The 51741-nt window shown below is 37.1% G+C and overlaps 1 protein-coding gene and 2 long non-coding RNA genes across 6 annotated transcripts; 2 read left to right on the forward strand and 1 right to left on the reverse strand.

Moving 5' to 3' along the window:
- Positions 1 to 3395: 3395 nt before the first annotated feature.
- On the forward strand, positions 3396 to 11804 carry LOC114288710 (uncharacterized). Its single transcript, XM_082923309.1, has 7 exons — positions 3396 to 3554; positions 4686 to 4691; positions 4834 to 4884; positions 5859 to 5927; positions 10236 to 10467; positions 10932 to 11116; positions 11513 to 11804. The coding sequence occupies exons 1-7, from the start codon at positions 3396 to 3398 to the stop codon at positions 11693 to 11695; spliced, it is 885 nt and encodes a 294-aa protein (XP_082779435.1). The 3' UTR covers positions 11696 to 11804.
- Positions 11805 to 28406: 16602 nt separating this feature from the next.
- Positions 28407 to 34803, reverse strand: LOC114305764 (uncharacterized). Of its 2 annotated transcripts, none has more exons than XR_014366598.1 (4): positions 34390 to 34803; positions 31548 to 31606; positions 30686 to 30780; positions 28407 to 28722 (listed from the first exon to the last, which is right to left on the reverse strand). It is a non-coding gene; the product is annotated as an uncharacterized LOC114305764 (long non-coding RNA). The 2 variants fall into 2 exon arrangements; XR_014366597.1 differs by having other exon boundaries at positions 30686 to 30728; positions 34390 to 34802.
- Positions 34804 to 36577: 1774 nt separating this feature from the next.
- On the forward strand, positions 36578 to 44418 carry LOC145824662 (uncharacterized). Of its 3 annotated transcripts, none has more exons than XR_014366601.1 (4): positions 36578 to 37154; positions 37269 to 38977; positions 43113 to 43616; positions 44095 to 44418. It is a non-coding gene; the product is annotated as an uncharacterized LOC145824662 (long non-coding RNA). The 3 variants fall into 3 exon arrangements; XR_014366600.1 differs by lacking the exon at positions 44095 to 44418 and having other exon boundaries at positions 36578 to 36806; positions 36916 to 37154; positions 43113 to 43670; XR_014366599.1 differs by lacking the exon at positions 44095 to 44418 and having other exon boundaries at positions 43113 to 43670.
- The last annotated feature ends 7323 nt before the right edge of the window (positions 44419 to 51741 follow it).

Raw genomic sequence — 51741 nt, forward strand, 5'->3', positions numbered from 1 at the left:
CAACGAATTTGTTAGATTATATTTTAGTGATTGTCCAAATTATTATGGGGTGTGCAGCTAAGTAGTTTGTAATGTTTTAGAGGTGGGATAGTTTTGGTATTACGTTGGGTCCCTAGAAACTTTATTAATGTTTAAATTTTATTAATGCGGATTCAAACAAATGGAATTCCATTATAAAAAAAAAATTAATAATAATAATAATAATGATAAGCAGGGATTGTAAGCGCCACCCTAATATAATACTACTATACTAGTTTTCTCCATTATTCACATTATGGAGTGTGAAATGCTCTATGAAAAAAAAAAAATCCAATAATCATATTTAAATAATTTTTTCATATGTATTTATTTTTTTAAAATGAATGACAACTGTTTTTTAAGTTAAATATAAAGAAATTATATGATTGTAATTATCAAATCAATTTCAAATTTAAAAAATGTTATGGTGCGAGACATTCACCCTGAATTTTTTGAGTGGGTGATTATGTGATGAAGATTAAATTTGTGTAGTGTGAGATTTATGTGTAGAATGAATATGAACCACAAGATAATAATTTTAAATAATTTTTGAGTATTTAATTTTAAATTTATAATATTACTGTTAAAATTTTAACTAAATATAACTTAATAGATAAACCATCCAAATAATTAAAATTAGATCCGTAGCAAACAACACATATTCAAATAACATTCTCCAATATAAAAAGAAGACTGAAGAGGATCTTTCCACCCTAGAGCTTTTCATAAAGTATGAAGAGGCTCTTTCCTGCTCCAATTTTCCATAAAATGTGTTTTACATGTCATATCTCGCTCAATGCCGGCCTTATGGGTGAAGTGCTCCTTGATGAGTGAAGCACGTTTTGGTTAATAATAAAATTATATATATCAATTGATATATTAATAGATGATTTAATATAATTTTAGAAATTTTAAATTTTTATAGTTTGAATAATGGATGAAATCTATAATTTTTAAATGACAATGTCTTAGTATGCGTTGGTACATAAATTGATATACTAATTGATATATGTAACACTATTGGTTAGTTAACTCGGTAGACCAACGTTGTTAAAATCAAATCATTGTGAGAGGCTCTTGGATTGAATCATAAAATTATGTTGCGAATTGTAAGATTCTGTTTTCAGTGTACAATAAAACAAAAATTTATCAATAATAATATGCCTGTTTGGTAATATTTATGTTTTCAGTTTATATTTACAAAAATTTTATAAACTGGTTTTTGTTTATTTTTAGAAAAACATAAACTATAAACGCGTTTGGTTTAGACAAAATGTTTAAAAAAAATTTAAAAATATAAAAAAGAGTGAGAGATGGCAAGTGGTGGTGGGTGAGACGAGTGGTGGCGGCGGAAGATAGTGGTGGAAAATGACGGCAGGTGGTGGTGGCGGAAGACGGTGGTGAAAATGGCAGCGAGTGGGTGGTATTGGTGGTGGTGGTTGGTGGGTGGCGGGTGGTAGCAAGTGGGTGGTGGTGGTGGTGGCGGCAGGTGATGGGTGGTGGTGGTGGTGGCAGGTGGGTGGCGGATAACGGGTGGTGGCGGGTAGGTGGCGGGTGGTGGTGGTGGGTGGGTGGGTGACAGTGGCGGGTGGTAGTGAGTGGGTGGTGGTGGTGGTGGTGGTGGTGGCGGGTGGTGGCGGATGGTGGCAGGTGGGGGGCGGATGGCGGGCGGTGGTGGGTAGGTGGCGGGTGGTAGTGGTGGGTGGGTGGATAACGGTGGCAAGTGGGGGGTGGTAGCGAGTGGGTGGTAGTGGTGGTGGTGGCAGGTGGGTGGTGGGTGATGGTGGTGGTGGTGGTGACGGGTGGGTGTCAGTTGGGTGGTGGGTGGTGGCTAGTGGTGGCGGCTGCTGGATGGTGGTGGCAGGTGGGTGGTGAGTGGTGGTGGCGGTGGCGGTGGCGGGCGGTGGATGGTAGTGGCGGGTGGTGGTGGGTGGGTGGGTGGTGGGTGGTGGTGGTGGCGGCGGCGAGAGGTGGGTGGTGGTGGCGAGTGGGTGGGTGGGTGGTGGGTGGTGGTGGCGGGTGGTGGGTGGTGGTGGCAGGTGGGTGGTGAGTGGTGGTGGTAGGTGGTGGTGGGGGGTGGATGGCGGGTGGTGGTGGCGAAAGACGGTGGTGGAAAATGATGGCGGGTGGTGGCTAGTGTTGGGTGGTAAAAAAAAAAAAAACTCAAAACTCAAAACGTAAACTCATTTTTTTAGTTTACATTTTTTGGCCCAATTTATAAACCGAGACCATTGATTTATAAATCAAAAATTTACCAAATAAGTTTTTATTTGAGTTTTTAAAATTTTTGTAAATATAAACTAAAAACTGAAAACGTAAGTGTTACCAAAAGGCACAAATAATTGAAAATTTTACCCATAAATCACATATGGGAGAATGGTAATCCATTAAATACTAAGAGTTTTCTTATGAACCAATTAGCCATTTTTGTTTTAGAAAGTAATATTTATTTGATTTAGTGCCATTTGAGTTTAAGGAAATGTCCTTTTGTGATTCATTTATCAAATTATTTCATTCTGTGATGACCGGTTATGTTGTGCGCCTCTTCCCTCATTGTGTACATTGGGTTTGCCCTTGTTAGAGTGGCGGGTGTAACTTGGAACCTTGTTAACCATTTGCGTTTGTTGTGTTCAAAAGTTTTTCTCAAATTCTTGTTTTTGTTTATTTCGGTGTCGAGTTTCACTTGTTTCAGAGGGTGCGGGGTCGGTTCCAGAGTGTTTGGGATTGAGCCGAGAAAATTCTGGGTTGAAGGACCACCACACGGGGGGCCTTGGGCCGCACATGCTGGAGAGGGGCGACACGTGGGGGAAGTGAGGCCACATATGTGGAAAACATGGGAGGGTTGAAGAGCACACTGCAATATATGTAGGTGCGGGAGTGGAAGTGCGAGGGAAAGGGCCGTACGTGCGGGGATGAAGGCTGCACGTGCGGAAGGCACGCTCGGCACGTGAGGGCATAGGTGCCACACATGCGGTGGTAGGTGAAGTCCGAAAATTTCTCTATTTCTCCTCTTTGGGCTGAATGTTCCTTACTTTTGATATATATATCTCTCTCTAAAAAACTATTTTCTCTCCCTTCTCTCTATATTTCTCTACACCAAATTGGATCAAAATTTTGATTTCTCTAGATCCATTAGAGTTTTGCCCTTAGTCCCTTTATCAAAGTTGAAGAACTCCTCAAGGGCTACATTGTGTACGGTGAAGATCGGGTTTTGTCACCATTGATTTTGGGGTTTTCATCTCTTTTTCCTCCAAAAAACTTGAGGTAGGGAATTTCTTTGAGTTATATATATGTTTTTACAAGATTATGTTGATTTGGAACTCCTTTGGGTAGTATAGGAATTTGGTTTTGGTTTATGTGTTGTGGTGATTTCACAAATGGGTTTACCTCTTGTTTCTCTTACAATACTAAAGAACTTGACTATATTTATGGAAATGGGGGCTTTGGGAAAAAGGTTTCTCGTGAAAGATGAAGAAATGTTTAGTTTTGGACAAAAACCTAGAAATTTGAGACTTCGTGATAAATGTTGGAAATTTGTGAGTGTTTATATATCACCATGTTAAAATAAAAGAATTATTGGAAAATTTCTTGTTTTTACTTGGCAAAAGGTAAATTTTCTTTTTTGGAATATGAGAATTGGGGATTTTGGGAGGTTATTGCCCAAAATGTAATGTAGCCATGAAATGGATAAATTATTGAGGATTGTAAGAAGCATGAGATTGTTGGCTAGTCATTGAAAAACTTAGATGAATCTATGGCTATGATGAGGAATAGCTTCAAAAAGGGAAATGAGTGTTGTGATTATTATGAGAACCTTGCCTGGAATAATTGAAAAATGGAAATTCTGATCACAAATGGAACATTTGTGTAGAAGTGTTGTGAATGGAAGCATGTTGCATCGCATGGTTAATTCTTTCATTGCGTGGATAATAATTCCATTAACCTTTCAATACTTTGTTTGTTATAAACATAGAATTGGGATTTGAAACTTGCATTGAAAATGAAATATTGTAAAAATGAAAATGAGATTTATTGAAATGTTTTGGGGTAAATACGTTGGTAAATCCGGATATGAGGTGTAGATGAAATTGATTAAGTTGGCTGAGTGTCCGGGGTGAAAGACCGAAAACACACGTGGAGGATTCCTTTCCAATTAGCAACCGGTAATGTGGGGTTTTGGTAGTGCTAGTTATGCCTACTTGTAGACACCAACCTTGGGATTATCTGAGTCGTATTTACTGCCCCTTGAATTAAATTGATAAACTTTGAATTTGTTGAAGATATCATGATATCATTGAGTATGATGGTTTTCAAAAGATGAGGAAATATGATTTTTTTAAAAAGAGCATAACATGGAATATGTATATCATACCTTGAGACTTGTATAAACGTATATACTTTGTTAAGAATTCTCTACTGGGCTTTATGCCCACCCTATGAGATTTTGGTGCAGGAAAAGACATGGTGATTCTGCCAAATTAGGGTGCGAACGTATGTGGTGGGAGCATAGGGCTCTTATTTTGTTGTGGTATATTTTGTTAGCCAAGGGCTATAACTATTTGGGTCGGAGAGACCATTTTTGCGTAACCAGGCATAAACCTTAGAAGGTGTAAGCCCTTGAGGGCATTTTGTTTATTTCTTTTAACTTGATGTTCTACATGCTATAGGTTCATGTATTTGAAGTCATTGAGTGTATAATTCACATGTGGAACTATTTTTGTACAAACTTTAGTGATCGATGATGTAAAGGTTGTAGGATCACACCCTCTCTTATAATGAATGTCGATTGATGTTAAAATTTTCTGGGCGTTACAGATTCGTTTTTGGGATGAGAATGGAAAGATGAGGTGTAAAAGATTCTTTTTGGTATTAACTGTCGAGTGTTGAAATCTACAATTCTATTAGTGTGATTTTCTAGTGTTACATTGGAGTGCTATATTAGAGTGTTATGTTTGGAAAAAGTATATTAAGGAGTTTTTTGTATGTTACATTGATTGAAGTGTTATGTTTGAAAAAAAAATATATTAAGCAGTTTTTTAATGCTGTAGGAGTTTGATTTTTGGGAAATGAGTAAATGTGTTGTGATTTTTGTCTTAGATTCAAGGTTTTTTTTGGTTGATGCAGAGGCTTGATCTGTCCTGCTAAATAATAAATATATTGATGGAGATTTGAAGTACTTTACCTTCAACTTATAAACAGAGTTAATTCACAAGGTATTCCTCTAGCGAACCTTCAACCAGCGTGGAAGCGACAAAGAACAATAAGCTTCTCTCATGAATGCTAAAAGCAATTTATTTCTTGTTTTGTTTTATATTGAAGCGTGAACCATACCAGTCCCACACAACTTGATGACTTCATGATCATTTAATAGTTCAAGTCTTTTCTTGGGAGTATAATGAACTTATCATTTTTTTTCCACACAAATAAGTACAGTTTTGCCTCATTTTAAGACAACGTGAAACACCAATGTGGGAAGATAAGACAAGCTGAAAATTTCATAGCAAATGAAAACAAACCCTAAAACTGACATCATTTTATAAAGGATTCTACAACTAGGTAATATAATGATAATATTTCTAAAATTTCACTTGGATACACAATTATGATTTTGTTTCTAAACTCATAAGCTAGCAATTGCATTTAAAAAGTAGTGATGTATTTCATATTTAATTATCGTTGAAAGTTTGAAACCTTTTGTAGCAAATATAGGAGAGAAATGAAACTCCTATTTATTTGTATTCTTTTTCAATATTTTTGTTGAGCCTACTACATATTGAGAAAAACATATTTCCTATGTATAATTGGTAATGGTAGTTAGTTGGACTTTTATGTTGCTTCAGGTATTGAGAGGGAAATCACTACCTTGCAATTGGAAGTATGTTAATGAGTTTATAGGTAATGTTTCTGTTGTAAGTTCTTGGTGTTTGATCTAATTATAAATTATTTGTTCAAACATAACAAACAATAGATCAAACAGAACATCAATATGCAATATATCTTCTCAAGTTAAATTTCAAGAGTAAATATAAGGATCCACACAAATAGAAGTAATCAGCCTTACGTTTTTACTATCCAAACTTTGCTCTACTGCTGCTACTGTTATGGTCTAATAGTTTGGGGCAGGTGATCATTTGCTCTGCTGCTGCAGAGGGTCCTCTCTCTATTTTGGTTTGATCACTTCTATTTTGGTTTGTTTTTTATTTTGAAGGATGGCATTTGGGGGCGAAAATTGGAAACAACCCCTAAACAGCCCCCAGATCATCACGTTCATCTCGGATTAGATTAAACAAACTTGTGAGAGGAAGCGGCGCATCGATAGGACACACGGTTAGAGATTTAGACAAGAAAATGTGAGAAAAAAAGGCAAAACCAGGCTGTTTGGGGGCGAAAATTGGAAATAAGCCTAAACAACCACGAGATCATAACAATCACTTCGGCCTAGATTAAACAAACTTGTAAGAGCAAGCAGCGCATTGATAGGACATACAGTTAGAGAATTAGAAAATAAAATGCGGAGAAAAAATGCAAAAACAAGCCATTTGGGGGTGAAAATTGAAAACGGCCCCCAAACAGTCCCGAGATCATCACAGTCACCTCGGCCTAGATTAAACAAAATTGTGAGAGCAAGCGTCACATTGCTAGGAAGCATTGTTAGAGAATTAGAGACAAAAATGTGAGGAAAAAAGGTGAAAAGTATCATTTTAATTACTTCATTTACTTTCTTGTTCATGTTACCTTTACTTTCCATGGAACTTTTTATTTTTTGTCCAATTTTACAATTATTTGATGTGCAAATATTTTCATAAAAACATTATTTGACAATTTTTTATCTTTTTCTTTTGTATAGATGGATGAACTCGTGTAACAACGTGAATTGTACAAGACTAGTTGGCACTTGTTATATTTTTTAAAGGATTATATATTTTTGGATAGATGAGTATGGAGAATATTTGGGTAGACTACTAATTATATTTTGGTAAATTACCAATAGGTCCTAATAGTCAGACTTAATTCCTATCAAGTCCTATTGAAAATAAACCTTGGTAAAATTGTCGCTAAAAATATTTTTTTTGTGGCAATTTTTTACATACGTCGCTAAAAATTGACAATTAATGACTTTTTTTGTCATGATTTTTATAAATTGTCGCTAAAACTTACAATTAGTGACTTTTTGTATGACAAATTTTTCTCATAAGACCTATTAAATAATAAGTCCACTTATTAGGACCTATTCTTTATATTTTTAGATAGATGTGCATGGATAAAAATTTAAAACATAATATATAGACTACTAGTTATGTTTAAAATTTTTACTCCCTCCGTCCCAAAATAATGAATCTAACTTTTTTTGGTAGTACAATTATTGCATTTGAAAAAAGTTGATTTTCCAAAATTACCCTTTTGATAGTGTACGGGAAAGAAATAAACCTTCTCGTATAATCCTGTTGATCAAATCTGCGCTCCTCCGTACGTCGTCGCTTTATCACCTGAAAACACAAACGTGAGCTAGCCGGCGGGTGTGTGCCGGAAACCTCTCTGATGCCTAAGTCAGTAAGCTTGACAAATAGACAAAAGCTCTGCGTATTCAGAAAACAAGGTTGTGTGTTACCTCTCCAAAGGTGATGTTTGTGAGCTTTTATAGGTTTCGTGTGACACAATCCTAGTAGGACTTCTACTCCTCCATGCAGAGTCCTCATAGGATTCATACTCCTGAAAGATAATGCTTATTCTTCAACACCTCCCTCACTGCTTAAACCAAGTGAGATGGTTTTTACCATGGCCGAACCACAACATGACCGAAATAAAACTGGCTATGCTGAGCCACAGAGTAGGCCGAACTATACTTAGTTCGGTTCTTCCATTTACTCCTCATTATCTCTGTTCTCTCTTGTACAACCCATGGTGTGTTCAGACCGAGCTACCGAGTAGCAAGGTTCTGACCGTTCTAACCACAATACTCCATGACCGGACTAACTCTGAGACCGGTCAAACTCCAAGTCGCTTCCGGACCGGAGTAACTTTACATTTCTCTTGGGCCGGAGTAATTTTACGGCCTGTTTACCCAGCCCTTCGTATGGGGCCATAATGTCCATCTCATAGCTCGGCCTAATTTTCACCAAAATTACCCTCTCAATTGCCCCTTAATTCCATCTGCACAGCATGATTGGGATTACCTCTGCCAGTCAAGCCGAAGTTTTTAAGCCTTTCCAGCCGAGCTAATCTTATACCGGGCTCTGCTTGTCCGGTCAAAACGTCTCTTCAATCACAGTGACTGAATCGTTTCTCCTTCCCAGGACACGTGGCACGCTCTGATTGACTGAGGACGGCTGTCACGCCGTCTTCGTACTTCGTGAAATTTGAACAGTCCCGCCCTTTTTTCTTTTACCTAAAAACGAGCCTCTTCATTTTTGCCATATTTTGCAACTTCTCCCTCTCTGTGCCTCTACTACTTCTTCAGTCTTCTGAGCTCGTGTTCTTCATTATTCTTCGTCTTTCTGAAAGAGTTTGTGAACTGCTGTGTTTTGCTTCCATCTTCAGCTCCTGCTTCCTCATCTGGTTAGTATTGTACATCTCTCTTTGTTTTCATATTTTGCTTTCTGTATTTTTGCAAAACATATCTTTCCATTTCATTTTGCTCTGTACTTTTCTGGAAAAAACTTCATAAGAACCACTTGAATCTATGAAACCTGTAGAACACTGATTTTGATCCCAAAAACTTGTCCCAACCGAACTAGGACACTGTTTGTGCTATATATGTAGATCAATTCAGACAATAACCGAACTAGAACTCGTAGATATAACAGTAGTTTCAGTAAGTTACCAACTCCTGATTCACTTTAGCCGAGATAATCTCACCGAACGAAGTTCGAATTCAGTAAACTAGGAACCTCGGCCTTCAACCGAGCTAAGCCTTGGGGCTAAGCCAGCTTTCTTAGTTTCTAAACCAAACTCAGAAAGCTGCCCCTAGGGGCTCAACTGAAGTAACAAAACCCATAGTTCAAACCGAGATAACCAACCTTATACAAAAACCGATCTCGCGAACCCTATGCTCAATCCGAGCTACCAAGCATTTTGCTGAACCGAGATATAGCATCCCCCATAGGCCGAAGTAGGATTTTTTATCTTTGCTTTGATTTTGTAGCACGGTCTACGATCTGTGCTTAACACCTTTGTTTTCCACTTTGCAGACTTAGGTTGCCCAGGCACCCTTCTGCGCGCTCAACCGAACTACTGAGCCCATTCTTCCGACCGAACTAATTTATTAATAACTTATAAAACAAATGGGTAAATATAGATTTTTGGTAGAAACCCTTGGAGGCCTAGCCGAATTTCGTAAGGACTACAATATCCCTGACGATGTCCACCTCAACCTAGCCAAACAAAATACCCTACCCTGGGGCAAAGCAGGCTTTGTACCCTTCACCCTTTTGTCCATAATAGAAACCGGACTACGATTTCCAGTCCAACCCTTGATTTCACTACAAGAATTTACACATTTTGCGACCACTTTTGCCGACCAAAAAAATTTTGGTCGCAAAAAAATGACATTTGGCAACCAAATATTAATTAGTCGCGAATGATCATTATTTTTGGCGACCAAATATTATTGGTCGCAGAAGGTTATATTTTGGCGACCAAAAAATATGTTGGTCGCAGAAAGTGGTATACTTTTTCCAACCAACTACAAATTTGGTTGCGGAAGGTCACATATTTTTTGGCGACCAAAAATTTGGTCGCGAAAAATTTATTTTCAGCAACCAAGAAAAAGTAGTCGCCAAATTACTACTTTTAGCGACTAATATTTTAGTCGCCGTTGATTGAGATTTGGCGACTAAAACAATTTGTCGGCGAAATAACCTGTTTTTGCGACTAATTTGAGAGTTTGGTCGCCAAAAGTTTGGGGAAAAATTTGAAAGATGGAGGGGGGAAATATATATATATATTTTTTTCAATTTTTCCTTACACCTCACTACCTCAGGCTAGGGCTGGGCATAGGGTCATCCGACCCGCACAACCCGCCCTACCCGTACGCGTATAGACGGTTTCACAAATACAATAGGGTAGGGTGCGGTTTGAAATATTTTTAATTTTCGGGTTGCGGGTGGGTTGTGGGTTTGAACCGCACCCGACCAACCCGCCCGCATAACCTCTTTTTTTTTTTTTTTTTTCAAGAAGATCTGGACCTTTCACTTCACTTCATCTATACCCAAACAAAGGAAAAAATCCCTAAACTCAAAAACACATTACGCAGCTCTCATCTCACACTCTCTCTCGTTTTTCAGTCTCTTACTCTCATCTCACTCTCATCTGATCAGTCTCTTACACTCACTCTCTCACTCTCATCTCATCACTCATCTGGGCCGATCAACCTCGCAAGAGATCGACTCTCACTCATCGCAAGATCGACCGATCGACCTCATACTCTCATCGCACCGATCGACCTCGCAGGTATAGATCTCTATGTCGCTGTCTCTGTCTCTCTTTCCTCTCTGATCTCTGATTTTTTTGTGTTATTCAAATCTGTGTCACTGTATGACTAAGATTGTTTGTCAATGGTGATTTTTTGTTCATTTCTGTGTCAATGGTGATTTTTTTTTTTTTTAGATCTATGATTCTTAGTTTATTTGTTCATTTCTGATTGTGTGTTATGTGCCAATGGTGAGGACTTTGATAGTGGAATCGATGATATTCATACTCCAAGACAGTACATAGTATGGAATATGAATAAGAATACTCATATTTACCCAGAATATGTTGTTAGCTTCAAGGTCTCTTCTGATCTGAATCTGTTAGTAATTTTGGAATCTGAATCTGTATAAATTAAATCTGAATCTGTAATTTTGTTTGATCTGAATCTGTTAGTAATTAAATCTGAATCTGTTGGAATTATTTTTTGATTTAATTTGATTCAGAGATAGATGCAGAGATAGTGAGAGAGGCACTGTGGGGATGGAGAGTAAATCTCAGCACTGTAATAGAGGTGGTGAGTACTCGGTCTTCTTCGGAGCTCCATTCAATCAAGCAGGGCTACAGCTTTCGCTATAATTTTGAGATTGAGGAAGACATTGCCCACAAGACCAATGGCAATTTTAAAGAGGTATGTATGATATTATGCATTGTATTGTTCACATCAAATTTTTTTGTCCCATTGACATTGAATCTCTCTGCATTGTATTTAGAGTTTTTCTATTTTAGTGAGATTTCTCATTAGCAAAAGAAAATACCATATTTATAGTCCAAATCATTTCAAGAAATCTAAATATTTCATCGACAGTGTACAAATAGTATTGCAATTTCAATCACATAATAATTTTTTTTTTTTACCAATAGACTTCTTGAGTCACTTTTATTAAATAATATTGCAATTTCACGTTTATTGAGATACCACATAAACAACTACCATAATACTCTGATAGGATCTAATAATTTTTCCACTTAGAAGTGTCCCCTTTCAGTACTGTCTAATACAATATTGGTTGGTGGGTCTTCACAGATTCTTCTTACAGTTGTGAAATCAAGTGGCAAGTATGGAGGCAGAGTTGACATGAGCATGGCCATGTACTATTCAGAACTGATACAAAGGTATGACAATGCTAAACACAGGATTACTTCATTTATCCTAGCCCTGAAATTTACTTTGATTCTAATAGTTTCTTTCCCCTCTCATTCTCTTTAATAATTAACATCCTTAATGACAAAAACAATCTTTTGAGGAGGAACCAAACTTTGTTGCTTGCTGTAGCTGTTCAAAATAAAGATTGACAAAATGGGAAAGAAAAAAAAAAGGTTAAAAAATAATTTTTTGGAAAAAAAGTTCAATCCGCAAACCGCCCGCAACCGCCCGCACATCCGCGAACCCTATCCGCACAAACCGCAAACCGCATTGCGGGCGGTTGCGGGTTGACTTTTTCCCAAACCGCATAAATGCGGGCGGGTCCAAACCGAACCGCAAACCGTCCTAAACCGCATAGATGCGGGCGGGTCCAAACCGCATAGATGCGGGTGGGTCCAAAGGAATTTTCCATGGCTACACAATACTCATTTTGATTTTGCATTCTATCTCAATTGTTTTTATTCATTTTCAATTATGAAACTATTCGGATCTATATTCAATTAGTTTGTATTTGGCTAGTTTGTTCGATTGACATATGGTTTCGATTTTGGGGTTTTGAAACATTTGTGTTATCGATGTTTTGGTAGTGTAGAGATTTTTAGGTTTTTCTTTTTAAACATTTGTGTCGATGATGAATAACTCTGATTCTTTCCCAATCTATCCTTGGTAAAGGTTTTGACTTCATATTTTTTCACATCTTAACTTCTTCTTCTCTGTTATATATATATATATATCTATAGACTAGTATATATGTGTTTATAATACATACATATATATCTGTGAGTGTGTGTGTATGTATTATACGAATGATTGAATTACAGTAATGTTGTCAATTAGGTTCAATGCTCTGTTATCTTTTTGTTATTTTTGAAGGAGTTTTGATGAAGTAGTTTTTGCTGAGATTTGGTTCTTTGAATGGTGTTGTTCATATGGGAGTTCAAGACGGTTTATTTACAGTTTCCATTGGTTGAGATCAACCTAAAGGTCAGTGGATAAACTTGGGCTATAGACTATACTGTTAGGCATGTTTTGAATTGGGGTTAAGCAATTTCAATAGGAGATTTGTGGGCTGACGATGTTTAGAAACTGTATTATTGCATGTTAATGTTATGAGGAATTTGCACTTACAATTAAGGAACACACACCCTATGTGAGAAATTTCTTGGAAAGTTCTATGCTTGGGTTCAAAAAAAAAAAAAAAAAATCCACATTACCTTTCTCTCTCTTTCATTTTTGCAATCTTAAGATGATTAAATGTGCAACATTAGGGTATTCTTTTCAAATGGGTTTATCTATTTTCTTTCATAGACTTTGTTACAAACTGATTTGACTTTTGTCTCTTGAAGGTCTCAAGGAAAATTGATATGTTCCAATTTCTTTTATTTTTCACTGTCAATATCTATCTACATGTTCAATTTCTTAAATAGTTTACTTCTTTCATGTTCCTAAGTGACAAGGTCAATGATCTTACTTTATTGAATTTTAGATCCTCTTTCTTCATTAATTTACATCACCATCTAAAATCTTGCTTGTATTGACATTAATTGTAATTCCAGTAGGATCTAAGGCATGACATAAAAGAGAATAGTCATAATTGTAGTCTTTGGAGCTAATTTATGCAGTCACTGTCAATATGCCACATTTGTGAGAAGATATATTCATTACTATCATTAGATTAATTCTTTGTGGAACAAATTCAAGGTGTCTATTATTGTTGGCATGTAATGATAATTTGTTGTGAGTAAGATAAATACAATCTGACTAGCATAGAGCATAGCAGCAAATTGGGGTTTAAGAATCCAAACAAGAGAATACCTTTCTCAAAAAATCTTAGAATTGTATATAGTCCATCATAGCAATCTATGGTAATATGTAACATTAGAAAGATATTTTCATTCTGTTTCCTACTATGTTGTGTCACCCAATTGTCCTAACTCAAGCTGATCAAAAAAAAAAAAAATTGTCCGAACTCAAGATGTCTCATTGTTGAAATGTGTGATTAGATTAGTTGGTCAAGTCCCAATAAGTTGGGCAGACTTGTTTCATAAAATCAAAAAACAATGTTATGTCAAGGCATTGTACTCTATTATGGATGTAACTTACCAAAGGTTGATCCCATGATCTATCATTACAAATTTCTATAATTTTTATCAGGTTACTCTAGGAATATGCCTGGATATAAAATATGTCAAGCATAATGAGTAAATAGCACATTTAGTATGTTTGTAATTAGCAACTCTCTGGCTTTAACGCAAAGAATGAACATATTCATGTTTGTACAACTCTGTAAAGTTAGGCTTGGCTACACATGCTACTGCAATTTTGGTCGAAGAAATTTCTAGTGAAACATGAACATTCATCAATAGCAACATGAACAATTTCACACCTAATGTCAAAGGCACAAGTAAAATAGTTCTTAGGCATCATTGATAATCTTTCTCACAGCATGGAACAAACACATCAATGCAAAGAATCATGTAGATCATCCATATTTTTATAGGGGCAATAAATACATACACATGTTGATAAGTTACAGAGGCCATAATTTTGAAGTTAATGGTTTTTGTTTGTTGGAGCTAAAGCCACCATTCAAAAAGCAAATTTTTAATTGATACAAGTGGTTACAAGTGAAATCACCCATAAAATTCCATCCTAAGCTACAAGAGACTAGACCACAGTGACATTCACTAGCAAAAGGACACAAAAGATGCAACGAAGAGATGAAAATTCTAGAACATGAAGAAGTGTAGCCTTAATATGTGAGAAGATTGTGGGCCACTAATTCATTCATTCATGAAGAAGTGCTTGTGAAAAAAAAAACTTGACGATGTTGTTTAAACTCATGTTTATTATCTCTTTTAGAGGAAATGGAGCTAGTGTCCTTCGGATTGTTCCCTATGCAGCATTACATTTCATCATGAAATATGAGCAGTATCGCATTTGGATCTTGAACAATTACTCTGCCTTGGGAACGGGTCCCATGATAGTACTTTTCTACTCCTTTTTCATTGATTTGGTTATTTAGTTTTTGTGGGTCTAAATTTAACATTCCTCTTTTGTTATATGATGGAAATTAGGAATGGTGAATGGGGTGATCATGTCACTTTGCAGGCTGCTGCAGATTCTGTATGGTTCTGCAACTTCATTTTTTCTTTTCTCTTCATTATTAATATAGGCTTGTTGGTAGTTTTTGTGTACTATCACTGTGGATGGGGGGTGAGGATTGTGTAACGCGGCCCAATGGGCTGTCAGCCATCAGATAATACAACTGCATACATAACTTTAGGAATTACCTTGTTAAAGATTATTTTGTAAATCTCTGTTTAATCTGATTAATAGCATATTCTAGAATTATATTATGACATATGACTGGCAAAGCGTATGATGTTGGACATTTAATGTTACAGCTATCAGCTCTATCTCAACTAGATTTGTTGGACTTGACCAACCATGAACTAACAAACTGTGTCCAAATTTTTTGTTTTTTGATCTATTGGTATCTGTTGTGCAACAGAATGTTGTTTGCCTGTTTAGTTATTCTGTTTCGATATAGTTGAAGTCTATCTAGATATTTCATGTTATGGTACTATACATTACACAGTTTTCCATTTGCCAACTTGCTTTAACCCTTTGCTTCAAAATATTTTGCAATCAAACCATCTTGATCATGATTACTTAGCTGCCCACCACTACTAGCAAGTGCATGCATGCATTGTTGATGTTCCCTTTGATGTGTGATGGTGGGTATAAATATTATGTGTCTTGTGGGATCACAATTTCGAATTCTTATAGCTATTCAGAGTTTACCATAATGACAAGTAAGTTGTGTGTGTGTGTGTTTTTATTTTTATTTTTTTTTTGGGTGGTTTTGGACAAACGAAGTTATTTCAGAAAAATATATCTTGGAATATGGAACGGATTGTCTAGAGATGCATGTTGGAGCAGTTGAGCCTGATGAACGTGCTTTGGTGGTTGATGATTTGATTGCCACTGGTGGAACCCTCTGTGCAGCAATGAATTTACTGGGTACTCACTTGTAAATCATTTGTATTAGCTTTATGAGCCCTAGTAAAAGCACTGTCCTCTTTTTCTTTTTCCTATATTTTACAAAATTTATGTGGAAAATGCTTTGACTCATGGATATAAACAATTGCATATGTAGTGAGAAAACGAACCACCTGTTTATTAGTCATTGAACACAGGGACCCAATGAAGGGTTACCTGGACAAGGGCTACAACTTGGGCTATTTGGATCTGGGTGAAGGCCAAATACTATGCCAACCTTTAAAAAAAAAAAAAAGGATTGAAGAGGCTGTTATCCAATTTACCTTGAGTCAAAGGTGTTCAGCGTCAATCATGTTGGTTAGGTTGTTTGGTTAGGCAAATAACAAAATTTACCATATGTTTGTTATAGACTTTCTCCTTCTTAATTCATCAAGCATTTTGCCCATTTAACAAAATGAATGTTTTGCTCCTATTTCTCAAGACTGAATTAATATGGAATTTGATGTTGCATACTTGTGTATTTTATTGATTGAGCATACCTCTTCAATTAAATTTTCGAAACCATATAGTATGCATTATATATGCATGTGTAGCGACTGATACTGCCCTTGCTGCTGGAAATATATATATATATATATATCATGCAAACCAGAATATATTGTGACTGATTTAATTTTTTTTGGTCAGAACGTGCAGGGGTTGAAGTTGTTGAATGCGCATGTGTAGTTGAATTACCAGATTTAAAGGTTTGTATGCAATACACTCTCAGCCGCTTTCATTTCCTTAGCTGTTAGTTAGTTCTTCTGTGGTTTGGTCCTTAAATATCATCAATTGATTGTGATTCCTGCTTCTATAATTACTTGTTTTTATTGAAACTGTGCTCTGCTTATATGCTGCCACTATCTCAGTTCCTTGACATTTATCTGAATTGATCAATTGACATTTATATGTTGCTGCTGCTGAGTTATGTGTTGAAACTTGGATATAGAAAATTTTATAATAAGACCTGTTTTGATAATGAATTCGTCCTATTTTGATTATGAATTCGCTAAATATTACAGGTGTATTATTTTCCTGCTTTGGCGACCAATTTATTAGTCGCGACAAATAAATTATTTTTTTTCGCGAAAAATGACAATTGCCGACCAAGAGTTTTGGTCGCAAAAAATACATCTATTGCCGACCAAAAATTTTGTTGGTCGTGGAAACTCACTTTTGCCGACCAACAATTTTGGTCGCGAAAAGTAACAATTGGCGACCAAACTAGTTTGGTCGCACAATGTCACAGTTGGCGACCAAAATTTTTTGTCACGAAATGTCACAATTGGCGACTAAGAAATTTGGTCGGCAAAAGGCGACTTTTCGCGACCAAAGTGTTTTAGCGACAAAATGAATTAGTCGCGGTAGTTAAATATTTAGCGACCAAAAATTTAGTCGGTAAATCCAACTTTTGCCGACCAATGAAAATTTTGGTCGCGAATTACTTTTGCCGACCCTCAATTGGCGACCAAACTAGCGACCAAAAAAATTGGTCGCGAATAACTTTTGCCGACCAAAAATAGACTTTTAGCGACCAATTTTTTTGTTGCTAAAAGTGTTAATTGTTGTAGTGTTTGTGAGTTTCTTAGGCAAACCAGACTATGCCCGACCCAACTGTCCACCAACTCATACCGTATAATAATGGGGATAGCCGAACTCAACCGCCAAGCCGGTCTGAACCTCGGTTTAGCCGAAATTCTTCACCAATATTCCTTAGGATCAAAAGAAGACGGATGGGTCTACTATTTAAGAATACGCCGTCGTCGAGAGAAGATAATAAAAGATACACTGGATAAAGACTTAAATGACGATGACTTTTTCTGGGTGTCTGGCAATTTTGAAGATCAGCAAGCCCAGATCCCAGGCCGAAGTATAAATTGGAACAAAGGAGAACCTGGTATAATTACTTCGGTTTTAAGCATGCTTTTGTTTTACTTTGGTTTCCGATTTCGTAACCGATCTGACAGTCGTATCCTTCTTGCAGACTCAGCCCATCTTGCATCCTTGTATAGTTACCCCAACCTGAACACACTTCGAGTCGCATTACGTTTTGAAGAAAGGAGTTGGGCTAAGCTTCTAAATTTTGAGCCGACCTACAGATACAGCGGTCGCCGAAAAGCCAGAGTAACAGATTTCCTCCTTGAAGACGCACCAGAACCGGACCCAACCTTGCCCCAGATCAGACTAATCCCACTGACTGCCGAACAAGAAATGGCAAAGAGGAGCAGAGTAAGGGCCCTTCTGACCGAAACAAATCGGGCCGAAGTACCTGAAGCAAGCCAAGCACAAGAAACCGTTGTTGCCCTTCCCTCTCAACAGCCTTCTTCCTCTCACCAAGCTAAACGTGCCCGGACTACCCAGACCGGACAACGTTTGGTTGACGACGACGAGACTATCCTTCCACCGAGCCACCCTCCGAGTCCACAACCAGAGTCCTCTGACCGGGTTGACTCTTCAAAATGGGCTCCAATTCTCACCTTTCAAAACTGAAATATCGAGGAAAGTGACTCGGTTGTTGCTGAGAAGGATCACTTAATGGCTTTCAATCTAGCCAAGAGTGTTTGCCTTCCAAAAGATATGGAACACCACAACAAGCAACTCAACACCGAACTGAAGGCCATCCGGTCATCAACAAAGTCAATGATCCTGGTAAGTGGCTCTCCCTTTTCTTTATCTAACTTTTCCCAACTGATAGTCTGGCTAAAGAGAGTTATCACTCTTTTGCAGGCCATTCAGAAGAACAGTATTGCGCATAAGAAAGTGCTGGAGCTCCGCAAGACTACCAAGCAGGTCATGGCTGATGCCGAGGCAAAGACAGCCGAACTTGAGCAAGCCAAAAAGCAGATAGCCGAGCTACAGGTCAAGAACGGTCGCTTGACCGGACTTGTTAGCTCGGCTGAAGCTGAAAAACAAAAAATTGCAGCAACGGTGAAAGACAAATACTTGCGCGAGTTGGTCAAACTTGAGGGCAAAAAAGACGCCGAAATAGCCGATCTGAAGAAGAAGGCCGCTGCTGCCAACGCCCAAGGTTTCAAAGAAGCGAAGGGCCTCTACATTCCGCAGTGCGAGGGGGCGAAGGACTTATTCTTCAAGTGTGGCTGGAGGAGTGCTGTGGAGCAGCTCGGCTGTGGGCCTGAAACCGAGGTCTACAATGTTCCGCAGTACTTTATCCCGGCCTCACTAGCGGAATATGCTGCTTCGGTCCAAGAACAATTCTTGCAGGATTCAGATGATGAAGATGATGAAAACGAGCAAACTGTTACTCCGGTAGTCAACGAGTAAATCAACGATCATTCAGCTCGGTTGGAGGCAACGGTTGAAGACTTGACTGTTGAGCCATCGACTGATATCGTTTTGCCAGTTGCTACTGAAACTGATCTTCCATCTGCAACTGGCGTTCAAGTTGAAATTGACGCCGAAATTGAAGACCTTTTTACTTGATTTTGTACTTTTCTTTTCTTGTTTTTTGCTCTTATAACCGGGCTATGGCCTCCCTTTTGTAATTGCTCTTTTAATGAATGAAAATTTCCTTTTTCTTATTTCGGTTGATCTGTATGTTTGTACTGTAATATCTTCTATTACTCCAATTGCTATTTCGGTTTTCTGGTTGGTTAATCTATGCTTACCAGCCAACCACTCTTCAGCCTTAAACTTACTTCGGATGAAGAGTAACAAGAGTTGGTTTAAACCAGCCAACCACTCTTCAGCCATACCCTTACTGCGGCTGAAGAGTAACAAGAGTTGGTTTAATCTAGCCAACCACTCCAGTCTTAAACTTACTTCGGCTGAAGAGTGACAAGAGTTGGTTTAATCCAGCCAACCACTCTTCAGCCTTAAACTTACTTCGGCTGAAGAGTAACAAGAGTTGGTTTAATCCAGCCAACCACTCTTCAGCCTTAAACTTACTTCGGCTGAAGAGTGACAAGAGTTGGTTTAATCCAGCCAACCACTCTTCAGCCATACCCTTACTTCGGCTGAAGAGTGACAACAGTTGCTTTAATCCAGCCAACCACTCTTCAGCCTTAAACTTACTTCGGCTGAAGAGTAACAAGAGTTGGTTTAATCTAGCCAACCACTCTTCAGCCATACCCTTACTTCGGCTGAAGAGTACAAAGAGTTGGTTTAATCCAGCCAACCACTCTTCAACCATACCCTTACTTCGGCTGAAGAGTAACAAGAGTTGGTTTAATCCAGCCAACCACTCTTCAGCCATACCCTTACTTCGGCTAAAGAGTAACAAGAGTTGGTTTAATCCAGCCAACCACTCTTCAGTCTTAAACTTACTTCGGCTGAAGAGTGACAACAGTTGGTTTAATCCAGCCAATCACTCTTCAGCCATACACTTACTTCGGCTGAAGAGTAACAAGGGTTGGTTTAATCCAGCCAACCTCTAAGTTAGTTTTTCCAGCCAACTTAGAATAAAATGTTTGGTTATTTCGTCCAAATGTCCTGCAGCCTGGATCCTTATCCTGGGCTTAGGAGGGGTGTTGGTTTAATCCAGCCAACCTTTAAGTTGGTTTTTCGGGCCAACTTAGAATAAGAGTATTTACAAAGCTCCTAACTTACTATCGTCTATTGAAAACAACCATACTGAAAAAGAATCGACTTGTTTTATTAAAAAAGGAAAATTACATATGTTTGAAAGGAAGAAAGCTAAAAATAAAATAACTTGAGATTGGCCGTGTTCCATGGCCTAGGGATTGCTTTGCCGTCCTTGTCTTCTAGGTGGTATGCCCCTTTGCCTGCTAATCCAACCACTTTGTAAGGACCTTCCCAATTAGGCCCTAGCTTGCCATCTCCTGGTACTAATGTATTTCCCATTACTTTGCGAAGTACCCAATCGCCGATCTTGAACTGTCTTGGATGTACTGTTTTGTTGTATTTCCTGGATAACTCTTGTTGGTACGAGGCAATGTGAACCAGTGCTTTTTCTCTTCTTTCTTCTACAAGGTCAAGCTCCAATGCTATGTCGTCGCCATTTAAGTCTGGATCAAAATTTTCGCTTCGAATTGTGGGGAGGCCAATTTCTAGTGGAATTACTGCTTCCATACCATAGGTTAAAGAAAATGGAGTTTCTCCTGTCGATCGTCGTGGTGTAGTGCAGTAAGCCCATAAAACATAAGGGAGTTCATCTGCCCACTTGCCCTTTGCCTTTTCTAACCTTTTCTTCAATCCGTCCAAGACCACTTTGTTTGATGCTTCTGCCTGGCCATTTGATTGGGGATATGCCGGCGTAGAATTGTAGAACTCTATCTTGTACTCTTCACAAAAGCCTCTAAAGATTTTGCCGTCGAACTGGGTGCCATTGTCAGATATTAGTGCCTTGGGTATGCCGAACCTGGTAATGATATTCTACCAGACGAATTTCTTCACATCTTTTTCCTTAATTGATGCCAAGGCTTCTGCTTCCACCCACTTTGTGAAGTAGTCCATTGCTGCGAGAAAGAACTTTCTGTTGCCGGGTGCTGTTGGAAGGGGTCCTACTATGTCCAAGCCCCACATTGCGAAAGGCCATGGACTAGTCAATGGCAGGAGTTCTCTAGCTGGTTGATGTATTTGGTGCGCGAATTTCTGACATTTCTCGCACTTCTTCACATATTTCTCCGAGTCCGCCTGCATGTATGGCCACCAGTATCCTTGTGAAATGGCCCTGTAAGCTAGCGATCTTCCTCCTTGATGGCTTCCGCACACCCCTTCGTGTATTTCGAACAAGAATGCTTCTACTTTGCTAGGATGAACACACTTTAGGTAAGGTCCCGAGAATGACTTTTTGTATAATGCCAAAGATGGGGAAAGCCAAAATCGCTGCGACTTCGCTCTTATTCTGTTGGCTTCTTTTTTCTCTTCTGGTAAGATGCTGTTTTTTAAGAACAGGATGATGAGATCCATCCAGGAGGGGCCTAGTTCTGCGCAGCATACTTCTTCTGTTTCTGGGCCTTCGATGCTTGGTCTTGGTAAGTAGTCGAGGAGCAATGGATGAGGGAGGGATGTATCTGCCATTGAGGCAAAGCCTGCTAGTTCGTCCGCTCTGCTGTTTTCCTCCCTTCCGATTTGTTCTATCCTAACCACTTCAAATTTCTTGATCTCCGTTCTGACCAACTCTTGGTACTTAGCCATCCTGTCATCTTTTGCTTCGTAGTCGCCAGATATTTGGTTTACCGCGAGCTGTGAGTCGCTGTAAACCATTAATTCGGTGGTCTTCATGAAGAATGCTGATTTGAGGCCTGCAAGAAGCGCTTCATACTCTGCTTCGTTGTTTGATGTTGGGAAGCCAAGATTGATTGCCTGTTCCACTACTAGGCCGTCTGGAGAGATGAGGACTATGCCGAGCCCTGCACCATGCCGGTTGGATGCTCCATCCACAAAGAGCTTCCACATCTCTCCAACGAACAACTTCCAGCAAGTGGAAGGGTCAGATGACGTCGTGGGGTCTAAAATGTCGCTGGTGTTTTCTTCAAGGTCCCTGCTTGCTGTCTGCCCCTCGTTATCTGATTGAACCAAGTCTTTATTCGTTGGCAAGTCCTGGCTTGGTGCAGTATGGTTTGCTTCTTCCTTGTCCTCTTTACTTTGGTCTGCCTTGGAGTCTGACGGAGTATCCTGCACCAGGGGTTGCGCTATTCCGGTGTCAACTTCCGTCCCTAGTTCGGTCGCGTCAGTCAGGTCAACTAGGCAGATGTGATGACTTCCTGGAGTAAATTCTGCGACAAAATCCGCCAATGCTTGAGCTTTTATTGCGGTTCTGGGTTGGAACTTGATGTCGAATTGTCCCAACTCTACTGCCCACTTCAAGATTCGCCCAGAAAAGTTAGCCCTCTGAAACAAAGCTTTTAATGGGAAAGCTGTTAGGACGACTATAGTGTGGGTGTGAAAGTAATGCGACAACTTCCTCGAGGCCATCATCAAGGCCAAGGCCAATTTTTCCAATGGCAAGTACCTTGTTTCGGCGCCCAGCAATGTCTTGCTGACATAATAGATAGGCAGATGTTGGATTCCTTCCGCACGGACCAACACTGCGCTAATTGCGTGCTGAGAGACTGCTAGGTATAGGAAGAGTTCTTCTCCAGGTATGGGGGTGACAAGCAGTGGTAGAGAGGACATATACTTCTTTAAGCTTTCCAGAGCGCGATCGCATTCTTCGTCCCACTCAAACTTGGCTTTTAGTGCATGGAAGAACGGTCGTAGTCTATCCGATGACCGGCTAATGAATCGATTGAGTGTGGCTGCCATGCCGGTGAGATGCTGCACTTCCTTCACTAAGTTTGGTCTCTCCAAATCCTGGATTGCTTTGATCTGAGAGGGGTCTGCTTCTATACCTCGGTTGGTCACAAGGAATCCCAAGAATTTTCCAGATCCTACTCCGAATGCACACTTGGATGCATTGAGGCGCAACTTGTGCTTCTTCAGGATCTCAAACATCTCGCCTAGGTTCTTGAGATGGTCATTCTCATCCTTGCTTTTGACCACCATGTCGTCGATGTAAGCTTCCATTATTCTGCCTAACAATGGTTCAAACATTTTAGTGACCATCCGTTGGAATGTCGCCCCTGCGTTCTTTAGGCCAAAGGGCATGACCTTGTAACAGTACAGTCCTCTGGGAGTTGTAAAGGATGTGACCTCCTGGTCTGGTTCATGCATGGCATGGCGATTTGATGGTAGCCTCTGTATGCATCCAGAAAGCTAAGTCGGTTGTGCCCCGCCGTTAGGTCGACCAGTTGATCTATCCGTGGTAGAGGAAAGCTATCTTTTGGGCACGCCTTGTTGACTGTTTTGTAGTTGACGCAGACACGCCACTTGCCATTCTTCTTTGGCACTACGACTGTATTGGAGATCCATCTTGGGTAGTGCACTTCTCTGATCGCTCCTGCCTCCAGTAGGTTTCCCACTTCTTCCGCCACTATCTCGGCGTGATGGAGTGCCGATCTGCGTGTGCGCTGAATGACTAGTCTGGCTGATGGGTGAACATTGAGTTGGTGACAGATGAAATTGGGATCAATGCCTGGCATGTCGTATAGCGTCCAGGCAAACACTTCGATGTTAGAGGTCAAAAATTCTAAGACCTCTAATCTCTCGGTGCTGGACAACGACGAACCGAGCAAAAAGAACTTATCCGGGTTCTTTTCATCTATATTTACCTTTACCAAGTCTTCCGCTATTTTTTGATCAACTTCTTTGCCGACATCCGCGAATAGCTCATTGCTCTCAGGTTCTTCCACCGAATGAACGTATCCTTTGGCGGCGCGGCTGCCGTTTACTGTAACGAAGCATTGTTTCGACATGATCTGATCTCCATAGACTTCTTCAATTACCCTGGCGTCGTTAGGGAACCGCATCACTTGGTGATAGGATGACGCCACCGATCGCATGGCATGCAGCCAGGTTCTGCCCAAGATGATGTTATAAGTGGAGGGGACCTTCAACACCTAGAACTCCACCTGTTTCGTCACGCTTCCTGCTCTGACTGGAAGAATTATTTTGCCGACGGGCCACTCTGGCATGGAGTTAAATCCAATTAGGGGAGATACGGTAGGCGCCAGGTCTTTGTCTTGTAGCTTCAATTGTTTAAATGTTTCGTAGCACATGATCTCACATGAACTACCCTAGTCAATCAGAATCCGCTTGACGTCAAAATCCTTGACTCGGAGAGTGACGACCAGGGCATCATTGTGAGGGCAATATATCCGTTCCAAGTCTTTATCCGAAAAGGACATGACGTTTGTGGCCTCTGTCTTCCCCTTCTTGATGAAAGGTTGGGCACTTAGCACCTCTCTGAAGTGTTCAGCTTTCTTGATTGATCCCCTGAGCCCGCATATACGCTCAGGTTCAAAGACTCCATGTATCACATTAATAACGCCTTGAGGTGGGGCGTCGATTGGCATCCCGTCGGGCACATTCTGGTCCTGGGGTGCAGGTTGCATTCCTCCTTCAATGTATTTATCCAAGTGACCTGCTGCCACTAACTCCTCTAGGTGCTGTCTCAACGGCGTGCAATTCTCAGTTCGGTGCCCCTTTTCTTTGTGGAAGGTGCACCGCGACCTTTCGTCGTAGTCTTTCTGTGCTTCTCCTAGCTTAGCTGGCCACTTGACGAAAGGTTCATCTCTTATTTCGCTCAAAATTCGATATATTGGTTTCTTAAACACTGTGGTTATGGCAGTGCGGATTCTCAACCATCTTTTATCCGGGTCTTCTCCGTTATCTCGTCTGCCACGTCCGTTTCTGTTTGGTCGATCTACCGCGTTAACCTTTGCCGAGGTCTTCTTTTCTGGTGCTGTGGTCGTGCCAGATTTTGCTTTGGCGTGTGCGCCATCCTCTTCTACCCTGATGTGCTGATGTACTCTTTCCATCAAGGCTTCCATGGTGAAAGGTGGCGTCATGGTGATCGAGTCCCTTAGTCTGTTCCCGACTGGAAAGCCTCTTTTATACTGTGCAATGGCGAGATTGGTGGGGCAGTCCCCAATCTGATTGAATGTCTCCCAGTAGCAGCTGTTGTAAGACCTTAGGGTCTCTTTGTCACCCATGTCGATGGAGAGTAACTGGTCAATCTCCACCGGGGTTTTAGTGTTTGTTCGGAACCTCGTTACGAATGCCTCCGCCAATTGCGCCCAAGAGGCTATGCTGCCTTCTGGGAGTTTCTCGAACCAAGTCAAGCCTAGGTCGCCAAGGCTAGATGGGAAGAGCATGCACATCAAGGCCTCGTTTCGCCTGTATACAGCCATGACCTGGCGAAAGTGGCTCAACTTTACATTTTTTGGAAATATCAATGTCATGATTGAACTTTTTATATTGTTTATTAATTTAAAAGAAGGGCAAAATAGAAAATTTATATTATTTTTGTACTTGATCTTTGAAGAGGGACTAATATTTTGGGACAATGAAAAATGGAATAAGGGACTAATATTTTGGGACGGAGGGAGTATACTAGATGGATGTGATTTTGGATGATTATATAGATTACACGATATTTTTAATTGGACAATTATGTAGTATGAAATTACTTGTGGGTGAAAACTTATTATAGTTGATGACTTTAATTAAACAGGTTAAGGATTGGATTATTTATGTATTTTATTAGATGTTCATGATTTAGTTAATTTTGCTGGTTTAAATGATTCTTGCAAATTACAGGTTATATTGAATGGATTTGATGAATTGTCATACTTTAATAAACAAAAAGAATTAAATTGACGACCAAAAATTGGTTTTGTTTTTCCTCTTTTGGCGACCAAGTGATTAGTCAGGAAAGATAAGTAATACTTTTGCCGACTAAAGTTGTTAGTCGGTGTATCACCACTCACATTTGGCGACCAAAATGTTGGTAAGCGAAAGGGTACATTTGGCGACTAAATAATTAGTCGGTAAAATTATTAATTTTGACAACCAAAGAGTTTGGTTGCGAATAGGTCTATAGTCGACTAAAGTTTTAGTCCTGCAAACTTTGTGTTTTGGTGACTGATAGGTTTGGTCAGGGAATGTTACTTTTGGCGACTAACATGTTTGGTCGGGGAATGGTACAATTAACGACTAACATATTTAGTTGGGAAAATATCACTTTTGGTGATTGAAGTGTTTTAGCTACAAAATGGTTTAATCGCTGTTAGGTTTTTATTCTTGGTAATCCTGTTTGACAAAACTCTTTTCAGTTGTACTTGTTTTCGCACTTTTTATTTCAGTAAGGTTATGAATTTTTAGATGCGAATCCAACCCGAGTCGTGTCTTACAGAGAAGTTTGTGATGTTAATTCTTTCAAGATTGCCACTTTGCTGATTAGGACAGGGATCGAGCTGCCCGGTCAGCTCGCGGGGGTCCAGGGGGCAGCGCCCCTTGGCGGGTCCGGGACAGTGCCATGGCGGAGTCGAGGGGCAGCGCCCTCGAAGCAAAATGCAAAAATGCATTCAAAGTTGTCTGTCCGCTCGAGCGGACATTCTCTCGCTCGAGCGGAGAATGCTGGGTTTCAGAAGTTTTTTTCGCCTGTAAAAATACTGGATGCTATTTTTTCCTGCTGGAGCAGAACTTTCCACGCTCGAGCGTAGGTCCGCTCGAGCGGCCAATCTAACGCTCGAGCGGAGATCGCGGGACAGATTTCTATAAATACATGTTTCAGTCCAAATCTAGGGTTACGCCTCCAGATCTTCTTCTTGGGTTCTAGGGTTTATATCTGGCACTATTTTGCTAGTTTTCTTTGGTGTTTCATTGAGTATTCAACTCATGGTTTAAGAAGGATACATCAAAAGATTGTTTGTTTATTCTATACAAAAGAGAGAGTTGTTCTTTGGTGGATTCTGAAGAATTCGAGCCTGAAGTTTTGGTGGATTCTGGAGTGGCTCATCATCAAGACAATTCCGAGGTGAAGACGGGGTTGGAAGAGACACATAGGGGTTGGTTCAATTTGGGCGTGGATTCGCAAGATAATTGAGAGTATACCTGTGTAATTCCTTTATATCTTTTTATTAGATTGTTTTGTGGCTTTTGCCTGTGGTTTTTTATCACAATTGGAGGTGTCCAATTATGGTTTTTCCACGTAAAATCGCTGTGTCCATTTGTCTTGATTGTTTGATTGGAATTGTTATATACTGCTTAAAATTGATACATAATCACAAATCAACATTTAGGGGATTTCTAGATTTTTCAATCGCGATAAATATATATTTAGCGACCAAAAATTTAGTTTGCAAATAGAACATTTTCCCGACTAAAAATTTGTTTTGGTCGCTAATTACTTTTCCCGACCTAAAATGGACTTTTGCCGACTAATTTTTTGGTCGGTAAAAGTGCAATTTCTTGTAGTCCGCAGTTCACAAATCGGGCAATAACCAAATGAGTATGAAAAGGGGCATCTTTTACCAATAAATATTTTAGTTATAGAGAGTTTACCGAAATAGTTAGTTTACAAACAATACAAAAAAAGTAAGGTTTTAGAGATCAAAATTTAGGGACAAAATTATTTTTTAGGGACTAAATATTTTTGTTGCGAAAAGTATCGTTATTATATTTTTAGCAACAAAAATTAGACATTAGTAATAAATTATTATCCTTTTGAGACCAAATTTTTTGTCTAAAAAAATAAACCATTCTGAGACTAAATTATTTTGTCTCTAAAAGTCTATTTATTAGTGACATTTTCAAAATTTTGTCGCTAAAAGTCTTATTTTGAATTTTTCGGGATGACTTTTTAGCGACTATCCTCATGACGATAGAAATTAATCCTTAAATATCTTTTGTAACAAAATTTTTATTTTTAAAAACTAAAATATTTGATTTTTAAATCTCTTATTTATTGTAGTGGAAACAGGCATTTGGAAGAAGATAACCAAGGACATAATGACCACAGCTCGCTTCACACAGTTTCCCATTGCATGGGTTACCGGTGACATCATTTGTAAGAATCCAAAAGGAATAATAACATGATACTTTCAAGTAAAGCTGATCAAATATATATGTAATAGTGTATGCCCGTACCTAAAGGCACGGTGTAAATAATATTTTGTTTGAATAATTTTCATATGTCATTCTCTCTTAAGCTAGGAACACTGAGAATCAAACATACCTAATCCGTTTTACCATGACATACAAAAAATGAATAGAGAACATACATTTGAGCAAGAAGATCCCCTTTATTATAAACACAACTTCAAATAAAAGGAACAACAAAATGGTGTTCTCCCTTTGGAGCACACCATGCCAATACGAAAATAGTATTCTTGATCAAAATCTAAATAAGAAACACCTTTAAATGTTTACCTCTCAAACCAAACCAAATCTATATAAATTTCTACAACGTCAATCTGCCATAATCTTCAACTTTATACAACGTCAATCATTTTCAAAGTTTGTCAATGACAAAACCAAAAATAGTGTAAATTCTGCCCTCGAGATTGTTGCTCACTCAAGATTGCCCCTCTTTCAACACTCATCAATCAAAGAAGTGCACGTTTAGTTTATACAACAATAAATACAAAATCATTAGAGAGATAAGAAAAACTTAAGCCTGAAGAAATGTAGACTTGTAAAAAGGCAGTCAATATTACCATTCGCTTGTAGTCTTCATCCACCTGTAAAATAGAAAAAAAAAGCCAATATGATAATTAAAAGAGACTACCCAATTCAAAACAAACACACGCATTGTCACACTAATGAAATATTTTTTTATAGACCACCCAATTCAAACCAAACACATACATTGTTGCAAAATAATAATTGGTTACCCAATGCAAACACTATGAACAAACACAACACATTATCAACACAAATACAAATTAATGATTGATAAAAATATTAATTTATAAAAATCAATCAATATTTTCTTTGGATTTTATTTTTTTCAACTCTTTCTTTTTGGAACTTCCTTTAATTGATCACATAAGGTTATGGGAAAAATTTAAGAAAGACGTGTTCTTAAGAAAGAATTTAATAAAATAAAATTCAAAAAGCAAACTCTTCGCTTGGTAATTCAACAACAAACTCTAACTAACTTAATTCTCCCATCATTTACAAATCAATACAACTTAAAAACCCCATTTATTTTCTTCCAAAAATCCAAAGCCATTTATTATATCAGTTTAGTCCCATCAATTTTGTGTATGTAACCCTCCATCATCTTCTTCAATCTTCACCTACACCCATTCAGATTCATTTTGCTTCCAACCTTAAATAAATTTTGAATATTTGTTAAGCAATACATGACCATAAGCAAAATATCAAACCAGCCCCTTTGGATCTATTTGGTAAGCTCATGGGCAACAGCCAACAAAATTTAGATTGAAATTAAATAAATTATAAGACTAAACTGATATAATAAAATTCAATGGATAAAACAACAAATCAACAGCATACAGTAAGGGGACAATTGTTTATAGGGTATTAAAAAAATAATAGGTAATGCTGAAACTATATATATATATACTTATTTATCACAACTTACCAATCCCCACTCCCAAATAAAGGGGAAAAAAAAATAGAAAAACACAAAAAGCCCAATAAATATAGGAAAATCCATATCAGCATTTAAAGAGTATTTAGCAAACTCAGAAGTATTTATAGATCCGTATATATTTATGAGTATTTAGCAAACAATAGAAAAACTCATAATATAGAAAAATCCATTTTATGAATAAAAAAATTAACACCCATTTCTCATTAAAGAATCAAACATTTCATTAACTGTGTGTGCGTGTTGAGTCAGTACCTTTGAGACCAAAAATAGCAGGAAGTGTCTGGTTCATCCTCCTCAGTCACAACATTTAAAAAAGGAAAAAGAAAAAAAAAAGTGTCAATAAGATTACTTGCCTACAATTCTTAACTAATGTCCAATTCTTTGCCTTTTTATGAACTCTCTCAATAAGTCATCCTCTCTCTCCAATGCCAAAACTATTCTTCTCTCATTGAACCAGTTTCTGCTCATCATCTCCAAAAACAACCTAGCATACAGAACTGGAATTAGAGGTCAGCGATATTTAGATGATTGTTTAAACACCTATTGGCATAATGTTGTTTTAAATTGGGGTTCTGTTCCTAACAGAAAATTGACTATATGGTCAGGAATTATGTGATGTAATATTGAATTTGGTTTATAAACATGTATATCCTAAGCAAAAGGAGCTTATTCTAGCTTTGAATGAAACGGAACTTTGATATTTGTTCATACTATGTAATCTCAAAAATACTGTACACATACTTTATATATTTGTCAGAAATCAAAATTATATTATGGGAATGGCTGTGATCTCAAAGGGTTTGCCCAGTTTCTATATTAAAAAAAAAACACCATTTATATCAAATTAGATCCAATTTGTCTCAGAACCTTGAAGCCATTGAAACAAAAAAACTAATGCCCATTAACAAAATTCAGAGAAAATGCAAAGAAACTGAAATTGAATCAAATAATTCAAAGAAAATGCAAAGAACTCGTCAAATGTCCACAATCAGCACAATTCGAAGTGGTGGGAAAAAGGAATGAATACATTGGAAGAAGGTGCAAAGATAGACCCAAAAAATTCAGAAGATGATGAAGGTTACCTTGCGAGCAAAGTTCGAGATGCAAAAATCGAGGATTGGAGAACTGGAGAGCAGCATCAGACAAAAACAGATCAATTATCAGAACCTTGAAGCCACTGAAACAAAAAGAAAATTCACAAAACCCAATAACAGAAAAACTGAAATTGAATCAAATAATTCTAATTTTAATTTTAGAATTCTAATTCTAATCAAAGAAAATTCTAATTTTAATCGACACCGAATAACCCAATTCTAATTTTAACAGGAGGATCACCCCAGGTTTGTGGCTGCTATGATAACAACAGGAGGATCACTCATGTACAACAAAATAAAAAACTAACCAGTGGTAATAAAAAAAACAGTCAATGGTGTTCTACAAAAAAATGAAAAAACTAACCAGTGTACAATAAATGGTGTTCTACACTCAATGGTCACCACAACCAGTTCAAAAACTAATGTAGTTCTTGGTGCTTGGATAAAATGTATTAGATCGAGATGAGTTGAGTTTAATTAATAAAATTGTGGGTTTGGGAGAATGGAATTCTAATGATAACAGTATGGAGCCCAATGTAAATGACCCATAAAAAATGTAAAATAACATTGAAGCCTTCGGATTGTAACAATAAAATGGCAGCAAAAGGAACACTGAGAATGAGAATCTAACCCTAACAATTGAAACCCAACTCAATGATAAATAAAAGAGAAAACCCAGATCACCTAATCTATCAAATTCAAATACCAAGATGACAGATCTCATCAAAGATTCAGAAGTAATTAGAACTTAATCATTACACATGTTTTGCCACTTCTATAATTTCATATCTACCAAACAAAAACGGTACAAATACATAGATAAGGATATTATATATGTCAGGAATCATACCTGCTGGAGGAGATTGGAGAGGAGGCCGAAGAGCTGGGCATCTGCTGCTGCTGCTTTTCCTTCAATGCAGAAGAAAAACAAAAACCCATCTCACAATTAGTTTAAGGTTTAAGGTTTAGAAACACCAATCCAAATAAATTATAGGTGATCCAAAGAAAAACAAAACCCATTGCTAACTGATATATATTTGAGAATCAAACCCATTGCTAACAAAACCCATTTAAGGAAAAGCAAACCCATTGGTAAACAAATTATAGGAGGCCGAAGAAAAACAAATACATATTAGTTTAAGGTTTAGAAACACCAATCCAAATAAATTGAAAGCTACATAAATAAAAAATGAAAAAGAAACATAACAAAGAGAAGATTGTGAAGATCATCAAACCTGCAAGAGCTTCGAAGCAAAATTCAAAAACTCAGAATTAAACCCATTGCTAACTGAAAGAAGTCAGTAATTCCCTCAATTACTCAATTACTCTCCAGAATGTTTAACCAAATATAAAAACCCATCTCACAATTTGAACACACACGTACTCTATACTAACTATTAATAATAATAATAAATTAGCTTATACAAAATATGTTATTAATCAGTCAATAAAAACAAATAATCAAAAAGAAAAACAACCTCGCGAGAAGCTCAAAATGGTAATTTCCAAGAAGGTAGGTAAAAATGGTGTTATTAATAAATCACTACTAAACAATTCTCAAAATGGTGTTATTAAAATAAATCAGTACTAAACAATTCTCAAAATGGTGATTTCCAAGAATGGTGATTTCCATCTGTATCATCTATCATCTACTTATGTTAGGTAAAAATGGTGATTTCCAAGAAGTTACATGTAATAAAATAAAGAAACAGAAATTCTAACATCTATATGTATACATAATCTATGATTATATACATGCACAATTCTCAAACTTTTCACCATCAATTGATTAGAAAAACCCAGCTAATTGTACTATCAATCACGCGTAGAAATCAGCAATCCAAGGCTGCAAAACCCAGAAAATCTATATATCAGTTAGCAATGGGTTTTGTTTTTCTCATATATATTAAAAGATTGTACCATCAAGGTTTTCTTGATATCAACAATAAGGTATAAAACCTCTTTTATGCATAGATATGATATATCAAATTGTGTACTGAACAGAAACACAATAACAACAGTGAGAATTCCAATTTATATTTAATAATTTTTTTTAAAAAAAAAGAAGTAATTAAGCGTGATGATGATGGAAAAGTTCTTTAGCTAAATAATCAGAAAAACCCAAATAATTTGACATTTATGCGAAAATAAAGAAATCACGATCGATTGTCGCAGATGAGTGGAAGAAACTTACTCTAATTAACAAATTGTAGCTCTGGATTTGTACAAAAAGAATAGAGAGCAGAGCATGTATTTATAATGCAATGAAATGCACAATTACACAAAGAAATTAACATGGAGAACACATTCAAATCAAAGACTAATTAATTATCATCTTAACTGTCGAGAAAACGTCCAAGTAAATTATATTCTTTTCCTTTTTTATTTCTTTAATTGATTAGATATAATTAACTACCAAGAAAGATGCATGGATTTTTAAATCATGACCAGTATCCCAGATGCAATCTAATAGAATTCTAGAATATAATAATATTTTTGGCATTACTTTGTTGTTTCCTTGTTTGTTTACAAAGAAAATAGTAAATCATTGGTCTTTAGAATATCCATTGTTCTCTTATGAAACAAATAAGTTAGACATATAACATTAAAGAAAATTAAGATTTATCTTATTTTGTGTTAAGATTGTCTTACAGTTGTTATACATGAAAGTAATGGTAGGGATCTCAAATGTTTTATTAAGGTTTTTACCAAATGTGTCACATGGGTGATGGACCAACATGGAATCCACATGATGTTGGTCCATGCCTTATTAAAATATGTTAAGGGTGATTTAAGCCGTTCATCTTTTACATAGATTTACATTTTTACTTATCACATCCTGTTTGTCAGATCTAAGAATTAACAAACTAAAAATAAAAATGCCAGAGACCCCAAAAATTTCTACCAAATGTAAAAACTTTGATAGAATTTATAAAATTCCTAGCATTACTCAACTAAAAATGTGATAAGCCATGTTACCAGATGGCTCCAACCCTTATTGAACACGATCTCGATTGAACAATATGAAAAGTTTGACAAATATATTCGTTCATTCCGGATTAAAAGACCAATCCAAAACCAGCATGAAAAGTTTGACAAATATATTTGTTCATTCCAGATAAAACTAACCCAGCACATTGAAAAAACAAAGAAAATAAAATGCAAAAGCATACATCAATCACAAAACCCAGAAAAAAGAGAAACAGACCAGATTAAAAGACATTAATGACAATAAATTAACACATTAAAAAAAAAAAGAAGTTTAACATGAACAACATTAATTAAGCACAAATACCATTTAGGTTTCTGTGAGATCTAATTGTTGTCAATTATTAATTTTGTAGAACTGTAATCAAAGCAATGGCATATACAAATAACTGAATCACAAATAAAAATAGAAACAGAGATTGTTTGATTGACTTACATGAAAATGAAGGATCTTGATGGAGGAAAAGGAGAGATTTTTGGTGGGTATTCTAAGTTTGAGAGAGAGAGAGAGAGAGAGAGAGAGAGAGGTGAAGAAGTAGAAAAAGAGAACAAGATCTGAGTGAGGAGAGAGAGGGTTAAGAGTGGGCTATTTATTATAATATTGATTTTTCACATTCTTTGTGTTTCCATTCATTATAATATTGATAAATAATAAGAGGGAAAGAGAGAGAAAACCAGAGAGAGAAAACCAGAGAGAGGAGGACCTCTATCTGCTTGCGTCGTTGAACACTCTCTCCAACTTCTACATAGACAACAACCCCCAGGTCCGCGGCAACCTCCGATCCACCATCGAGAAGCGCTCTCTCTCCATCAACCTCGAGTTCCTTCTCGTCTTCGATGCCGCCCAACAGGTCTCTCTCTCTCTCTCTTGAATTTGTGCTCAATTGGAATTCTTGTAAAAATTGGATTTTAGGCTTTGGATCGGGTCGAGGAGGAGCTTAATTCGCTGGTCGAGGAGGATTTTAGGCTTAGGCTTTGTAAAAATTGGAGTTTAGGCTTTGATCTGGATTCTTACACCATAGATCTGGAAGAGATAGGAGGAAGAGAGAGATGTATTCAAGAAGAAGAACAGAGAGGGAGAGAGAGATAGAGAAGGCAGGTGGGTAGGTGGGAAAGTGACAACGATGCTTAGGGAGAAGTTTTGGGCGGAAGATCTATTGATCTGGACCATCGGTATAAACTCGAGATAAATCTCAGCCATTAAATTAAAATGTATCTCACATACATTTTATACATTTTCAAAAGCCTTCTTCCCTTATTATATAGATTTCGTGCTTTCCAGAATTTTTCAAAAAAGGTTGAGGTAGTTGGACCTGTTATGGGATTTTTGACCATAACCCTTTCCTAGCGGTTTTTTTTTTTTTTTTTTTTTTTTTTTTTTTTTTTTTTTGAAAAGGACAAGTTCTAATTTATTTTTGCTTATAAATTCTTTCAAAATAAAGAAATTTTGTAAGGACAAAAAATTTTAGATTTATATTTTATGTGACAAATTTATCGCTTGACACACACATACTCTTATCTTTCTTTTCTTTTTGTCCATCAGTTTGTCATCTCTTTCTCAGTTCTTTCTTTCTCTATCTCTTTCTAAGAGCTCTCTCCACCACCACCGACTACTCCACCACTGCCATCACCATCTCTACTACCACGACTACGCACTATGACTACTATCGTTTCCACTATCTCCACTGTCTCCACCAACACCGTCTTAACCATCGACACTATTCGTCACCGCCACTGCTACTACCGCCACCACCGTTTCACCACTACCATCTTAACCACAAGCGCCATTCGATACTATTGTACCATAGGCAACAACCATTGTAACACCCGCCTTCCTCTTTAACTGTTGTTTTTATGATTACTTTTATGCTTAATTTGGATCATGCATTTATTCGAGCTTTATATGTCTATTATAAGCATTGTGTCTGTTAACAGATATGTTCTTTGTGAAAAGATCTGTCCGATTCGTTAACTTGTAATGCTCTGTTATTAATTAAATGAGGATGTAGGTGGTAGAGCCTAGTTTATTCTAACTAGCTGAAGAGGGAGTTAATTAGTTTAAGTTGTGATAAGAGATAATTTAATGGAAGTGGATATAAGTGGAAATTATTTAAAACCAAGTAACCTAGCATTATATCTATATATATAAATGTTTGATTGGCCTCAAGTGAGGAAAAGGAAATATCATCTGAGAAGGGAGAGAGAGAGAGTTCTAGAGAAGTGAACAAGAAGAGAAGGGAAGAAGAAAGAGTGCAAGTGTGTGATCACTACATCAACTTGACTCTTTAGGGTAAGAATTCCCTCACTCCCTTCTTATATTTAGGTAGTTTTCACTCTAAACTCTTGAAATTGAAATGGAGAGTAAGGGTTTGGGTAGTATAGGAGGTACTACAAACCTGTTTTGGCTTGAATTACTTGGCTTTGTATGTTTCTAACTAAATTCTCTTAGTTTGGTGGAAGAAATGGAAGTTCAATATGTATGGATGTTATTTTCTTTTGGCCTTGAAATTGTTTAAGAGCTTGTAGAATTTGAGTTTGAATCTTTGGTTTCATTCTTAAATTGAGTATAGAAATTAATTGTACACCATGTTTATGAATTTGTGATCTTTGATTTAATGGATTTTGGGTTTGATTTTGAGGAAGTTGGAACCCCAAAATAGAGCAAAAATTCAGTTCTGGAACACCTAGAACCGCACGTGCGGCTAGGGAGCCCGCACGTACGGGAGAGCATCGACACACGTGTGGTGAGTCGGCCCGCACGTGCGAATTTCAGGGGAAACTTGGGGGTTGCATTCTGTTTAAAAAGCACGTAGGAGCGCACGTGCAGAGAGAGTCTCGTACGTGCAGCCAGGGGACTCCGCACGTACGGCTGTTTGGCTGCCCTAGATTCATTTTTCTGGGTTGTTTACTCCACTCTCGAGCCTCCGTTAGCATGTTTTACACCCATAATTACGGTCCATGCGCATTGCATGAGCTTTTAGCAGAAGTTAATGTTTAGGCGAAATAATTCCTAAACAAAGAAACCAATAAGTTAAATATATGTCACTTAAGCATTTTACATTTATATTTGTCTGTGTAGGTCAAACGCCAAGTGCCAGTCACTCGCATCTCGGTATACACTGTGAGTAATGCTTCTACGAATATGTATAATTTAATTTATCTTTCTCTGCTTCAGCTTATACGTTATTCGGATATATCTCTCATATGACTGAATGATGATTCTATTCCAGTTGTCACTAGCTACTATGATAATTTTGGGCACCTCTTCATATAAGTACAGTTTTATCAGTTCCATTCCTTGGAACTCCTGCTTGACATGATAATGGCTATCGTATCGGTTTATCAGTCTTTATGGCCGTCTGTTCGGTCTTCTTGACCGTCTGTCCGGTACCCGTGACTAGACCGCCTGTATTTACGGCTTGTGAGTGTATTACGCGAATATCTTACACAAAAGGTTATGTTTTTCAAGGTTCGTATGAACATACTTAGCTTGTATTCATTTTGTATTATAATCATCATTTATATTCTCTTCATTCAGTTGTTATTCACTGGGCCATAGCTCACATTTTGATATATCATGTAGGTAACCCAGCTCAAGAAAAGATGTAGTGGCGTCAGTCTTACTCCGGTTTTGTTGAGCTATCCGTTGTGCCTCACTGCAAGGTTCCCACTTACTCAAGTTTTGATGTGACTAATGTCCTCCCTTCTGTGAAGTGCCCGTGTGTTGGTCAGGACTTGTGACTATGGGAGTGTCTTTTCTTCCTTTTGGCTGTCTTTTAAACAAACTTGTTGTACTTTCTCGTGGGTATATATGGTTATATGCACAACAATGCCTTTTGCCTCATGTAAATGCACGGCTCAATGGACGTTCTATTTCTTATATTAAAGCTTTCGCTAGCCCCATTTTTTTACTTTGCTCAGTTAGGCCTTCGGTAATCGAGGATTACTGGCTAGTTACGGTCCCAAACCTATAGGGACGGGTTTGGGTCGTGACAGAGTGGTATCAGAGCACGAGTTGTACCGCACACACGCGTCCAAATGAGCTATAGGATGTCCTAAAGAAGAGATTAGGGCATATTATCTTCATGTATGGTGTATTTAGTAAGTTTTATGGTGATAATACATGTATAAACTCTATATGTCCTATGTTTATTGTCTTTTTGTTTATGTATTTAAGTCGATGGAGAACACAAGACCTGTAGAGACATCCGAGTCTTCTGAAGCAAGGATGGATCGATTAAAGCGAATGGTGGAGTTGTTGACAGAAGCACTAAGACAACAACAGAGACAGCCCTTCCCACCTCCACCTCCACCTCCACCTCCGCCACCAGTTCTAGTAGAGTCGCCCAACAATGGTGACATTATTGCTCTAATACAGAAATTCAACAAGTTGAAACCGCCCACGTTTCTGGGAGGCTTGGAACCGTTGAAAGCTGAAGCCTCGATTTTGGAGATTGAAAAGTTGTTTGAAGTATTTCTATGCACCGAAGAATAAAAAGTTTTGTTAGCAACTTTTACCCTGCAAGAGGAAGCGAGAAGATGGTGGATGCTCTTTCGGAATCAACAGACTGCTATGGCTTGGGCACAGTTTAAAGAAGTTTTCTATGAAAAGTATTTTCCACAGTGTGTAAGAGACTGTAAGGTGTCGGAATTCGAGCAGCTCAAGTAGGGTACTATGACAGTAGCGGAATATGAGGCCAAATTTACAGAGCTTGCGCGCTATGCGCCGCATATGGTGGACATCGATTACAAAAAAGTTAGAAAATTTGAAGGTGGTTTGGCTGTTGAGGTTCTTGATCGAGTTAATGTACTAAAATTGGAAAAATACGTTGACGTTTTGAAAAGGTCTATCATAGTTGAAGCAAACGTTGCTGCTCTAACACAAGCGAAGGTGCCGGTGAGTGAATGGAAGGGAAAAAAGGTCGGGATTTAATTCTAAGAAGGGTCGAAGCAACTTCAATTCTCCACCAAACAAGAAATAGAACACATGATCATTCACTAACTCAAGTCAGGGGAATGACACACCCATCTGCTCGGAGTGTGGAAAAATACATAAGGGAGTTTGCCGTAGAATTTCTGGTGCATGCTTTCGGTGTGGAAAAACAGGCCATATGATTAAAGATTGTCCTTTGGTTTCTCAAGGCACAAGCCAGTCAAGGACTAATTCAACTACATCAGTGTCAGCACCACAGGGAAATTCGAAGGCAGCTACAAGGAAAAAAACTCTAAAACAAGGACTGGTTTTTGCATTGGTGCCGGGCGACGTGCAGACTACAGAGATGGTTATGTCAGGTATTCTTCCTATCTGTTCTCAGAATGCTCGTGTGTTAATTGATTTGGGGTCTACGCACTCTTTTGTGTCCTATGCTTTTGCTCTAAAATTATCTAGGCCTTTGGAACCAATGAATTATGTCTTCGTCGTCACCTCTCCAGCAGGGGAAACTATGATCTGTACATCCGTGTATCCCACATGTGAGGTTGTCATTGAAAACATGAATTTGTATGTGGATTTGTTACCTTTAGATATTGCATGTTTTCACGCTATACTGGGAATGGATTGGCTAGCAAAATAATGCGCTATAATTGATTGCTCAACCAAACAAGTTGTATTTCATTTACCTGAAGGGCCTAAACTTACATTCAAGGGGAACAGTGTTATACCTCCTTCATATTTAATTTCCTCTACGAAAGCAAATAAGCTGATTAATAAATGGTGCAAGGAATTTCTATGTTCGGTACTCATAGGGTCAACTACTACTAAACCCGGTGTTGGTAATATTCCTGTGGTGAAGGAATTTCCAGATGTGTTTCCAGATGATTTGCCTGGGAATTTAATTGATAGAGAGATTGAGTTTACTATTGAGTTAGCCCCAGGTACCCAACCAATTTCTAAGACCCCATATCGGATGTCAACTACTGAGTTAAAAGAGTTGAAAACTCAATTACAAGAATTGTTTAATAAGAAATTTATTAGGCCTAGTACTTCTCCGTGGTGTGCTCCGGTACTATTTGTCAAAAAGAAGGATGGAACTTTAAGACTCTGTATTGATTACCGGGAATTGAATAAGGTGACAATAAAAAACAAATACCCGTTGCCACGTATTGACGATTTGTTTGACCAGCTGTAAAGGACACAAGTATTTTCTAAAATTGATCTGCGGTCTAGATATCACCAACTAAAAGTTAAAGCCGAGGATGTAGAGAAGACTGCTTTTCGAACCAGATGGTCACTATGAGTTCCTCGTTATGCCTTTCAGAGTTACTAATGCACCAGCTGCTTTTTATGGATTTAATGAACAGAGTTTTTAAGCCATTTCTTGATGAATTCATTGTAGTCTTTATCAATGACATTTTGGTCTATTCTAAGAGCAAGAAAGAATATGAACATCACTTGAGACTTACTCTTCAAATGCCGAGGGAGAGGAAATTATATGCTAAGCTGTCGAAATGTGAATTTTGGTTAAATAGTGTGTCATTTTTGGGGCATGTGATAATGAAAGAGGGTATTTCTGTTGATCCACAAAAATTGGTCGAGGCCAACGAATGTAACAGAGGTTCACAGTTTCTTGGGCATCGCTGGATACTATTGCAGATTTGTGAAGGACTTCTCCAAGATTGCTATGCCACTCACTCAGTTGACATAATAAGGGGTACCATTTGAGTGGACTGACCAACGAGAAGCAGCCTTTCAGGAGTTAAAGATGAGACTCGTGACAGCACCAATTCTTACTTTACCCTCTGGCACAGATGGTTTTACCGTCTATAGTGATGCTTCCTATAAAGGTTTGGGGTGCGTGTTGATGCAAAATGGAAGAGTAATTGCCCATGCGTCCCGTCAGCTAAGACCACATGAAAAAAGTTACCCGACTCACGATCTGGAGTTAGCTGCAGTGATTTTTGCGTTAAAGATTTGGCATCACTATTTATATGGGGTTATATGCGAGGTGTATACGGACCACAAGAGTTTAAAATATTTCTTTACTCAGAAGAGGCTAAACATGAGGCAGCGAAGATGGCTCGAGTTAATTAAGGATTATGATTTACAAATCATGTATCATCCTGGGAAAGCTAATACAGTGGCCGATGCCCTTAGTCGAAAAGTCGTGGAAAACTTGGCCTGTTTACTCACCAGACAGGAAACAATAGTATGTGAGCCAATGCTAGTTGAGGAGATCAAAAATAAACAGTTACAAGACGAGTTCTTCAAGAAAATAGTAGATGCATGGGATTCCAAACCTAGATTGGCATTCAGTTTAGAGGATGGCGTACTCAAATTCCAAGGACGGTTATGTGTTCCTAATAACAATGAGGTAAAGAAACAAACTCTTCAAGAAGCCCGCAATTCCAAATTCTCTATTTATCTGGGAAATGCGAAAATGTATCAGGACCTAAAGAAAAATTTCTGGTTGGCGGGGATAAAAAGGGAAATTGCAGAATTCTTATCAAAATGTTTGCAATGTCAACAAGTTAAAACAGAACATCAACGACCTGCATGATTACTTCAACCATTGCCTGTACCGGAGTGGAAGTGGGAACATATTACAATGGATTTCGTGGTTGGTTTGCCTTGCTCCAACAAAGATATGGATTCTATCTAGGTAATTGTGGATCGATTAACCAAATTCGCTCATTTTTTACCTGTTAAGGCCACATATGCTGTGGATAAGTTGGCTATCTTGTATGTGAATGAAATTGTGAGATTGCATGGAGTTCCTGTATCTATCGTATCAGACAGAGATCCGAAGTTTACTTCAAGGTTTTGGCAAAGTTTCCAAAAGGCACTAAGGACAGAGTTGAGATTGAGCAGTGCATACCATCCCCAAACAGATGGCCAACCAGAGAGGACAATTCAGACACTTGAGGATATGTTACGTATGTGTGTATTGGATTTCCAAGGAAATGGGGAAACACAACTTTCATTCTAGCATTGACATGGCACCCTACAAGGCCTTATACGACCGAAAATGTCTGTCACTAATCTGTTGGGCGGAAGTTGGAGAGAGACCATTATTAGGACCTAACCTTGTGCAACAAACCACTGAAAAAGTGAAGAAAATTCAGCAACGGCTGAAAACTGCTCAAAGTCGACAGAAAAGCTATGCTGATATACGTAGACGAGAAAGAGAATACGAAGTAGGCAACCATGTCTTTATTAAAGTTACGCCAATGAAGGGATATGCTCGTTTCGGGATTAAGGGTAAGCTAGCGCCTCGTTACATCAAACCGTACGAAATTATTGAAAAACTGAGTCCAGTGGCGTACCGAATAGCTCTACCTACAGATATGACACACATGCATAATATCTTTCATATCTCCATGCTAAGGGAGTCTCTTTTGGACCCTCAGGAAGTTGTTGAGCCTACCCATATATCTATAAGTGATAATTATATGTATGCAGAACGACCTCTTCGGATTGTTAGTCGTCGAATCAAAAAGTTGAGAAATAAAGAAATTCCATTGGTAAAGGTGGCTTGGAAAAACCATAATGGCCTGTATGCAACTTGGGAACGAGAAGTTGAGATGCATGAGACATATCCTGAACTCTTTCCATTAGATCCTACACTCTTCACTGAATAAGGTACTTGAATTTGGAAGACCAAATACCCTAAGGGGGAGAGACTGTAACACCTGTCTTCCTCCTGAACTGTTGTTTTTATGATTACTTTTATGCTTAATCTGGATCATGCATTTATTCGAGCTTTATATGTCTATTATAAGCATTGTGTCTGTTAACAGATATATTCTTTGTGAAAAGATCTGTCCCATTCGTTAACTTGTAATGCTCTGTTATTAATTAAATGAGGCTGTAGGTGGTAGAGCCTAATTTATTCTAACTAGCCGAAGAGGGAGTTAATTAGTTTAAGTTGTGATAAGAGATAATTTAATGGAAGTGGATATAAGTGGAAATTATTTAAAACCAAGTAACCTAGCATTATATCTATACATATAAATGTTTGATTGGCCTCAAGTGAGGAAAAGGAAATATCATCTGAGAAGGGAGAGAGAGAGAGTTCTAGAGAAGTGAACAAGAAGAGAAGGGAAGAAGAAAGAGTGCAAGTGTGTGATCACTCCATCAACTTGACTCTTTAGGGTAAGAATTCCCTCCCTCCCTTCTTATATTTAGGTAGTTTTCACTCTAAACTCTTGAAATTGAAATGGAGAGTAAGGGTTTGGGTAGTATAGGAGGTACTACAAACCTGTTTTGGCTTGAATTACTTGGCTTTGTATGTTTCTAACTAAATTCTCTTAGTTTGGTGGAAGAAATGGAAGTTCAATATGTATTGATGTTATTTTCTTTTGGCCTTGAAATTTTTTAAGAGCTTGTAGAATTTGAGTTTGAATCTTTAGTTTCATTCTTAAATTGAGTATAGAAATTAATTGTACACCACGTTTATGAATTTGTGATCTTTGATTTAATGGATTTCAGGTTTGATTTTGAGGAAGTTGGAACCCCAAAATAGAGCAGAAATTCGGTTCTGGAACACCTAGAACTGCACGTGCGGCGAGGGAGCCCGTACGTGCGGAAGAGCATCGACGCAAGTGCGGCGGGTAGGCCCGCACGTGCAGATTTCAGGGGAAACTTGGGTTGCATTCTGTTTAAAAAGCACGTAGGAGCGCACGTGCGGCACACGTGCGGAGAGAGTCTCGCACGTGCGGCCAGGGGGCTCCGCACGTACGGCTGTTTGGCTGCCACAGATTCATTTTTCTGGGTTGTTTACTCCACTCTCGAGCCTCCGTTAGCATGTTTTACACCTGTAATTACAATCCATGCGCATTACATGAGCTTTTAGCAGAAGTTAATGTTTAGGCAAAATAATTCCTAAACAAAGAAACCAATAAGTTAAATATATGTCACTTAAGCATTCTACATTTATATTTGTCTGTGTAGGTCAAACGCCAAGTGCCAGTCACCCGCATCTTAGTATACACTGTGAGTAACACTATTATGAATATGTATAATTTAATTTATCTTTCTCTGCTTCAACTTATACGTTATTCGAATATATCTCTCATATGACTGAATGATGATTTTATTCCAGTTGTCACTAGCTACTATGATAATTTTGGGCTTCTCTTCATATAAGTACAGTTTTATCAGTTCCATTCCTTGGAATTCCTGCTTAACATGATAATGGCTATCGTATCGGTTTATCAATCTTTATGACCGTCTGTTCAGTCTTCTTGACCGCTTGTCCGGTCTCCGTGACCGTTTGTTTGGTCTTTTAGACCGCCTATATTTACTGCTTGTGAGTGTACTACGCGAATATCTTACACAAAAGGTTATGTTTTTCAAGTTTTGTATGAACATACTTAGCTTGTATTCATTTTGTATTATAATCATCATTTATATTCTCTTCATTATGTTATTATTCACTGGGCCCTAGCTCACATTTTGATATATCATGTAGGTAACCCAGCTCAAGAAAAGATGTAGTGGCGTCAGTCTTACTCCAGTTTTGTAGAGCTATCCGTTGTGCCTCACCGCGAGGTTCCCACCTACTCAAGTTTTGACGTGACTAATGTCGTCCCTTCTGTGGAGCGCCCGTGTGTTGGTCAGGACTTGTGACTATGGGAGTGTCTTTTCTTCCTTTTGGCTGTCTTTTAAACAAACTTGTTGTACTTTCTCGTGGGTATATATGGTTATATGCACAACAATGCCTTTTGCCTCATGTAAATGTACGGCTCAATGGGCGTTCTGTTTCTTATATTAAAGCTTCCACTATTCCTATTTATTTACTTTGCTCAATTAGGCCTTCGGTGATCGAGGATTATTGGCCGATTACGGCTCAAACTTATAGGGGCGGGTTTGGGTCTTGACAACCATCGTTATCTTAGATCTGAGATTGACGACCTCAGATTTGAGATCTATCATCTCAGATCTATATTTTCTCTCTCTCTCTCTCTCTCTCTCTCTCTCTCTCTCTGTCTGTCTCCTCATCTTGCTCTGTTTTTCAGATAGTAAAATTTTACTCTGGTTTGAACCAGATCTAAGGTAATATATGTGCTCTCTCTATCTCTATTTCTCTCTCTCTCTCTCTCTATATATATATATATGTATATATTTTTATTTTATTGCTTTTTTTTTTGGTCAATATTAGTTTGAATATTGATTTTGAGATCTCAAACAAAAATGTTATTTTAGTATGTTCAATAGTGAAATAGTAAAATTTTACTCTAATTTACTCTATATAAGAGTAAAATTTTACTATTAACTTTATTAATTCAATGTTCTGACTGATTTTTCATTTAATAGCTATATGAATAATGATAGTAATTATAGTAAGTGTGGTGGTTAGTGATAAAAATGGCAAAAATTCACTGCTTATATGTTTAAAGTAAATAGTAAAATTTTACTATCACCGGGGAATCTCACCGGAAATTTGTTTCTGGCCGGGGTGATCAATAGTGACTAGCGGTGGTCAGTGATGGTAGATAATGGTCAGTGGTGGTTGTGCTAATTTAAGAAAATGTTAGAAGTTGAGAGTATTATTGTCATATTTTAAAAATATTTTAAACTTTGTCCTTAATAAATTAAATATTTTTATCTTGTCCTTTTGGCATTAAAGTTTGAAATTGAGGGCTTATTACCAAAACCCCCTTATTTTATTGAACAAATTACCAACACTACTTTTAGATTTGCCTAGTTTGGAAAATTACCGCCACTCCGTTTGCATTTTGTTTGGTTCAATGATTTAGGTTGTATTTAGTTTAAAGATTTAAAAAAGAGCAATAAAAAATATAAATAAAATGTGAATAAAATATAATTATATTATATATATATTTAATTGTTTTTTTTTCTTCAAATTAATGAATCAAACATAACCATAGCCTTTGTCATGAATACCATAGTCTGTCATGATTAGAGTTTGGCGATAATTCTATTTCCATACATCAATTCCACTTTGGTCTCCTTGATAAGAGACTTCGGTCTCCTTCAGAGTTTGCCTCATAAGGAATTAACAGAAATAAAATCACGTTATTAGATTCACTCTTAAAAGAAAATTACATAATTAGTAAGATAAATTACAATAAACTCCTCTTAACCATAACTTAACTTTGAGTTGCCTCTTTAATGTTTAAAACTTGACACTCAATTCTTTTATAGTTTTATTTTGCTTACAGATAGCTATTTTAATCCGATTTGCAGGGTACCTAGCTGAATAGGGCTGATTTTATCCGAGCCAACACTTATGTGGGGCGGGTCTGAATTATGTTTTGGTCACCCGCAACAAGGGTTGGGTAGGGGCAGGTATCGTTTCTTCCGATTCAAACCCGACCTGATATAATTAATAATATATATGTATATATATATATATATATATAATATAATTAGATATAAGAAAGGATTATTAAAAGTCTGCGATTCAATTTAAACATAAATAAATAATAATCTTAAAAATCTCACTGTTTATATATATGGAAGCAAGAGAAATATTTAGTGTATTAAGGATTTAAATGGTTCTTAATATTTTTGGCTATTTGATATGTGGTCGGGTATTTGCAAGTATCGGATATTCATGGGTATTCGCAGGGCAGAGATGATATTAAAAAATTTCACCCATAATGGGATTGGGGCAGAAGCGGAAGCGGGGGTTGGGGTTCGAAAATAAGAGCGGAAGCAGAGACGACGGATGACAAATCTATCCGAAATTGGTCCTGCGGCCATCCCTACTCTAAACCCCTTATGTTGTGACATTGTTAGGGAATTGGATTGAATTTCATTTACTAATCCCTCTTTCACAAAGTCAGACATCTTTGATCATTTCCTTTATTAATGAGGAACTCATTGCAGTTTCGTTTGATTGACCTCGTAAGGTTAGCCCAACCATCATCCTATAACGAGTTAAAGACTGTTGTCTTGTTGCCGATGTGTTAAGAAATTTATTAAGTTCTTAGGACTCGCTCTCCTTCCAATATGTTCTTTTTTACTTTGGATGTACTTAGCCTTCGTTTGAGATGTGAGTTGATTTTTTGGATTTTTAATTATTTTAGCTTGGAGTTAAAAAGTCTCGTTTGGAATAAATTTTTTGGCTTTTTAAACTTTTGTGAGAGAGAAAATGAAATGATTATAATTTAAATGTGATATTTTGTCTTATTGAACTAAAAAGCCTATTTTGTCTTATGTGGCTAAATTAGCCCCAAGTGGGTATGCCAAACAAAGCCTTGTCTTCAAAAAGACCAAGATGCCCTTATTATATGTTGAAACCAAACATAACCATATATATAGGCCTCGTTTGGGAAATGGCTATTTTAGTAGGCTATTTTAGTTTTTGGCTATTTTAGGTAGTCTAAAATTTTTATGTTTGGGAAGATGATTGGATTTTTTTGTGGTTGGATGTGATGTTTGTGAGAGAAAAAGTGAAATGATTATGGGTTAGATGTGATATTTTGTCTTATTAGCTATTTTAGTCTATTTTGTCTTTTTGTGATTTTTAGCTTAAATTTGGCTATTTTTTTTCTTCCCAAACACCCCCATACATATACATTATATAAGCACAACCAGAATATCTTTGAACAAAGCTTCCGAAGTTGCATCATTAAAATTCACCATTGTTGGGTGATTTGAGCATATCATAGCAAAGGACAAGAAAAAGGTTTTTTTTTTATGGTGATAGGTTGAATTGATATAGGGCTTTTGATGTTGGTTTATTTATTTATTTTTATTTATTTTTATGGTTTTGGTTGTTTGATTTGAGTGATTTCGATTTTGGGAGGGAGGTTATGGGAAATAAGAATGGCAACGAAACGAGTTATACTCTTCGTCTTTAATTTTTTATTTTAACTTTTTTTCATCTCTATCCCCTATCTCCTATTCCTAACAGGAACCATTTTTATATCATCACTCCCGCCCCTAACAAGATTTAGTTTTTCCCGCACATCCCCGCCATGTTCTCCTTCTCTACTCATTACAAGGAAAAATAAAAATTGAAACTGGCTTCCTCCCAGTCTACTGGAGGGTATTGTTGGGTCTATGGGGCTCACCACATGTCCTATTTCGATAATTCAAACCGTTGAATATGTAGAACTTGTTGAGTACTATATGTCTGCAAAAAATCACGTTGATTGGATATCAATAGCTACATGATCAAATCAGCTTTATATATATAAAAAAATAGATGGTGAAAAAATAAACAGTTGATAGAAGGTTAACGTGATTTTTTACAGACATATAATATTCGATGAGTTATACACATTGAATGATTTGGATTGTCAAAATGAGACTCGTGGTGGACCTCCATAGGCCCAATAGTAGTTCGATCTGGGACTGGAGGGAAGCCAAACATTTAAGAAGAGAAGAAAGTGAAGGAAAGGAACAAATCAATAAAATAAATAATTTTTAAGTTATTGGGCAGATCTCACAATAGGAAATCATAAATCAAAAATTAAATAAAAATTGTGTAGATTAGGATTCATTTGTTTCGATATAATCTATTTTACAAAAAGAAGAAGAAGAATATTTTCATGTAAATTAATTTTGTACAAAAAAAAATATATAATTTTTAGCATTTCATTGACACTTGAAATAACAAATGAAAGTATTTTTTTTTTATTTCTTTTAATTTTTCACCAAATCATCTCATTCAAACAAAATGTTTTAAAATTTTTAATGACAAGTCATTTTTGGAACTATGATAAAATATCTTAGTTTTTGTTCAATCAAATAATAAAAAAAATAAGTATAATATTTTTAAAGAAAGCATTTTATTGAGTCCTTATAAAAGTAATTTTCAAAGTGTGTATGTGAAAAACATAGAGAGAAAAATAATATATATATTATTTCATTAGTTAATATTAGCAATTTGAGAAAGCATGGTTAGTTGGCATATTCTTTTGCCCATATCAAAAGCTTTGCTTGTTTCTTCTATTTTAAGACAGAAGAAACAACAAACGGGGCGGGGGGAAAGAATTGGAGAAAAACCGCACCCATAAGTGTGGGGTAAGGTGGGCCACCATCGGGTCGGAGCATCGTTGTCATTGGGGAATGCGTTTCTGCTATTGGAAATCGGAATGGGAGGGAGTTTGAGTGGTGTGGGAAGTAAAGTGGAGCTGGAAAATTAAAAGAAAAAGGAGGGTAGGAATAAGGGAGGAGTTTATGGTTAGAGAGGAAGGAAAGTGGGCTGATGTGGGTTAGAAAATAAGGTATAGGCGGAGGTGGTGGGTGGTAAGGGAACTGGGGGTAGAGATGAGGTGGAGGTAGAAATGGTGAGTGAAAGGAAAGACATGTGGTTGGCGGCAGAGAAAGAGCAGGTGCTGGTGGCTGGTGGGGCAAGTCCAGGTTGGTGAATAATTTAGAAATGTGGTTGGTAGAGAAAGTTGTATTTTTGTTTTTGTAAATTATTATTATTATTATTATTATTATTATTCTTTCAAAATGTAGGCTTATTATTGAAGGATAGAAATGTAAATTAATTTTTTTTCAATTAACTGTGATGCCTCAAAATTTATGGGCATCATAGTAAGATCTAAATTTAAAAATTAATTTAATTAAAGGTTTCTAATCGTTGTTTTAAAAAAAAAAAATACATCAATTATAAAAATAAAAATTATTATTATCAAATTACAATCCAAGATAAACTTAAAACTTTGTCTTAAAATATTTATGATAAGAAAATTAGCTTAAAACTAAATACCGAAGGAAATATTGATGGGGCTTGAGCATGTTTCAAGTTTTAGCCAAGGTTGGAAGTTGCCTTTATATATCTCGGTATTTTCTTCAACTTTCTCGATACTTGACATAATACGCCATGAGTTGCGAAACCCAATAAGATTATTTGGTAGAGCATGAGATGTTGGGGAAGGCATTTATGGCCAAGAGCAATAACCTTCGAAGGATTTGGTTTGAAAATTTTAGAAAGAAATGAGCTATATCAACTCAAGGGGTAGTGCATGAATACTTTGTTTTAGCTATATTGATTTAGACTTGGGTATTTGAAGGATGTTGAAGCTTGATTGTTTTTGTTAGAATGTTTTGTTAGAATTATTTTCTTTGTTTGGAGACGAGTTTTGAGACAACTGCTATTTGCTTTGTTTTGGTATGTTTCATGATATGGACAATATGTTGTTTTAATTTTTTTAGATTAATTTTGTAATTTTATCACTGATCTTTGTGATTTTATTGTTATAAAATTAGTAGAATTAGATAATGTATTCAATAGGAGCAATGTCTGGGAGTTGGTTTTGTTTGACATGGTTGTCTCTTGTACATGTTTGTGGTTGGTCTTGAATAGGGATTCAGCTGTTCGCATGCTTTGTTGATTGACTCTGCTCAAGTGTTTGGAGGAACTGGGGTTGTTTTGTTGTTCTTGAAAACAGAGAGGTGATTGTAGGGGTTAATTTTCAGTGGCTGGGTGTATAATTGCAGTGGCTGATGTTTGAACTGATGATGTTTGTTGTTATATTGAGGCTTTGATTATTTTATGCTATTACTTTGGTGTACCTTTTTCTTATGTTTTGTATGATTGTCATCCTGTGAAGCTGCTACTGGTGTGTTGGAAATGTTTGAACGTGATTTTTGTGATTTTGTTATGATGCAATTTTTTGCAGTTCTTCTTTTTCCATTATTGATGTAATGCTATTGATTTCATTAATAAAGGAAAATGTTTGGTAGCTCAAATTTTTGTGGCTCAAATGGCTCAAATCTGTCAAAATGACGTCGTTTTACACTCAAAATCTGTCAAAACGACGTCGTTTTGACAGATTTGAGCCATTTGAGCCACAAAAATTTGAGCTACCTAGCATTGTCGTTATGTTTTGTTTGCCGATTAAAAAAAAAGGATTATTCTTTGCAATTTTGAAAATTACATTCTATCACTTTCACATTTCTAATTACATAACGAATTACTCATTTTAATAATAAATTATCAAACTAATTGACAATTTTAATGATATTAAAAATTTATTTTTGATAATTTTATTATTATATCGGAAGGTAATTAAGAATTTTATTTTTCTATTAATTTTGTAAAATAAAAAATTCTTACAAGGAGATATTTGTAATTTTTTAGAATCACAAGGGACAATCTTTATTTTAAACAAATCTTTAGGAGTGTATTTATAATTTATCCAAAAAAAACTAGTGCAATGTCATTTTCAAAGTTAATATTTTTTTTTTTTGGAAAATATCTTGTTTGTGCTAAATAGTAAAAAATATTTTGAAAAATATTTTTCAATGTTAACCAAACACCGAAAATTTAAAATGTCAAAAAACACCGAAAGTTTAAAATTTGCAAAAAAAAAAAAAATTTGTAAAAATATTTTAAATAAAAATTATTTTACGTTGAAACAAACGAAACCTAACTGAAGGTTGTATTAATTAAAATTTTCTTACTTTCTAATTTATATTTTAGTAGTTACCTAATTTTAAATGAATCAATTGCAATGATCAAACCCACTTAATTGATCTCCCCTTAAGTTGATTATTTTAGTTTTTAGATATTTTAATAAGTTAAAATAATTATGTTTGGAAAAAAAGATTGAATATTTTTATAGTTGGACGTGATGTTTGTGAAAGAAAAATTAAAATAATTATAAATTTGATATAATATTTTATTTATCAATTATTTTAATCTATTATATTTTTTATAAGGGCAAATTATAAACACCCTCTTCGAGATTTGGTGAAAATACAGATTCTCCTGAGGTTTGAGAAATTACAAATTGTTCATTGAGGATCAAATTTGCATAACAAATTAGGGGGAATCTGTATGAAAATAAAAATCTCAAGGGACAATTTGTTATGAAAAAATAAACCTCAAGGGACAGAATGTAATTTCTCAAACCTCAAGAGAGAATCTGTATTTTCACCAAATCTCGAGGGGATGTTTGTAATTTACCCTTTTTAATACTATTTGAAAAAAAAAAAAAAAAAAAAAACCTCACCCAACTTGCCAAGGACCCCCATGTCTAAAATGCTCTTACTCCTCGTACCATTCAACCTCACACAAGATGTAAATAAGTGGTCAAAAGGAGGTATAAAAGTAAATTGGATGCACCACAAATAGAGGGCTTTGAGACAGCAACTAGGGTTAGGCTCAAGAATGAATGAGGCTCCTAGC

This window comes from Camellia sinensis, chromosome 4, assembly GCF_055761805.1.
Source record: "Camellia sinensis isolate YWXY chromosome 4, ASM5576180v1, whole genome shotgun sequence".
NCBI lineage: Eukaryota > Viridiplantae > Streptophyta > Magnoliopsida > Ericales > Theaceae > Camellia > Camellia sinensis.

Bases quoted from the DNA above. Each gene is read 5' to 3' on its own strand.
- LOC114288710 (XM_082923309.1), top strand. From the start codon at position 3,396: ATGGGTTTACCTCTTGTTTCTCTTACAATACTAAAGAACTTGACTATA. The intron at 5,928-10,235 runs GTAAGTTCTTGG...ACCCAAACAAAG, and splicing joins TTATAGGTAATGTTTCTGTT to GAAAAAATCCCTAAACTCAA. The intron at 10,468-10,931 runs GTATAGATCTCT...AATTTGATTCAG, and splicing joins CGCACCGATCGACCTCGCAG to AGATAGATGCAGAGATAGTG.